Genomic DNA, 72,089 nt, shown 5'->3' with positions numbered 1-72,089 from the left:
CAAGTTCACCGATGCTTGCCTCACCAGCAAAGCCTGTGAGTGACTTTTTGGAGAGGCAAGAAGACTGAAATCCAATATCTCTTTTGAGAGTGTCCGCTGAGAAACAGCTGTTTCAGTATTTCAGTTGTGTGGCTTGCCTCCACTGTCTTATCATATGGCTAAGGTAGCCCCAATAGACTGACCCCAAAGGGGGGTTGTTTTTTTTTTCTTTTTTCTTTTATTTTTTTTTTTTTGGAGTGGCAAAGATCCCATGATACTGCTGATGTATAGCATATTGTTTTGAATTGAATGCACTGAGTGTCTGAACTGACTGACTGCTGAAAGCACATCAGTTGGAATGAGCTGGCAATACATCACTCCAGGGTGGAAATGACAGCAGACATGTTGGATCAGTGAAAATATGCTATGAGTTATCTTTGTGCTAATTGGCAGAATTCTGTGATGATTCAAATGGCAATAAGTGCCATTTTTGCTTAAAAAATTCTCCACAGAAATAGGCTTCCCTCCCCCACCCCCCTTTCTTGATTATTTTATTCTTCAGATTATTCTTCTGCTTAGAACTTTAGCAATTATTAAGCAAGCTTTCCTCAGCTTCAAGTACTTAAAATAGCTTGTGTGACTTTAGCAGTCTTTCATATTTTAGAAATTTGATGATTTACAGCTCTAATTAATAACTTTTATTTTCTCTTCATGCTGCTTGATTTTTTGTTCTATCACTTAATTTGTAACAGTTATCTAATGACGCATTTATGTCACCTGTGGCAAATACCTCATGATAAAAACTAGCACATATTACATTCATACAGACTCAGGAGTTCAGACCATTGCAATAAGAATGGTTTCATGCTTGGATTTAATAGGTAGGAATTCTGTCACAGTGCTACTCTGACTTCAGCTTGACCTGCTCATAACACTGTATATCTAACCTTTTATGTTTTGTTCTTACAGGCTGAAGAAGAATACAAGAGCTATGGGTATTGGGTTTAGATTTGGGAACTTAAATAGCAATTTAGTGATACAGCTTTTAATTTGAATCCTGTCTGTACAGTTAAATGTTCAGCTTCAGATTTTGCAGTGTTGAATGGCCTGACCATTCTTGGCTTTGTCTGAAGCTGTTACCCACCACTGCATGAGAAAAACAAAATTGACTGGCATGATACATTGCTAAGTGCCACTGCAATAACAGCAGTGACTCAGATTATATCATGTCCAGTGGCATTCTTAAAACGTGGCTTCTGTAACTAATAGATGAGGGGTGGGAGTACTTTTCAGAAAGTTCCTGCCGCTGCACATCAGGCCCTCACTTATACCTAACTTTTATTTCCCAGGACCAGGAATAATTTAGAGTTAATGCTACAGTAGCAGTTAAAATATCTGAAATTCTCAAAAAGGTTTTCTGATAGGTAATAATTTCAATGATGTTGGTTTTCTTCAAGTATTTCAGCATTGTCCTACAGCGTACTTTATGCAGTATTTGTTCATGCCACTGTGCTAGGTTAATTGCTGTGATAGTTGTTCATTTCTGTGTGGGCTGCATACATTTTTCAAGCAATCAACATGGTTCTCCCTTTATATTTCTTTACTAGGCTTTCTACATAGCCTATTTCAAAGGTCTATTATATGAAGTGCCTTTTTCCTTTCCTGTCAGCAACACCGATCATTTCTAGAATCAATCACAAATTCTTTCAATTCAAGGTTAAACTGCAGCTCAGCTCCACCAGAGATTTTCTGAGCAATGTAAAGCACAAAAAATATAGATCTATACCTGTTTCATGTGAATAAATACATACATGTATCTATCTCTCTCTATATATATATCTATATCTTTATCTATACATCTATCTGTATCATCTATATTTATATCATCTATATCTATATCTTTCTCTACACTAATTATTAATGTTCCACCTCATTCTTGAAACAACTGATATCTGAGAGACATGAGATGCATCTTTGCTTTTTTGTTTGTTTTCCAGGAAAAAAGGTAGATTTTTTTTTTTTTTCCTTCACAGTTGCTGGAAACATATATCTATAAGAAAATATCATTTTCCTTCTTTGACTCAGTCACATACCATAGGTCAGAGCTAGAACAGAATTTCCTCTTTTCCCCCAAAAAATGGGCCAACAAAACCGTTGTTGGAGTCTGCCAGTCTGTAGGTATTGAGAAGTTGATAGAAGTACATTTTCTGTGCATTTCTGTCATGTGGTTCAATAACCTGTGTAGCACCGATACCTGCATGTGAACATGCACACACAATACACAGACATTAGTGTTTTTCTAGGAAGTGAATTAATTTCCTGCAGATACTGCACTTGATGGATTTTGAAAGGAAGATTTGTAAAGTGCAAAGACCAAGAAATAAGACAAATCATGGTTTACATTAAACAAACACTATTTGAAGAATAGGGGATGTTACTGGTGGCTGTTATATTTTAACTTAAGGCCATCACATAAATTATACTTTTAAAACTAGTTATACACACCTGATTACATCAGTTCTATGAAATATTATTTTTAATATTGCTTCTGTTTAACTAGACAGATTATTCCCTTCTTAAAGTTATTTTAGAGTCTTGTGTACAAATAAATTCACATTATCTTAGTTGGTAACCACTGAACCAAACATTCTTTATTATGTTATTTGTCTCTTTAAAATAATAGTAAAGATCCCCATTGAGATCTTCAGCTAAACTTTCAAAAACTTCAGCAGATACTGATTTGTTATTCTACATCAGTTATCTTTTGTGCTGAGGTTACAGACAGAAAAACATTGATTTGCTTATTCAAAATGAAGATGCAGTGCATGATGTATTTCTATTCATTTGTTGTTTTGTGTGTTTGTGATATTTGAAGCTAAACCCCTCTGCACTAACATGCCACAGTTTTTTGTTTTGTTTTGTTTTATTTTAATTTGCTAAAATATTAAAATAGAGAAAGGACCATATTTTGTACTGAAATACAATAACTCTGATTAAAAAAAAAAAAGAAAAAGAAAAAAAAAAATGGTACAGTGTATTATGGCATAGGCATAAACAAATCAATCTTCCTGAATATAAATTACAGTAGCTGTATTGATGAGACAATCTGCCTCAGCATGTCCTAGGAATATTTCTTTTTTGTATGTACTTACGATCCTACAAAGAATGTTAAAAATCTGGAGTTGTAAATGTACTAATAAATCAGGAACAGCAATGATTTATTGCAAATCCATAACAGAAAGCTGTCACTGCAGATCACAGCCAGGATGGATTTGAGCTGTGCTACTTTCACTCTTTCTGTTTGTTGGACATCTATGCATGCTTCATGTTGCTTGACAGGTGCAGCACCATACCCAAATGTTGGAGTAAGCCTCCCCCTGCCTCACCCGCACTGACCCCAGAGCAAAAAGATATCACAGAGAATGTATAGAAAAAATCTGGAGGAATATGTGACCCCAGTATTTGTCCTGGGCTGTGCAGTTGAGAAGACAATACTCAAGACTCTGGATTCAGAGTGATGTTCTTACTTATTAGGTCAAACACAGCAGTGACTCAGTGCAGAATACACAGTACTCTCTGGACTGAGGTTTTGCACTGTGGCAAAAATAAATAAATAAATAAATAAATAAAAAATCAGAGCTGTTTGGAATATTTACTCTCAAGCTGCATTTGGAAGCACAGTTTTGGGTCTCTGTGTGTTGCAGACAGCATTTAGGAACCAGATTCTAAGCTGAAAGCACAACAGGAATTTAGCTCAAACTGATTTCTTTACTGACCTTGGCTGCATCCGGTTGATGTGTGTTATTAATGCATGGCCATTTAGTGATTTGAAACACAGATGATGACAGCTTGTTTGTTATTCTTATTCTTTTTTCACTATGATGATTTAAGTAATTGTGATACCAGAATTCAGGAATTGCATGAGATCTTCTCAGGGAAGAAAGTGAGCTTGGTTTCTTCCTGATACGGAAGCAAACCATATATTTTCTTTGCCCTTCCCTGCTGTTTGGCTTGCTGCTAATCTTGTGCTTGAAGGATGTATTTATATTCCCCTCACTAGGCATGACCTTAGAGATGTCTTTTCTGGCCTTTCTTGTTCTCTGGGAAAATCTCCAAAAATGATACACTGCAGTGCTGCCTTCCTGATCCTGCAGCTGGCCTGAAAAACCAGTAGCAGAAAACAGTGCACAAGTTTAATTTTGAATTCTACTGTTAAAAACCAATGATGTTAGTTCTGGCAAGCTATAAATATTTTCTTTTGCTACTGTGAGGATCCTTCCTCATGAAAACTGAGAAAATCCTGAACCTTTTTTTGCCTTGAATTGGAATTGTATTTAACCAAAAATAATTCAAAGCATTATTCTCCAAAGTTTCTAAATCATGGTTCAGCTCATGATTACTGGGTAAAATTTCATAAGAATTACCACATTGCACCATGATACAAATGGTAGAATGGATGATTATTTTATATGGTAGTCCAAATAAATATTCTTGTCCAGTATTGGAAGTAGTGATAAGACGACATTGTTAGCAATATATGAAACTCATAATTTATGACTACTCCGTGGTGACCAAATGGATGCTGGCTGGAGAAGTACAGGCATCTCCTAGGTTTAGGACATGTCTGAAGATGCTTGCTTGGGGTATGAAACAGAGGGAATAAGATAAGAAAGGAAAAGAACCTTGTGTTTTGCCTATACCTAAAAATGTTACCCTGCAAAGCTTTAAATGTTTCTGACAAAACACTGTTTAAATGTGTTTATGTTATAGGTCCATGTCCAATTACTTAAATGGGATAAAGTGTGTTTAAAAGTAGAAAGAAAAGAATCCTAACAACTTAATTCTGCAGAGAAAATGAATTCTAGGCTCTTAGTGTTCCCACAAATAGAGTATCAAAAGAGGTTTTCATCAGAGTGAGGAGAGAATTAGTCTATTTTAATGAAGATGGAAGGGAAATTTCAAGAAAATGGAAAAGAGGATCAACTGTGTCTGTTGCAATGGTAAGTCATAAAGATAAGCAGTGGTGACTACAATGCTCATTTTTCACTGAGGCTAGTAGAAATTGTACCTACACGTAACCACTGTTGACCAATGTTTACTGTCTTTCATGTCCGAACTGTTTATTTAGTATGGATTCAGTGCATATTTGGTTTGAGGAGGTGTCAAATATCTGGAAGGTGGTGAGGATTATGAACAGCAAGTATAGCTCTTCCTCCTAACTGTAGCTCAAACAGTGGGTATTGTGTTGTGCCCCCTCTCTCCCCTTCTCTCCCTCTTCTCCCCTGCCCCCTATGTCATTTCTTATTTTTCTATCAGCTATTTATCTACTGCTTTTTTAGTATGTTTATCTGGGCAACTCTGTACTGGAGTTTCCATGGTATTGTCACGTAAAGACCTAACCCTGTATATCTTGTATGCATGAGTAATGCTTCTCTGTGTTAATGGTCCTGTTTATGACACAGGCATTACTCATGTGACCAAATCTTGAAAAGGCAGATTCAGCTTTATTCTGGTAAAACTGGAGATGCAGGTGAAAACTCACCAGAGGAGCGCATTTCCACCTAATGTAAATTATGATGTGCTGGAAGGAAGCAGAAACAGTGTGAGTGCCATGTCACTTGTTGGCAGTTCTCAAAACTGGTTATGACCACCTTTCTTCTGTCATCCTGAAAACAAGCATCTTAGACCATTTCACTGGACAGGTCTCAATAAACATCTCTAGATGCAAGTGACAACTTATGATAAAAGCAATAATGTGATACTGAAACATCTCCAGAGGAACTCTCCCTTTTGGCTGTTCCAGAAGACTTCCTAAGATAGGGCTTGGCAGTATTTGACCCCTCTTTTATTTGTCCATCTAGTGGCAGTTCATCTTGTCTGGATGTGAGGTTTTTATCTGAAGCAGATGAATGTCTTTCCCTCTGCTGAAACAGTAAGGGAGAAGAGGTCTAACTTGTCCAGATTACTCTACTTCCCATGATTTGCTCTACTTGATAGTCTCCGGTATTGCTGGTTTGTAAAGGGCATGTAAAGCAGGCCTTGGTGATGAACCTGCTTGACTTGTTCTTGGCAGCTGAGACAGCCTTTGTGTGAACTCACCAGAGGGTCTGTGGCTCATGGGGAGACACTCCCCAGAGCCTCCCAGAAGAGCCAGGACCCAGCTTTCACACGTCACCAGGATGTCAGTCTCACTGCAGGCATCTGGTTTTCTCTGGCCCAGCCTCCAGAGACAATGACACAGTCCCTTGGGCATCTGTTTTAAAGCACAAAGGCTTTTGTGTACAAGCTTACAAAAGCATGCAGAAACCTTTGAGCCAAGAGCTGAGATCACCATATGTGTTCAAAAATAACAACAAAAAATGGCCATCTCTCGGGCAATGGTAACTTAAAAATATATTCAAAAAGCATAGTGTTAGATTTTTGGCTTGAATAAACTTTTGGCTGCAAAATACAACAGCTTCTAAGTGTCTTAATGTTTGTGCACTGTTCTATTGATTTTAGGCAGCTATTAATTGGTAACACACAGTGTAAATTAGATGCACTGCAAAAGATGGTCTCACTTTGAGAGAACATGTGTCAGAACTTTTACTCTGCTCTAGATTTAATGGCCAATGAAAACAAAATTGTTAACCCCTTTTATTTTACTGGAGTTTTCTGAAATGTTAGCTGATGCTTTAAGTGATTAGTTCTAGTTTATATTTAGTAACACTTCTCTGTTACACATTTTTTAATTTAAACCAACATTGAAGTTTCTGGAAATTTGTTTATAAGAGAGATGGTAACCTTTGGTGCATGGGTGCATAAGAATACTATATAAGAATAATATAAGAATAAGCATATTGGAGTCAGGGGTCCATATATTGAATAAATTTAAAAATATTTAATGATAAATATTTAGTTCTATTTTTCACTGCATTACTTCGAGTCTCTGAAAGGTAGAGTGGGAACTGACAGAACTAAAATCAGTGGAACAGAATATGTGGAATATTCTCAGTTACCACAGAGAAAATAGAGCCATAAATAAGTCAGAATATGAAAATGTATTTCTGAGTGTCACATTTCATATCAATGTTGTTATCCATTGATGTCCAAGAAAGTAGGAAAGAAGGAAAGAATGAAATAAGAAAAACAAGAAAGAAAGAAAGAAAGAAAGAAAGAAAAAGAAAAAGAAAAAGAAAAAGAAAAAGAAAAAGAAAAAGAAAAAGAAAAAGAAAAAGAAAAAGAAAAAGAAAAAGAAAAAAAGAAAAAGAAAAAGAAAAAGAAAAAGAAAAAGAAAAAGAAAAAGAAAAAGAAAAAAAGAAAAAGAAAGAGAAAAAGAAAAAGAAAAAGAAAAAGAAAAAAAGAAAAAGAAAAAGAAAAGACAAAGAAAGAAGAGAGGGAGGGAGGGAGGGAGGGAGGAATTATTTGAAAGAGACTTTAGAAATAGAATAAACTTTAGTATAAGCTTTAGTTATGTTCATTAAAAATGAACTTAACTCTTCAGTTGTTCCTGTAAGGCTCTCTTAAACCCTTCTATACAATGAGAAATAAGAAGCTACTAACTGTATTTTTAGAATTTTTAAAAAAATCTGTGAGTGATCAAAAGTCAAGACATCAAGTACCACAATCAAGATAAGGTAAAAAAGGGCAGTAGGTGGAGAAAAAAATGTTAACACTTTAACTAAAATTGTCGTATATGTTCCCATTCTTTACAGAATATGCTACTTCAAATCTGTAAATTATATAAGAAAACAAATTTCTGAGTTTGTAAGTTTTCTTTTCTTTTCTTTTCTTTTCTTTTCTTTTCTTTTCTTTTCTTTTCTTTTCTTTTCTTTTCTTTTCTTTTCTTTTCTTTTCTTTTCTTTTCTTTTCTTTTCTTTTCTTTTCTTTTCTTTTCTTTTCTTCTCTTCTCTTCTCTTCTCTTCTCTTCTCTTCTCTTCTCTTCTTTTCTTGGCAGTCTTGTTCAGAAAAAGAGAAAATATTTGGTATATAAATATTTATGTAAAGAGAAAAATAGCTGTTTCTTATTACCTGTAATCAAATGGATATATCTAATAGGTGATGGGCTTGTGCTTAAGATGTTGGACCAATACTCTGAAATACTTTATCTGAGTTCTTCATGCTGTTAGATTTTCTGTGTATCTTTGTATATTCAGCTGTTGAATTTTATTTCCCTGGAATTTTATTCCAGTTCTTATGTTAAATTGAAACATGAAGACTACTTCTACACTTCAGCAGTGTGAAGACAGCGCTATTAATTCTTATGAGTACTGAGCATACACATTAATTTGGGACACTCCTGTGCTCCCCTTCTCTTGAGTTCTGCTTCAGGTAGGTATAATGGCTTTGGTCTTGCAAAAGAAGTTATAGTCTTTTAATGCAAGAGCATATCTGAAAGCAGTAGGAAAAATGAAAATAACTTTGCAGGAAAGCTTGCATGTATCAAATACCATGATCTCAGAGATTCTCTGAAATAATTCTTTAAGTTTCTTGTCCTCATGGAAATGGGCATAGTCATGTCTTTCCCAGTCTTATTCCAAAAAGAGACATCTTTGCTACACATTCCTAAATTAACAAGTCACCTAAGACCTTTAGTTGCCAAGGTACAATGCTGTATGTTCTTATTAGACAGAAATGGACTATGTTTGAGTAGCTAAACCTCTCCTCTGTATGATTCATTTATACAGCTTTCAAAAACTCCTTTGTGGTTTTTTTTTTTTTTTTTTTAGCTCAAAATCTGAAAGAGAAATCTCATTTTCATTCCTACATTCAGGAATGTAGAATGTCACTAGTGTCACAAAGTAATGGGGAATTTATCTTCGTCTGGAGTCCAGTTGTACAGACTCTTCAACTCCCATTACTGTGCATGGGATGCAACACAGGAATACCTATTGGTCTTTTGCTACTTGCTAAGAGATGCTGGTGTCAGCAAGCAATTTAAGTGGAAGAATGCACTGGAAGTATACACAATATACCTGCAACACTGTGTGCCCAACCCTTTTGAATTACAATGCAACAGCTAGCATAAGCATGAGAAAAGATTTTAATGCAAAGAAGGAAAAGAGGGCAAATATGCCCATAGATTTGTATACTAAATGCAGATGTTGTAAAATCTTGGGAATAATCTGTAAATCAAAGGGGAAATTTTTTCTCAAGCAGAAAATAATTCATTGGAGAGCATCATTGTTTGTAATATGATCACACTACTTTGGACAAGGACTTTATTATTATTATTACTATTCCTTCAGACCATACAGACCAAGTAAGGACAATGAAAGATTCTGAATGTTGTTGGCATCTTCTTAATTTAGACTATGTGTTGATGGGTCATGCTTATGTGTGAAATATACACATGGGACCTGCAATACTGCCTGTGTGTTAGGGCAGAAGCAAGTTTGAAGTGGAAAACTCTTTATTTTTTTCACTACAGCTATTTCTGAAAATGGGCACAACAGTTTAACAGTGAGACTAGATGGACCTTTCACTCCTCTAAGCTATTTCACTCTACCATATCTTGCACTCCTCCCTTTCTTTTCATTCATGCAGGTTATGAGTTCAGGAAAGAACTGGATTTTGGTGACTACATAGGGTATTTCAGTACCATCATCACTGTCTAAATACAGTCTAAATGCTATTAAGTTGGTGATAGATCCAAAAGTAATTTCATGGAAACCCATGTGGAAAATCTGGATTTCTACTGTGATGAATGCAAATAAACTCAAATGAAAGAGTTTATCTTTAAGATTTTACAGCAGCAGTTGCTTGTAAATTTCTTAGGTCTTTATGAATCTCCTGACCTGATAATTTTATGAAAAATGTTTAAAAAAAAAAAAAAAAAAAAAAAGAACATTTGCAAAAGGTACTGCAGGAAGATTTAGCAGCTTTCATTAGTATGCCAATGGCTTGGTTAAAAAAAAAAAAAGTGCTCAGAAAAAAAAAAAAGCATTGATAGATGGAAGAAAAAATAGGATATATGGTTTGGACCAAAAAACTGAAAAATAATATTAATACTATGTGGCAAATGAAGTTGGTGAATAGAATAAATGGAATCGAGGTAATTGTTGGGTTTGAATTTCTCACATGAGTTTTTCTGTTTGGTTTTGGTTTTCTTTTCATTTTTGTGCATGCAGTCCACTTTAGACTTAATCAGATTTACTACAGAAAACTAACAAATATTCCACAAAATAATCTACAGTTACCAAAACTGAAAAATTTTCTTGTAAGCTTTTGAAAAAAAATAAAAATAAAAAAAAATTCCATGGGCAATACAGTGCTTAATACTGTGCTCTTATGGCAGAATTTACTACATGTACATCAGATAATTTGTCACTGGAAACAAGCTTTTTGGAAACAAATGATGGAGAGCAAAACAAGAGAGGGATGGTTAAGCGATACAAATGAAAGTAAAATCAACCATTTTTTTTTTTTTTTTTCATAATTTTATCTAGTGAAGACAGAGTTACTCCATTAAAACATAATTTTCTACTTAAAGAAAATCAGGTCAAGTCCTAAGCAGTTTGTTAATACATTCCATTTAACCTCTGACCTTGCCTATGAAATAAATACAACACAGTTGCTTGTGTCAAGGATTGTCAGCAGCTGAATCAAGTCTAAATATTTCTTTTTTCTCTCATGTGAGAAAATATTGCAGTGGACTTGACATGGAAAGGAAAGTTGTGTTTTGATCTTTGGGTATTTGCATACTCTAGAACAGATTATTTTCTTTGTCTTGAAAAATTATTTAAAGCCTCAACTCTGACTTCCCTATTTAGTTGTGCACTGAAGTAAATACTTTAAAACCACAATGGTTTGTTGAATTCATAGGGCTTTAGAATTTATACTATTACGTGTCTACTGAATCACAAAATATTTGAATTAGATCAGTGTTGGGGTTAGTGTGGATATGTTTTTTCCATCACAAATATTATGAACACTCATGAGGCTCCAAGGGACAAAAGCTCTCCAATGGCTTTTAACCAGGGAGTATGGCGAGTAATGCTCCACAGAAGACATTCATGAGTCCAGTGATGGTGTGAATAGATGAAATAATGCACTATATCTATCCTCATGTGAAAGAACTGGAAGCTAACTGAATGGAGCAAATTCACTTGCATCAGCTGCACTCACTGACAGGGAGTGGATATCTTTTCTCCACCCTGTGTGTGCTGCTACCAGACCAATGGCATGTAACCAATGCAAAGGATTGTTTTTCCCACAGCTGGTGTATGTGACAGTGAGTATATACCATGCCATTCATTTTTATGGGTCTGTTTGGCACCCTAACCTGCTTTGAGCTTGAAGAGCAGAATGCCAGATTTTTTTCTCCTATTCACGTTTACAGGTGCTCTCTATCACTGTAAAATTTTGAAGATGTCTGATAGATAAAGCATTCTTTTCAAGCTACTTGGTCTGAATTTTAAAGATGTTTGGAAAGTATTATGAAGCATTGACCAATCACCATGACTAGAACATTAATTAATTAATTAATTAATGTTCTGAAATTAATGTTTTAAACATTTTTTTAAATGTTATATTTTTTAATTGTGTTTTTCTATTATCACTGATTAGAAATAAACAAATTAATATAATAGTAGGATGATCTTTTGCTTCACTTTTTCTTAATAACAGTTGGCCATGAAACATTAGAACAGCAATTTTACAGAGATAAAAGGAGAAAGAGCAGTTTTCAGATTTTTATGCAATTTCAGAAAAGTTCACATATATCTTCTTCATCAACACCATTGCATTTCATGTGCAGTATTTACACTTCAGTTGAGTTTACTTGCAATTTGTCTTCTCAAAGTCTGGCAATAGGAGCAGCTTCTCACACTTTTGAAAAATCAAATAACACATACAGGAATAGGAAGATCTGTGAGGAGTAAGTATCTTAATTAGGGTGTTTCTTTGCTAGGTGGGAAAACCTACTTAGCATACATCCAAAACTTTTTATGCTCACTACATCAGGGACAATGATTTACAGGGAAAACTTCCTAGTCCAGCATACTCTCACTATCTTACCCTGGACAGACTGGAGAGTTGGGTGATCACCAACCGCATTAAGTTTAACAAGAGCGAGTGCCAGGTCCTGCACCTGGGACGGAGCAACTCTGGCAATACGTACAGACTGAGCGACAAGATGCTGGAGAGCAGCCCCGCAGAGAGGGCTCTGGGGGTTGTGGTTGACAACAAGTTGAATATGAGCCAGCAATGTGCCTTGGCAGCCAGGAGGGCCAACCGTATCCTGGGGTGCATGAAGTATGGCATCGCTAATCATTTGAGGGAGGTGATCGTCCCACTCTATTCTGTGCTGGTGCGGCCTCATCTTGAGTAGTGTGTGTAGTTCTGGGCACCACAGTACAAAAAGGACATTAAACTGTTGGAGAGTGTCCAGAGGAAGGCAACAAAGGTGGTGAAGGACCTAGAGGTGAAGACATGTGAGGAGTGGCTGAGGTCACTGGGCCCGTTCAGTCTGGAGAAGAGGAGGCTGAGGGGGGACCTCATTGTGGTCTACAACTTCCTCACGAGGGGGAGTGGAGAGGTAGGTGACCTATTATCTGTAAACACCAGTGAAAGGACCCACAGGAATGGTGTTAAGCTGAGGCAGGGGAAGTTTAGGCTTGACATCAGGAAGAGGTTCTTCACCAAGAGGGTGGTTGCACACTGGAACAGGCTCCCCAGGGACATAGTCACTGTACCAAGCTCTGAATTTAAAAAGCAATTGGACTGTGAACTTAGTCACATGGTCTAAACTTTTGGGCAGACCTGTGCAGTGCCAGGAGTTGGACTTGATGATCCTTATAGGTCCCTTCCAACTCGGGATATTCTATGATTCTGTTATGACTTTTCTAGCTGCTTGTGCATTTTTGCTGATGTTATTTTGTTTCAGTTTTGGTTTTCTGTTTGTTTGTCTTTGAGCCAGCTTGATTTACATGTTTTTTTTTTTTTTTTTTTTTTTTTTTTCTGTTTAAATCAAATTTTCTGAAAATGAAAGTCAGGCGTAACTGACATCTAGTTAGTCTCAATAATCTTATAATGACAGCCATGCCAGAGTAAGGAAAGGACACCAGAAATAATCTTCTAAAAGTGCAGAAACAAGTACAAATAAATGCAAACTAAAACAATTTACTTACAATAAAATAACAATTTAATTTCAGTCTGACTTTACTGGGCAAAATGATAATGAATGACATAACTATGTTTTTATTTTATTTATTTATTTATTTATTTTTAACAACAACAACAAAAAAAACCACTCAGTATTATATATTTGTTACAAACTCCCTGGTGATCAGTCAGGTAGTAAGACATACATGGGAAATTTGGCTTGAATCCTGTTTTCACCATAAGATGGATTTATTTCAAACTAGACAAAATGACATCACTGGTTACATTGGTTAAACTGATCTGTTTACACCAGATCAATCACTGTGTCTGTGAGGCAAACCATTGTGGGACTCCATCTCAGCTCCCCTTTCTTCCTTTCTGCATACCAAAAGCTAAGCTAACTCTTCACCAGCTCTTGATTTTGCACAGACCTCATAGCTCTAGCTGCCTGAAGCTGTTGATTGTGACATTGAGTTGGTTGGTTGTGGTAAGTTGTTTGTTCTGTGACTGCTGTGAGAAGTGGCTACTCAGGCTCCCACCTCACCCAGAGTGCCCCACTGTTAAAACAGATGTCAAATAACCTCCTGTGTACTTTGGACAGAAATCTCTCTCTGAAAGTGTTTCCCAGTGCCTTGTTTCTGTTTGTCTTGTCACTATAGCAACAGTGAATTGTATTTTTACTGATCTATTATGTATCATGTCTTTTCCCATTGGTGACTTCGCAACCCACTGATGACCCTAAGAATATGAATTTTTTGGTTGCAGACTAGCATAATGAAATGTAGCGACTGGTTTCACTTAAAATCATTGAATATTTTCCTGATACTATTTTTTTTTTTGCTTAAAAAGTAAGAAACAAAACAAAAGAAAACAAAACAAAGGAAAAAAAGCTCTGGTTGGGAGAGAAAAGAATGGAGAAGTGTGCTTGGATTTGCATCTCAAGTATGCCATCTCAAGTATGCCATCATTATTTCAGACAACACTGTTGGAGACGTCTCTTAAACTTGGTAGGAATCACATAATTGTCAAATCTTTCAATAATTTTAAGTTGAACAAACAGGGAAAAATCTGTATTTAAATGATCCTTTTTCTAAAATATTTGTTAGCAGATCTGTTTAGCAGAAGATACATTTTACTGCTAGCAAGTTGACAAGTTACTTGCTAGCCAGTGTCCTCTGTGCCAGCTGGGAGTGTTTGTGCTGGTATTACCTCCACTGACTTACAAAATCTCCATTGCTACAAGAAAAACAAAAAAGCTTCAGCTACTGCATATTTGTTTACACATAAAAATGCAAACAAGCTTCTGAAATACATTGTCAGAAGAATGGGCATTTGAGTACTATGTTGGAGACTGTAGAGACAAAGCAAAATGAAAGCTGAGTGGATGAACTAAACTAAATTAGAAACTGCAAAGCTTTCTGCAGGATGCAGTTAGAGAACTAAATACCAAAAGAAATCATTTAAATTCGAAACCAATTTTATACTGCAAAGATGAAAGTGCTGTGGAGCATCTCAGTTTCTTCTGACCTTCCCCAACAATATTGTGCTGCGTGGGTGAAGAGGTACTGGAGAAAAAGACATATTCTCCAGCTGGCAGTGAGGGGGCTGCACAAAGAGCAAAGCTCTTTTATTACTGATATTTCAGTTACATTCATGCACGAAGTGCAATGCTTCTTTGCACAGGGAGACATGGTGACAAACTCAGAAATTATTGTGTAAATCTGAATTAGATTCTCTTCTAATAGGAGCAGACTAGTTTTAGTATAAGATGTTGATAGCTTTTTTTATTATTTTTATTTTGTATATGTATGCATAGAAATTGTATGGTGATGGAGATTACATAGTCAGCATATTTAACATAATTTTAGTGTATCAGTGCAGCATCACTGAAACATAACCGTTATTTCATATGAAACTCACACAAGTAAATAAACTGCAATAAGTATCCTCTGGCCTGTACATTAGGAGCAATTTAATTGTTGTGAGATGTAGAATACGTGTCACACATTAGGTAATTTACTTTATTATTTAATTACCATATCAGAGCCAAGCCACAAAAAAACATATTTCTGGCCTTGCATATTAAAAAGAAAGTAATACAAGTGACTGGTGTTTGTTATTGGAACAGTGATGTGAAGTTATTGGAAGTTGATTGAAGTTATTTGTTATTGGAACAGTGAAGACCTGATCACTATGTTGTAAATTACTACACCTGTAATTTATGTTTTGTTAATGGAATGATGATGTTGTTACTGTCTATGTGTTGTGGTTAAATCCAGTTACTGGTAGCTTTGTATCTCATACTAGCTCTTCCACAAGCTGATAATTAGAGCAAGACAGTGCTCTAATGGGCTTGTGATGTTATGGTCACTCTTTACATGCTTTCATGAAACTGCTAGGCAGAAACTTTTCCTGTCATTTTGGCTGCATGAACTACATAAAAATAAATAAATAAATAAATAAAAAGGCCAGGGTATTGAGGTAGTTAATAACAGTCCTACCAAGTAGGCTGTAGATAGCAAACCTCATGACACAGCCAGGACAGTGGTACCGACTATGCTGAGCCTACCTTTGGGTCAGAATGTTGTCAGCACGGTGCTACATGCTGGGTGTTCTGCAAGGGGACAACATGGGGAACGCTGGGGCAAAACAGGCAGACTGGTGGCTGCTGTCTCTCAAATTACAGACATTTCTACAGGGAGAGTTTGCCAGCTTTAACTCCCACTGGCAAATTTGAGCATTCTACATGAAAAAGGGTGAAAATGTTCCTGTGTGTAACTAACATTTCCACATGAATGCAGAATTATCAGCATGCCATTAATAGCTCATCTTTTATAAATGTTGATGTTACTTTACTGGGAGAATTAGAATAGCAGAAGAACACCTTTTCCCTTATTCTTTTTTTCTTTTTCATTTTTTCCCCACAGATTTTCCCTAAGTAATGCCAGATATTTTATAAGGGAACAATGTAACTTCCAAACAGGTTAGACTGTGTGGTGAGGTAAAAGCTTTTTTTTTTTTTTTTTCAAATGTTATGTCTTTATAATTCTATATCTCCCTTTGTGACGACATCAAGGATCTCTTTTAAACAATAATGAAAATAAAATAGGAAAATAATGACCCTTCACAGCCCTGCAGTGTAATCTTTGAAAGAAAAAATATTTAAGCACAGTTGGGACTGGTATTCAGCATATACTACAGAAGGAGCAGGAAATTTCAACTGGCCAAAAGATATGGCTTAAAGTCCCCCTAAATAGTAATATATATATATATATAAAATATTATATATAAATATTATATATATATATATATATAAATATATATATAAAATAGTATGTATTTGCTGCCACTGTCAGCTGGACTCAGGGGCTGGACTCAGGATGGATGGATGGAGCCACAGTCACAGTTGTGAGAAGAGTCTGTTGCCTGTATTCCATATAGTGAAATATGGGATTGGGGCTTGTGAAGTTAGCTTTTTGGCATAATGGAGCTCAAAGACTTCCTTCTTAATGTTTTAAATTTCCTTCATACTGCTTTAGGATAACAGCCAATGTAGTGACAACATTTAAGCATTGTTTAGCTTGCTCTGTGAAGCACTGCGAACAGGACAGGAGGACAACAGCCAGCAAATAAATGATGAAATATACTTCAACAAGCTTTACCCTACCCATCCTTCCTTCTACATCTAAGTGATGACAAAATATGTCTAACACAGGGGGCTCTTCTGTGCGAGAGGCTCTATTAAAGAAACAACCATATATTTCCCAGGAGATTTGGTAGGCTGCTTACTTGACCTGCCAGGTTGCTGTAGAGATTTCTAGTGGTAGATGTCTCCCTGCTAATGGTGTGGGAACCTAGTGGATGAAGAAGTTTTTTGATGAAGATAGGGAAATTGTGTTAAGATACTGTACTATTGCTGAACATCTGTGCAACTGGGGGACCTGCAGGTGACAGGGTTTACGTGGCACAGTTTTCATAGCAGGGGCTGCAGGGGTGGCCTCTGTGAGAAGAGCCCGGCAGACGTTAGATCAGAGCCAGCTCCAGACGGCTCCAAAGGGACCCACCACTGGCCAGGGCTGAGCCAGTGAGTGATGTTGTTTGGGCCTCTGGGAGAGCAGGTTTAAGAAAGGAAAAAACACTGCACAACAGCAGCTCTGAGGGTGGAGTGAGAAACTGTGAAAAAGAGATAGCTTTGCAGACAACAAGATCAGTGAAGAAGGGTAGAAGGCAGAAGAAGGAGGTTCATGCACGCAGCAGCAGTTCACCTGCTGCCTGTGGAGAGGCCCACAGTGGAGCAGACTGTCCCTCTGTAGCCCATGGCTCCCACATGGAGCAGATTGCCATGCTGCAGCCCGTGAAGGAGCCCCTGGTGGAGCAGGTGGATGTGGCCTGGAGGAGGCTGTGCCCCATGGAAAGCCCCCGCAGGAGCAGGCCCCGGGCCGGAGCTGCAGCCCGTGGAGAGGAGCCCATGCAGGAGCAGGGGTCTGGGGGGAGCTGCCGCCCACCTGTAGGTGACCCGTGCTGGAGCAGTTTGCTCCTGGGGGATGAATGGACTCTGTGGTATGGAGCCATGTGGAAGCAGTTCTTGAAGAGCTGCTGCCTGTGTGCAGCCCCTGCAGGCTCAGTTTGGGAAGGACAGCTTCCCATGGGAGGGACCCCACGTGGAGCAGGGTCAGAGGGTGACTGTGAGGCAGTGGGAGAGAAGAAATATCAGGCATAGACCGCAGCCCCTGTTCCCCGTTCCCCTGTGCTGCTGAGGGAGGACTCTGGAGATAGTAGAGGAAGGTGTTTTTAGTTTTTTGTTTGTTTGTTTTTGTATCTATTACTGCTTTAGCTTGTTAGTAATAAGTGATAAATTACATTAATCTCTCTTATGCTGACTTTGTTTTGCCCATGACAATAACTGTTGAGTGATCGTCCTGTCCTTATCTCAACCTTTGAACCCTTTCTATTGTATTTTCTCTCCCTTTAGGGGTGTGAATTAAAGTGAGAGCAGTTGTGCTGGAGCTCAGCTGCCCAGCTGGGTAAAACCACCATACAGTGTTCATTGCTGGCAGCAGCAGCACCAGCAGGAGGCTGAGGCAGACCAAGAAGCCCTGAATTCAGCCCAGGGTATGAAACACAGAATCTGGTCTGCATGAGATGTTTCTGCCAACAGCACTTTCTGCTTTTCCTCATCCTCTTTGTCTGCTAATGCCTTCCACAGAGAGCTATTTGTCCAGATAGCTGCCATCACCCAACTCTCTTGCTCTTCTGAACTTGTTAGAGCTGTTATTTCTTCCTCTTTGGTTCCTGTATGTAGAGGGAGATACAGAAAGAACACAGACAATTAGAACTAGTGACTTAATGCAGAGAAACTGTTTAGAGGATCCACCTCCAGCTGTCAAAGTCAGACCAGGTGTTTACTGAAGTTTTAAACACTGTCCTATAACTTAGACAGTAATGATGTTTTCATAGCCCAAGGATCACCAAAGAAGTCTATAGTTTGCTAATATATGCAGTGTCCATCATGGGCAAGATTTTTTCATTTTCAATTCCTCCAGACTTAAGAACAAGAATGACTTCAGTAAAGTAGGTATTTTGTTCTCAGTAAGGATATTTCTTGTGCTGTCATCAACATTGTGTTATTATCCTATTGTTCTGAAATGATACCTCCTTCGCGGTAGGAATAGGCTAGACATTAGTAGCAGTGTAATATGGAAAGGAAAGTTGCAAATGCTGTCTGGGAAATTGCACAGAGGTTATATTTTTGCTGCGATATAGTCTGCAAAGCAGAACTAGCATTGCCCAAGAAAAGCTTTACCCTATTGGTAGTCAAAAAAACCCTCAGTATTATTACCTAAAAATCCAAGCCAGTTCATTTAAAGCTGGTTTACGTATTTATAAATTACACTGCAAGGTATATAATCTACCAATATTTGAATTTTTGTTTTGCCTATAACACACTGCTACATCTCCTCCAAAGATGGTGAGACAATATGTTCTTCAAGGGAGAAAAGCTGGGGAAAAAATATAGGGCACATGTGGCTAATTGAAGACTGGGAAGGTCCAGAGGGATTTGTGTGGGCTGTAGGGGTGGGAAAGGTATAGAAATTCTCTTGGGATGGGAAAAGACATAACTGTTCCTTCTTTCTTTTGCTGCCCCAGTAGGTCCTACTCAGCTTTCTGTTACATAAGGGAGGGAAGAGGCAGGCTGTTGTTGCAAGCTTTGCTCTGAAAACCACTGTCCTGTCTGAGAAGTCTTTGAGTTTTTTCTTTGTCTAAATGACTACTGTTGAACAGCTGGGAATGTAGGGGAATGTTTGACTTGAGCCATGGTCCTGGGCCGAATCTGCTGACTAAAGGAGGTCACTGTGTGACTTGTGCTCAGGAGCACCTGTTCTACTGACACTGACTCCCTAGGAAGCTACATAGGTTTTTGTTTGACCTAAAATGCTGGCTCCGTATTTGATGTACATTAGCAAAGCAAACAGCCTCTGCAAGGAACCAGGAACATTTGCAGGGCTCTGGTATGAGGAGATTGATGGGATTGCAAGCTGCAGGTTGGAGGGTAGCTGAATTCAAATGCAGCCACAACCAAGATGAGCTGCTTGAGTATCTTCAGAAACTTCTGGTATTGGTTAATTTGGAAGAGTCTCTCTGAAAGAACAACAGTATTGACTTCACAAGATCTCTGATGAAAATGAAGACTTGTGTTTGACCTCATCTCACTCCTCCATCATCTGGCAGTAAGTTAAGTTCTATTCATGACATCAGCTATGCAGTTCAGAAGTCTGAGCTGCCTTCAATTCATTGTCTTCCAATGATTACTGAGCAAACAACTCAGTTGGCTCAGTAGTCATTATGTATCCACTAGTTGGGAAGTGGGGCTGCACTTTGCAGATTATACCTTACCAGGCAATTATGGCTTTAGTCACACTCCTTTAAACCATATGCAGCAAACCAAGCTTGTACATGACCCCATATGATGGTTGCACAGCAAAACTGGAACAGTGTTAGTGATCAGATAACCCCCTTCAATGCTGAAGGAGCAGTGACATGCTTTTCAGAAGTCGATGGTGGTTGTATTCCACTACTCTGACCCTGTAACAGCTATGTTCTACTATGCATGACTCCAAGTGGGTTCTTTGTGCACATTCCCTCCAAGGATATAAAAAAATAGCACTGGTTTTCACTTCACTTCACTTCACTTCACTTCACTTCACTTCACTTCACTTCACTTCACTTCACTTCGCTTCGCTTCGCTTCGCTTCGCTTCGCTTCACTTCACTGTTGCCTAAACAGCACAGTGATAATGGCTTTTACCTTATATGACCTGACTTTAGTAATTTTGACTTTATGCCTGCTCTTCATTAGTAAATAGCTACCTGGTGTTTTTGAGATCAAATCCCAGGGAGCACATTTACTTAATAATAGACAATCTATGCAGCAACATATGGGAGGGTCATTAAAAAGGGTTCCCATTATATAATTAGGATTAGATCTCTACTTGTCTTTCTTCACAATTAAGGTTTGGCCTACAGCTCTGCTTCTCTGAGATTTCCTGCTCAAAATCATGCTAAAACTTTAACTGACCCAAGATGACTCACTTCTGGCCAGTTCTTTCTCTTGTCCCTCAAATGACTGCACCTTTCTGAGTAGCTTTGTGCCTCATCTTGCTGCTAAGTAGTGTGTGGGGTCTGTTTCCCCTCTACTGGTCCTCCAGAACATCCTGCTGGACATCTGTGTGACAACAGAACAGCTCTGCAGAGTCAGGGAGGGAAGGAGGAAAGTGAGTGCATGGTAAAGAGCTGCCTCTGGGAGCATGGAAGTGTACCCCATGGTGTTGATGCACGTTTTACCAAGTAAGGTTTACTTTCAGCAGAAGCTTCTGGAAGACTTTTCCTCCTGGTGATCTTGGAGGATCGTCATCTCATGTAGATATGCCTAAGCAACTTCAGACAGTTTGCATTGTGCCACTGCCAAACAGATTTTTGGTTTTGTTTTGCCCAAATTGTCAGTCTTCCAAAAGCAGAGAAAGTAGTTAGAACAGGGTGAAAATGCAGACAGTGTGCAACTTTAAAGGTGAACCTAACACTCATTAAACCTAGATTTATACAGGTAAGGGATTCAGACTTGCAGTTAATAGTTCTTTCTAATATTCATTCTCTTTCTTGCTTTCTAAAGAACTTGTCTTATGCTCTTCATTTTTCATAACCTTTCATTTATTTTGCTTTGTTTGGGTACCTGTTATACAGGATCATGGCTTTATAATTTAAAAGAAAATGAGAATACTGGTTTTATGCCTATATCCTACAGAAGAGAACAGTACCAAAGCCATGGTAACTAAAGTTTAATGGTTCCAGCAAATTAGGTTTATAATACAGGACTACTGTAAGTAAGCTTCCTTTCATGTCTTATTCATGGAAAATTGGAGTCAAGTTTTCCTTATAGTTACACTGCAAATCTCATATAGAAAAATGAGGATCTCAGACCTGTAAAGCTTTAAAATATTTTTAAAAGAATATCCTACTAATGTTACTTAAAGAATGAAAAATAAAAGAAAAAAAAAAGGAAAAAGCAGGTTTCCCATGTTCGTTTTCTTTCTTTCTTCACTTCTTTCTTTTTCTTTCTCTTTCTTTCTTTTTCTTTCTCTTTCCTTCCTTCCTTCCTTCCTTCCTTCCTTCCTTCCTTCCTTCCTTCCTTCCTTCCTTCCTTCCTTCCTTCCTTCCTTCCTTCCTTCTTTCCTTCCTTCACTCTCTCTCTCTCTCTCATTTCTTTTTCTTTTTCTTTTTCTTTTTCTTTTTCTTTTTCTTTTTCTTTTTCTTTTTCTTTTTCTTTTTCTTTTTCTTTTTCTTTTTCTTTTTCTTTTTCTTTTTCTTTTTCTTTTTCTTTTTCTTTTTCTTTTTCTTTTTCTTTTTCTTTTTCTTTTTCTTTTTCTTCTTCTTTTTCTTCTTCTTCTTCTTCTTCTTCTTCTTCTTCTTCTTCTTCTTCTTTTCTTTTTCTTCTTCTTTTTCTTTTTCTTTTTCTTCTTCTTTTTCTTCTTCTTCTTCTTTTTCTTCTTTTTATTTTTCTCTTTCTTCTTCTTCTTCTTTTTCTTCTTCTTTTTCTTCTTCTTCTTCTTTCCCTTTCCCTTTCCCTTTCCCTTTCCCTTTCCCTTTCCCTTTCCCTTTCCCTTTTCCTTTCCCTTTCCCTTTCCCTTTCCCTTTCCCTTTCCCTTTCCCTTTCCCTTTCCCTTTCCCTTTCCCTTTCCCTTTCCCTTTCCCTTTCCCTTTCCCTTTCCCTTTCCCTTTCCCTTTCCCTTTCCCTTTCCCTTTCCGTCTCTCTTTCCTTCTCCTTCTCCTTCTCCTTCTCCTTCTCCTTCTCCTTCTCCTTCTCCTTCTCCTTCTCCTTCTCCTTCTCCTTCTCCTTCTCCTTCTCCTTCTCCTTCTCCTTCTCCTTCTCCTTCTCCTTCTCCTTCTCCTTCTCCTTCTCCTTCTCCTTCTCCTTCTCCTTCTCCTTCTCCTTCTCCTTCTCCTTCTCCTTCTCCTTCTCCTTCTCCTTCTCCTTCTCCTTCTCCATCTCCTTCTCCTTCTCCTTCTCCTTCTCCTTCTCCTTCTCCTTCTCCTTCTCCTTCTCCTTCTCCTTCTCCTTCTCCTTCTCCTTCTCCTTCTCCTTCTCCTTCTCCTTCTCCTTCTCCTTCTCCTTCTCCTTCTCCTTCTCCTTCTCCTTCTCTCTTCTCTTTTTCAACACCAAATTAAAATAGTGACATCTGTTTTATAAATGATAAATTGATATTCCTCCTGGCTTTTGAAGCAAATATAACAACCCATATAAAATTCTTGGCAGTTTCTCACAGTTAAAGAATCCATTTGCTCTCAATTTTTCAACATAGTTTTTTTTTTTCTTTCTTTTTTTTTTTTTTTCAATGCCATACATATTGTTTAATATATATAATGTTAAATGAGCATTTGATACTTTTTGAACAATAAAGAAAAATAATTACAAGCTCCTCAGACTTATTTAGACTGCCATGAGTGATCAGTTATTATGATCCATAAACATATAATAGACTCAGGCATCTCTTGGTGATGGGAATGGCAACTTGTGAAGTAGGGAACATGAGCACATGGGCTGATGTGAACACACTTTGTGCATTAGTTGTCAGGTATTCATGTTTGACACTGTTCTCTCTGTTTGCATTTAGGCATTTAAGGACCATAATTGCATTATGCATTTAAGCACTCAGGAGAAGGTCTGCTATGTAGAATAATGAGGAAAGCATTCTCTGAAGTAGCTGGCATATGGGGTCTTCAAACTTTCTTCTACAAACGGGTGTGTGAGCTGTTGACCAGGGTCAAACCACAACAAAATAGTTCACTTTTATTTTTCACAAATTAGTGGAAGATGCAAAGATTTTTATGCATGACTCTGCTTTGTGGTTTACTTCTCCAAAGCAAAAGCATATTGTTCTTAATCCTAGTTATTAATGATTGCCTATGAATACACATCACTAGACAAGGCATAAGGAAAAAACTAGCAACATTACTCTTCTCAGGTAAAATAAAAGTTCAGTAACTTATTTTCCTACCCCCCCCCCCCAAAAAAAAAAAAAAATTACAAAATTACAAAAGAATAGCCTATGTAGTTTCTGTATGTGATATTTTCTGAATAGCATGATATTCAGAACTTGCTTCCCAGATTATTTTTTTGGTGCAGCTGATGGGGGACAGTTCCCTTCTCTTATAGAGAACCATATCTCCATGTGTTGTTCTCAGGCTATGATTCATGTACTATCAATAAATATGACATACAGTCAGATGAATCAGGAGTGGAAGATCTCAGAATATGGGATACAGAAGGCAAGATGGTTAGTCTGTGGGATCCCCAATCAATGGGGCTATTGGAGGTCCATGTTCTTTGGTGTTTTTATTTAGGATGATAGACTCCAATAAATTGTTCATATATTGCTGGTACTTATTTCAGTTCTGAAGTCATGCTGAGATAATGTTGTAAAAATACTATCTGTCTCCAGAACTGCTCTTCTAGGTTCCTGTAGCTATTACTAAAGTAAACGTCTGTTTCAGAGTTGTTGCTTCTAGACAGAGCTTTCTTTCTTTCTTTCTTTCTTTCTTTCTTTCTTTCTTTCTTTCTTTCTTTCTTTCTTTCTTTCTTTCTTTCTTTCTTTCTTTCTTTCTTTCTTTCTTTCTTTCTTTCTTTCTTTCTTTCACAGGGCACAGGCTTTGGAATGGATAAGCAAGAGACTGCATCATTCACAGACCTTGTTTCCAACGCGTTTTCTAATAGCATTACAGAGTTCTGTGGTATGTAAATACATTTTTTAAAATGTGTCATATATTCGTGTACAAACTGGTTCAGTAGGCATGTGAATCCTGAAACATTTTTCTCGTGCAGTCTGTGAACATGCTGGTTCAGCTTCACTCAGAAAACACTGCAACTTCCTCATTATCCTGTCTCAGTTCCTCAAAGCAGTAGATTTTGAAAGATTAAACAGAACTCATAATGAAGACCAATCCATAGAGTAATGATAGACTACCCAGACTGTTCCAGGTTATTTGTGTTTACATGGATTCTCTTAGGTTTGGGCAGTCTCCCTTTGCCAGTTAATCCAGCTGATCTTCTGTTGCCTATCCAAAGAACCTGTAAAATCTGCATTTCCTCCAGGACAGAAGAAACTCCGGGATTTTTTCTAGGAGAGAAAATAGATGAGAAAACTCCACAGAGTCTGCAACAAAATTTGGAAGGGCAGAGGTACAAGAGTTTTGCTCTGAAAAGCCCACTTTGGAAGCTCAGTGGCTCTGAATTAGATAAGGGAAGTTCTGTGCATGTATCCTGGAGCTATTTAATTTGAATACCTATGAAACAAATACAAGTCATTGGGACATTAATATTTAGCTTGAACTGACTTGAAATAACTTGTACATGTTTTTTAATGTTGTTTCTCCATGTCTAGACTGTTAATATGTCAGGAGACTTATTAAATTATAGAGCATGATGTTTCTTCTGGGTTTTGTGGTGGGTGGAATAATTAAACTCAGAGATCAAACAAAGAGACAGATATTTAGGTAAAAACATTACATATATTACCTCATATCAATGGGTGTCTCCACTAATGATCCTATGTCTTTCATTGTGTATGCAAGAATTAAGGGTGTTTTTATTTTATTTTTTATTTTATTTTTTTTTCTCAGTAAATCAAGCTAACATTATAATTTAGACAGAGTTAAGGTTATATGCATATTTGTTTAGCTAATATATGATGAAAGATGACTACAGTACAGTGGAGATAATTCAAAAAGGCATTAAATACGCAAGTAGTTCTACTTGTTTTGGTGGTGTTAGTCATGTGCCTAGAGAGAGAAACTGATGTGAATGTATTACTGGCCTAGGATTACTGTTATCGCATACCTGAAACTTCATAAAATGCAGAACATGTATTTTCTGATTAATAGTTTTAATTTTCCAGTGTTTATACTGAAGTAGAATGTGTTTGATGTAACTGTGATGGGATGAAGAGTTTGAATAAAGAGAAGGCTAAGTTTGACAAAGACTTATATATATTTTTCTGTAGCTCCATTTCTTCTATTCATTCCAAAATATGAACATTGTATGGTTCACTTACTCTGATGAGATGGGCAAAGTTCACACTGAAACACAAACAGTAACTAATGCAACAAATTGAAACTGTATGTTTTATACAGATTTCTTCCAAATCCATTCAACATCTTACTTCATGGAATGGAGACTTTAATTTTTCCTCTCTTTAGGCATAGTAAATAAATGAAATTGTACTCATCAGCATATAGTTCAATGAAGAAAACTGTGTTTTTAAAGTTTACAAAGGAAAGGAAAAGGAATATTGCACGGATGACTTCAGAATGAAGAACAAAACACAAAAAACTTTCCCATTTTGGCATTCAAGATTTTGCTGCTGTGTTACTGAAGAGTTCCTGCAGTGTACTGTAATAAATATACTAATGCTAATTTTAAACTTCTTCCAACATTAACATTATATATACCAATATGAGAAACTTTCTGAAAAAAAGTTTTTGCTTAAAACATAAGGCAGAATATTATTTAAGCTTACTTTTGGTTTGAAGATTTTAGAAAATTGTACTTTTGTCCCTGAGAATAATCTTTTCAAGTGAATTTTTACAGCAATTTTTGCTGGGAAAATCACCAGAGCATGAATGAAAGTAATCAGATGTCTTGAGGATCATATTTTTCCTATGAAAGGTAAAAATTCTCGGTCATGAAAACTGTGAAATAAATTGAATTCTGTAACTGAAACTTAATAGAGACTGTTTAAGATGTGTTTCTTTTCTTCTTTGTATATTTAAAAGTGAAACAACAAAGTTTGCAACTGATCTCTGCCTTTGGATTCTTCAAGAATTAATCACAGAATCACAGAATTCAGGGGTTTGGAAGGGACCTTGAAAGATCATTGGGTCAAATTCCCCTGCCAAAGCAGGTTCCTTAGAGCAGGCTGCCAAGGTAGGCGTCCAGATGGGCCTTAAATATCTCCAAAGAAGGAGACTCCACAATCTCCCTGGGCAGCCTGTTCCAGTGCTCCGTCACCCTCACCGCGAAGAAGTTCTTTCGCTTGTTGTTGCGGAACTTCCTGTGCTCTATCTTGTGACCATTACTCCTTGTCCTGTCCCCACAAACCACTGAAAAGAGGTTGGCCAAATCCCTCTGTCTCCCACACCTCAGGTAGTTACACACATTGATGAGATGATCCCCTTTCAGTCTTCTTTTCTCCAGGCTGAACAGACCCAGGTCTCTCAGCCTTTCCTCATAGGGAAGGTGCTCCAGGCCCTGTATCATCTTTGTGGCCCTTTGCCAGACTCTTTTCAGGAGATCCCTGTCTTTTTTGTACCAGGGAGCCCAGAACTGGATACGGCACTCCAGGTGAGGCCTGACCAGGGCAGAGTAGAGAGGGAGGATCACCTTCCTTGCCCAATTAGTTAGGCAAAATAGGTTAAAGAACTCTCTGCAGGAGAGACAGTAAATTAAGTTCATAATCTCTCTTCCATAAAGATAGCTGTACAAGAAATAATTTTATTTTTATTTTCCAGGCTACCAGAGAATTATTTTTTTAGATGTTTTTTAGAGGTAAACAGCCACACAACGGCCACCCTATATATACATGTACTGTAATGAGAAAAATAACCCTGAATTTCAAATAGCTTAAGGCTGGGAAACGTGGTAAGTCTTTAAACTATCCAAGGTACTTCACGTGGTCAAACTGTAATTGACATTTAAATATACACCATCTTTTACAAAAATTACTATAATGACTTCAATATATAATTTATTATTTATTTATTTTTAAACCTCAAATGGCAATGGCATTCCTACTTAATAGCTTGGTATTTCTCATGTTGAAAAGTACATTCCTTCTTAGAGAAGTATCTTGCTGCTCTTGGATACTGCCCTGAAGTAAAACAAAACAAATGAAAACAAAAGTCATAAGTGTTTTAGAAGATATTTCAACACTATGCTTGCTGTCTTTTGGCAGGACTTGCAACACAAGAAAAAAGGGAGGTTGAGTTCAGCACTGTGATATGTTTGGTGGGTGGAGAAGTACTGGTGCAAAGGAAGATAGCACAACCATGAAGCAGGCAGCTTTTATGGATGCTTCCTTTGTTCAAGGTACATATACCTATTAATCTCATTAACAGTATCTGGTGATGTGAATTGACAGATTTGGTGATACAGTGTGGAAAATCAAGAGAGATGGAAGTGCTCTAAACTGTTTTCCAGGAGCCATGAAACCTAGTTGTGGCCAATGTCAGAGTCTATACAATTTAAGGCTTCTGGGAAAATAATAGTTTCATATTTTAATAAATTTAATAAATCCCTTATGTGTTCCCTTTTAGCTGGCATGGAGGAAGAGCAGCAGGTGAATTCACTCATGAACTTAATGAACTTATTGTCCTTTTTATTATTGTTTTTTGAAATATTCTCCAGTAAGTTGAATTGCTTTCCTTATCCCTTTCTCTGAGCTGAAATCAAATTTCTACTTTGTCAAGGTTATTACTCCTAGAGTTGAGATGATCCTATAATAGCACAGAAAAAAAAAAAAAAAAAAAAAAAGTAAAATGTATATTGTCATGGAACTCACTCTGATGAAGTATTTGGGGAAGAACATATTTTGCCATTGGAAGACAAACTGGAAGATACTAGGCTTTTCTCCAAGTTGGATGCAAACCTGAAGTACTGGCATATATAACCAGTAAAGAACCATCTCTTTCGCAGGATTTATTTATATTCTTGACAGTCTTTATATGGGATTTTGCCAGTCAGATCACACCTCATGAAGGATCTGGGGAGGCAGCCAGACTTCAGAGGCCAAACAAATCTGCTTGGCCAGGTAGACTTCACCTTCAATTACATTTGTGTGAATTTATATTAACTGCACTCATATGGGATTTAGTTTAAATTAACATCACTGTAACCCATAGGAGAACTTGGGTCTAAAATGACCAAAAAATAAACAAAGTGATTGCATTTTAATGGGAAGGTTTTGTCGTATGTTTATAATAGTAATCAGTGAGGAGTATACTGTCAAATGTTGCTTGTCTTTTTTTTTTTTTTTTTTTTTTTTTTTTCACTACTTACTCCCAGCATCCAGAGGAGGGCTACGAAGATGGTGAAAGGCCTGGAGGGGAAGACGTACGAAGAACGGCTGAGGTCACTGGGCCTGTTCAGCCTGGAGAAGAGGAGGCTGAGGGGAGACCTCATCACAGTCTACAACTTCCTCGTAAGGGGGTGTCGAGAGGCAGGAGACCTTTTCTCCATTAACACCAGTGACAGGACCCGCGGGAACGGGGTTAAGCTGAGGCAGGGGAAATTTAGGCTTGACATCAGGAGGGGGTTCTTCACAGAGAGGGTGGTTGCACACTGGAACAGGCTCCCCAGGGAAGTGGTCACTGCACCGAGCCTGTCTGAATTTAAGAAGAGATTGGACTGTGCACTTAGTCACATGGTCTGAACTTTTGGATAGACCTGTGCGGTGTCAAGAGTTGGACTTGATGATCCTTAAGGGTTCCTTCCAACTCAGGATATTCTATGATTCTATGATTCTATGTATACTATAATATAATTATAGGAGTTATGATTATTTAAATACCTTGAACTTTGATAGAACCTTCCAGTTATTGCACATCCTGTTGCAGAGAGGAATTTGAAATCTTTATTGAAATTTATTACTATGAGAATAGGGAAAATCTTAATGGAAATATTCATGGGATGTATCTGAAATCTAAAACATAATTAAACAAACAAACAAAAACACTTTGAAGTTCTAGTTGTATTGCAGTTTAGGGGCTTAATTCTTTAATGATGACATCGGTAATGGTATAGACCAGTCCTATTTATACCTGTGGGGATACAGGCAGAATCAGATATATGAAAACTTTGGACACCTCTGACGCTTAGATTTTTGAGCAGGTAGTTTACAAGCATGATACATGTTTCTCACAAGGAAAATCCAAATATGTTCAAAATCTAAAGGGCTGAAATCCACTTCTTGCTGGGCTTACTGGTGGGCAGTGGCTTTTGACCCTGATCTTACTTTCTGTAAACTTAACTGAGGACTGGCTGTTTCAGACCAAATGTTCCTTTGAGCTCAGCAGGTGATATGTCTGTCTTCTTTTTAGAGAACTGCAGGCCCAGTCTCTAAAGGAAAGTTGAAGTCTAGAGACTTCCGTCTCTAGAAGGAAAGTTGAATACTGTATAAAATTAAGTTTGTTCTTCCTTTTTTTTTTTTTTTTTTTTTTCTCTAATCTTGTCTATGACTTACATTACATTAAATATTAATGAGCTTTACAAACAATAAATTATATTTATCCATTCACTCTCTGAGGTCCACTAGCTTAAGTCATGCGTGTCTTACCACCCCTTATCACCTAAGTTCAGATTTACAAAGCCCATTTTGCATGAGAACAAAGCAATAGCAAACTTAGATCTTATCTGTATATAAGATATATGTATCTGTATACTTGAACTTATCTGTATATAAAGCCAAGGAAGACTCATTGTTATTTTTTGAAAACAGGATTTCTTTATCATATTAGCTGTCTGTGAACAGTTTTTGAATATACAATAAATGAAGCAAAAGAAAAAAAATGTCTGGGAAAAACAAAAGAAAGGTTGCTGTTAGACAATTTCTAATCTGGTCGATAAAGAAAATCATTTGTCTTCCCACATTTACTCTTGGACATCCTGAGTCTGCTATCTAACCTTTTCGCTCCAAGAGTGATTGAACACACTTTCTTCTTTACCACTACATTTAAAATTTTAAGGGTGAGGGAGGAGAAATTTTCTCTCCTCTACCACTATATGGTTTCAAATGATGTCTTGTGGCACCCTGGTGATGATGGGAGAGTGAAAGGCTCAGATTCATTTAGTCTTAAGACTGCTGAGGATGATGTTCAGAGAAAGAACCTGACCCTTACTAAACTTCATGTCTGTGCTTCAGAACCAAGTTGCTGGTATGTTTTCTACAATGCCTTCTATATTGATAGACAGACAGACAGACAGATTGAGAGATCGCTCTAATGCCATGAAAGCCATCCATATGGGAGAATCTGTGTGTATGTATGTACATATCTATCTATCTGTCTACTTACGTATCTCTAGCTATCTATATATCTATAGATAAAAGCATATAAAATAAATAGGTAGATAAATAAATAACCATACAGACAATGAGATAAGTTCATATGGCCAAAACACAGAGCTGATCATCTAGCTCATTTTTCCTCACAAAGTCAGGAAAAGTCTAAAAAAAGACATTTCCACAAACACAGACTTTCACACATTCATACAAACAACCAAAAAGAACATGAAAAACTTTAACTTTCTTGTTGCCAAAATGAAGCTATGATAGCAAGCATGATGCTTCCTTGAAAGTCCAGCATACACTTTGTATCTAGGATGTTCATTTAACTTGCAAGTAATATCCTGAAAATCAGGTAGCAGTGATGTCACTCTATCCACATATTGGCCTTGAAATGAGACAAATAACTATATGGCCTGACAAATATAGATGGTGACTTATTTTATATTACATATGTTACACGACTTTGCAAAGAATAAGTGCTTTACATAGTGTCAGAGCTCAGAGCAGAGCATCAATAAGCATAGCAAAGCATCCTGTCTTCTAAAAAAAAATAACATTCTTTAAGCTAGGTAGATATGCCTTGCTGGCTTTCAAGGTCTCCAGGCCAATAACCCTGAAATAAAATGAGAGCTGTAATTAAGATTTAGTATGAATTTACTGCAGAGGCATTCAGTGACTTTGCAGGCTTCAGAAAAAGCTGTATATTTTGAAGGTCAGGAGCACTACCAAGAACCATTCTCCAGTGACTTTTTAAGCTTTTATACAGTGTAATTTGAGAAACAAAATAACCTGTCTTGCTCTCTGTTCTTTCCTGTGAGCTGCAGTGCAACATCTTGGGGCATTGAGTTTCTGAAGGAAAGGAACACAAACAGCAGGTGAGTCTAGAGGGAAGAGACTGATCATACCCTGATGATGACATAGATGATTTAGAAATCTGAAGTAACCTGAGGGCTGATGCTACAGAAGTACGTGGGGAAAACCCACAAGCAAAGCTTATACTTCATGACTTTCCCACCTGCTGATAACATAAACTGAATATTTCACGTAGATGGGTAGAGAGGCCATCAGGAATCTACAGGTAAGTGACCTGGCTTTCAAGGGAAGTACCTCAGTAAACTGCAGAGATAGAAATCGAAACAGAGCTTGACTACCTCTGTGGGGTTTGATAATTCTGTTACATTTTTTCTTCCAGCTTAGTCAATTTCTCACAATATTTGGGTGCTAAAAAACTTTTTTTTTTTTTTTTTTTTTTGGTGGGGGGGAGGGGAGGAGGTATAGGAGGGAAGAGGAGGTGGTGTTACAACCATAGAAATTATGGAATTACTGGAACACCTACCTGTCTGTCTGCTGGAGTGTCAAGATGGGCCTTAGTTGTTGCCCTGTGCTCCAGTTTGGCATCTTCATACTTCAAGCACAAAAAAATAGGAAAATGAAAGAAACATTACCAGATTGTTCTGAAAGGTAACTGAGGTTATACCAGGTAGTATTCTAGGTAAAAATAAATAGGTCATTGAGATTATTTCCTTCATTGGTAAATAACAACTACACCCAATGTAGAAAAGTGACTAAGGGGGGAATACTTCTTAGGTAAATAATTTTATATTTGTCCCCCAGCCTTATTATGCAGGCTTAAATTTTGAAGTAAATCCTAGTAATATCTAAAGAAAAGCATACATGAATGACAACAGATGATGGATCAGTTGTCGTGAAGGATCATTTGCAAGAGAGCTGGTAGGAAAGAGAAGTTATGGATGCCCCAAAAAGAAGCTGTGGATGTTACATCCCTGGAAGTGTTCAAGGCCAGACTTGATGGGGACTTGGCCAACCTGACCTCATAGTGGGTGGCATCCCTGTCTGTGGCAGGGGTGGTGGAGCTAGGTGATTTTTAAGGTCCCTTCCAAACCAAGCTATTCTGTCATTCTGTGGAAGGAGACATTCCATCTAAATTACAAGTTGTCTTCACATCAAAAAAAAAAAAAAAAGTCTGAAATGTCAGTTGCTAGAGATGCAAGTGGTATATCAGAGCAGTTTTATTAGTTTGGTCCGTACCATGTTAGCTGTCAGCATCAAGGGAAAAGTCATTTAAGAGGGTCATTTACATTACAAGTTTTTGCAAGAGTCAGTGACCTTCTGTCTGCTGATTTTGTAGCCAGTATGTGATTTCTAAACTAGTTCCAATAGAAAAATAGCTCAAGAGTAAATACAAAAAAGCAACTTACTGGAAGTATGTTTTCCTAAATAAATCATAATATTGAGAAATGTTGTTGTGTGGTGTCCTACTCCTGTTAGCATTTTTGTTGTGCTGTTGTCTGATGCTCTTGATGTGGTGTCTCATTGCACATGAAACTTCATCTGAACATACGGCATTATCTCTTCCACCAGAGTTATGACTTTCCAGTATTTCTAGGGTATATATTTTAGAAACAGTCACAAAAAGATACTCATGGCAATCTGTATGTTGGGAGAATAAATCATTGTTCTTTCTGTTGAATCAACTGAAAGGTCTCCTCTCTACGTATGACTAGAAGCTACTCCTAACTTGTGTTTATTGCTCTGCTTTTATTCCAAAGTGCATATGCAAGACTTCACTGGTTGATAGTTTTTCCTTGTCTGTAGCTGAAATCTCCTCTGGGTATTCATTTACTTTTTCCCTTTAATCTTCTGGAAAACATATTTGCTAATCTAAAAATATTTTACTTGTCAGTTGTCACTAGTGTTTTAAAATAAAATCTTGTAAAAATGGAAACATTTTCATAAAAATTCCCACTACACCTTGCTGATTTTTTTTTTTAATATATTAATACAGCTCTTCTTTATACTGACAGAAATAAAGGATCTCCCACTCAGTCTGTTCTCTGTCTGTAAGTACAATTTTATAAATCAACTGAAGCAGTTCTGCATTACTGTAGACATCGTATAGCAAACCGTATTGCAAACCTTTGTCTCTTTGCCACTTTTTATTGTTTGACACTTGAAATCACTGTTGTTACAGAAATGAGACCATAACTGGGCAAGTCTGATTTAGCCCTTATTCTGTGCTTTGAGAAAAGATTTATTGGACTCTTTTTTTTTTATATATATATATGTTTTTATGATTGCAAAAAACATGAAGTTGAATGTTGCTTAAACTGTCATATGTTACTTTAAGATAGGTGCATCAGGAGGAGAAATTGTCAGACAAACTTTCTGATGGAGTATAATTTCTGAAAAGAGATTGAAGGATGTACATCTTAATGTTGATTTGCAGAAATACTGCAGACCTGTAGCTGTTGCTGTTCTGGATCATGTCCAGGGTCGTGAGATACTCTGAGCCATACAAAAGCTTGAGACTTTGTGTTGGTGTCTGGAGATAATCACTAAGATTAGCACCTCCCGTAACAGTTTTATCTCAGGCTGGGATGACTAGGATCTTGAAATTTACCAGTGATGCAACTGGGAATATATCCACCTAGTTAACTTCCTTTCACATAGCTGAAATTTGGTGAGATCAGCACCATCCACAGGGGCAAACTGCTGTACCTAAGAAATCCAACCTGCTATTGTTCAATCCCTACAAAATCAAACCACAAGTAATTGAGATGCTACTGAGGAGAACTCATTACTAAACCCTGGCATATCAATTGGAAATTATTAGTACACTTAAGTCCTAGGACAATATACAGTGTTGCCATATAGCCAGTGCTGAGCTAAGGGGGAAATTATATGGTTTTAATACAGAGGAAAAATGGACCAGAGAGTAAAAAAGTAAGAACAAAAACACAAAACAGCTGGTGTCTTCTCAGAATACCTCAGTACATGTTCCTTCACCCATTTTTGGTGTTTTGTACAAACTGTATCTGGAAGTGGGTGTAGCAAAAGCAAAGGCTGTCTTGCATTCAGATTTGTGAAAAACAATCTCTCTGGAATAATTTAAAAGAAATATGGGTTTAACAGTCCTCAAAGATTGATCAACATCTCCAAGGCGCTCATGTACTTCTAAGGCTTTATCTGTTGCCAGTTTAACCTAAAGAAAGACAGGATTTGGTGCAAAAAGGATGCAGGTCCTAGTGTCTGTGTCAATGCTAGCATTGGTTGCACTGTAGATCTGCATAATTTTAAGCAAAAAAATGATGGTCTGGTGATAAATCATACATCATATAGGTATGTCATACAATGAAAATATTTTTGTTCTTTCTGCTACTTAAGCATGGAGTTAAAGAAATGGTGAGATGATTTTGAACAGTTGTGTCTTAGCTGAGACTGCTTGTCATAAACTGTCCACTAACTGTGGCCTTTTCCTGTCTGATACAAAACTCAAGAGACGTTTTTTTGTTGTTGTTGTTGCAGCTAGAAGAATAATTTTTGTTCAAAGGTAGGTCATAGCATTGACTTCAGTTAACTTCAGTTTGACCTCACATTTTCTCTTTGCAAAGGTCATCTGATTCATATTGTGTTTACAGTTGTCAACATCATTCAGCCTTTGATTTGCTCAGAAAGGTCAGCCTTAACTAGACCACAGCAAGACACATTTAGTTGTGCTTGCTTACAGGCACAGGTGTGGTGTCAACAATGCTAGCAGGGACTTCACTGAAAATCTATGATAGCAGCTTTCCTTCTCTCTGCACTGGGCTGAACACTGCTCCCACACTGGAAGGTCATACTTAAAGGACAGCAGAGCTGCTTATTTTCACTGACTAGTCATAATGAAGTTAGTCATAAAAAGACATTTAACCTTTGCCACCAGCTCAGTGGATGGCTGCAAGTACCTAGCAGAGATATTTACCAAAAAGGAAAGCTAGCGAGTTACTTCCTTGTGACTTGTAAGCTGCAATTAGCTCCCAGAGAGCCATTTAAGTAAAAATTTCCAAGGGAGTTTGAGGACATATCCAGGAGAGGGTGTCTCAGTGTGTATTGATGTCTTGATGACAATGCTACTCTGCCTCAAAAAGGCTGGTATCTATTAAAGTTAACATAGGAGTTCCTACATTGAACAGCACAGTTCTCAGAACTACACTGGGAATAATCAATGTGTTGCTCTGTTTCACCTTGCATGTTTTATGTTTTAGCTAGAAAAACTGATATGCTTCTTTGTGCAGAAAGACCATTTCAGCATAACACTAAGAGAGAGGGGCAAGAGAAAGAAGGCAACATTTGAGTTCAGACTTCACTGTTACTTGGGGTTTGTCCTCACAGCTTTGACCGATTATATGTGATATAGCGAAAATTAATTATTTAAATTAACATAAATAAATAATTAGATATTTCATATTTAGAGAATACACATGTATGCACACTGCAGGTAATAGGAAAGAGACTTTAAGTGAGCCTGATCCCGCCACCATTCTGGAGAAAATAAGTTTGCAATCATATGCAGAACTTCTTTGTAGAGTCAATGGGACTCCTTAGAAACATGTTAATGAAGTAGATGTATAAATCCATTCAAAACAGTAGGATTTTGACATACTATATACGTTCTACATTCTTCTAAGGAAGTACAATTTCATAGCAGCATAAGACATTGGCACTAGGAAAAACTGATCATAGGTAATATACCTCAATTATCTTACCTGGGGTAAAGGATGGACACACTAAACAGCCAAACTGTAGGTATTTCTCCCAAAATTACAGAAATTAGCAAACACAGTAAAGGGGGAGTAAAAGACAAGTCATCTTTGGTCAGTCATCTGGATGTAAGACTTCAGGCTATGCTAAAACAACATTATCACTGACTACAATTATCACAGATCCAGGTAAATTACTAGATCACACAGCCCCTCCCTCCTGCCAAGTCTATAAGATTTTCTGATTTACATTTACAGATGCTTTACTCTTTCCAGTATTTAAATGCCATGTTCAGTAAGTCAAACAGTTAGGCTTCAAGGTGTGCATAAACAGAGTAAATAAATACTTCCTCCACTAGTATGAGCAAATTAGTTTGCATATCAGTTGTTACTTCAGCCAGTAAGTTGAAAGTCTTAGAGATAAGATAACTAGAAGGAAGAACAAGATAAATGTAATGGAAAACAAAAGATTCATGCTTGGGGCATGGACCACTGATCCATCAGTCACTGCAAACATACCTAAAAAGACACCTGTTTCTCTGGGGGTCAGAGCTCAATTTTCAAATGAACAATTGACAGCATCAGTTTCTGTGTTAAATACCTTCAACTTGTTGAGCACTGGCTTTCGAGAAAATTTAGCATAAATCTTCACCTCCCTACTCTTTCCTACTGCTAGCCTTCCTGAGAACTGGAGTAAGTAGCTGAGAGGTAAGAGGCACGAGGCATAAGTCCCACTACTAAGGACGTATATACATGTATAAATGTATGTAATATATATGTAATCTACATATATGTAGATGTTATCTACATCTCTCTCTCTCTCTCTCTCTCTCTCCTTCCCTCTTTCAATCTATAATATTCTTTAAGAACATGGCACATAGTAGCTTCTCCAAATAAAATCAACTCCAAAATTTGAGATACTGCATTATCTTTCCCTTCCCTTCCCTTCCCTTCCCTTCCCTTCCCTTCCCTTCCCTTCCCTTCCCTTCCCTTCCCTTCCCTTCCCTTCCCTTCCCTTCCCTTCCCTTCCCTTCCCTTCCCTTCCCTTCCCTTCCCTTCCCTTCCCTTCCCTTCCCTTCCCTTCCCTTCCCTTCCCTTCCCTTCCCTTCCCTTCCCTTCCCTTCCCTTCCCTTCCCTTCCCTTCCCTTCCCTTCCCTTCCCTTCCCTTCCCTTCCCTTCCCTTCCCTTCCCTTCCCTTCCCTTCCCTTCCCTTCCCTTCCCTTCCCTTCCCTTCTCTTCCCTTCCCTTCCCTTTCTCTTAAGCAGTTCATTCTATGCTGGACCATGCTCCACTTTTCTAACAGAACAGAGATACCATTAATCAGGATTTTCCCCAGCAGATCACCTTCAGTTGTTAAATGAGCTGTTATGGAAAATAAAAAGAGAGAATATAAACTACCACAGTTCATATTATTGATTGCACAAACTTTCCACACAGCCTAGACGAGATCTAATTAACAGAGCTCCAAGGCAGCTGAAAAATTCTGATAAATGCTAACATTAGCTCTGCTGTTTCACCAGAGAGAATGTATATAAATGAGACCAAATCCAGAAAGCAAGGTTGTGTCTCTGTTGCCATTCTAGCATAAATAAGAGAAGATAGAAATATGGAAACACAAAGAACATAATAACTGTTTTCACAAACTTTAATGTGCACTTCCACAAAAAATACATACTTTAGTGCTGAATGTGAGAACCACAAGTTAGAGAACATCTGTGAAGGAGGATCCTGAAAACAGAATTCTTTAAAAAAGGTAAATTGTTAAAACTGCAAAACTGCAGCACAAGATGAACATCCACTTTACATTCTTACTATACCTAGAAAACAAATACAATTAGCATACACTTGTGTTATGCACATCTACACCAGATTAAATATAGGGAATGGATTTTTTTTAATTTTTATTTTTCCTCCAACATCATCATCATGGTCATTATGCACAGTTAAATTTAGCCAAAAATAATTGTAATAATACTATATAAATCCTAATTCCTAAATAATCAGGAATCTTATGGATGGTTTATGGATGCTTCACTGTCAAAGAGATTCAGCTAGCAGGCTGAATGGCAACAGAGAGAAGAGGCAAAGGTCTTCTGAAACAAAAGGAGGACAAAGATTTGTTTAGAAGTATAAGTACCAGATGGAAGAGTAAAAGAAGAAGAGCATTAAAGACTTTCACAGAACAAAATCTTCAGTATAGATGACTCTTTAATTGACAGAAAATGCAGTTTGTTTTTGCTGTTGTTGTTTTGTTTCTTTGTTTCCCAAGGAGTCTTTTCTCCTTTCTCTGTACACTTTGCTGGCAAAATCTGATCTTTTATACAGAATTTAATTCCATGTAGACTGGGAGCAAGAAGGCAAGAAAAAGAAAATGTTTTTACTTTATAGTATCTTCTGTCTCAGACTAGATAAAAGCTCAGTAAAATACCTTGAGGAGATTTTCTGTGACCACATTGCACTTTATATGAATTTGCTATTCTTTCTTTATATTCTGGTTGGTTTTTGTTATCAAGAATAGACATGAATGATAATTTTACAGTCATCTTGCTAATGTTATGTTCTGGTTGTGTACAAATGTTTGAGACAATAATAATCTGACATTGGAGTGAAGTGTGTCTCCAAATCACAATAGCTGTGACCTTGCGTGTCATGAGAAAACAAAACTAATCAAAACAAACAAAAACAAACAAACAAAAAAAAATCATGTAAATTTTTTACACTTCAATAAACCAATAATATTACTAGGAAATACATCAGACTTTCAAATAAAATAATATATAAAAGGATTAAATACTAGTGATGCTAATATGGCCAGAAGATATGTCTTTATGCTGTCTGAAGTACTTAGTAGCCTCAAGTGTCTGTACCAGTGGGAAAAACTGGGATTCTAATATTATTTAAAACAGAAATGTGTCCTTCCTCTCCTTTGCATTCAAGAAGACAGAAAATACAAAGTTTCATGTACCAAAAGAGTAAAGCTGCTTAAATAATAACATTAGCAGACTCAGCCTCCTTCTGGCTTGTTTTGAGATGAAGGTCAGAAGAAGTGGTACTTTTGAAAAGTACCTTCTTTAGTAGAACTTCTAAAATGTAATTAAAACTTTTTTTTTTTTTTTTTTTCCCAATTAATGCAAAGCCTTGTAAAGTAACAAATAAACAATGAGGCTAGTGATTCTGATGAATGTCTGGTTACAGAAAGTCTATTTCTTCCCCAAGATAAGAAAGGGAGATTTTTTTTTTTCATTAAACATTCTTATTAGATATAAATGACAGAGAAAAGAAAACAAAACAAAATAATTTTTAATGAGTTCCCTGGGAAAAAGTAAATTTTGGTACTTCTAATAATGACAGATGTAAACATCATTATAAAAAGTTAGTTAGAGCAATTATTGAAATCTATTTAAAGCCCTAAATCTTGTAATTCTAATATGGAACAGCTGGTGCTTATGTAGCGATTGTCCTCCAAGATGCCCATCTAGCTTCATCTTCCGTCATATTTTTTAAGGAACTGGTAATTGTCCAGAATTCTGAATGTTTTCAGTCCCATCAGGCTCTCAGCATTCCACTCCTAATTCAAAATATAGGGCACCTATCCATGAATAAAAAGTATAGCTTGATCTTTCCTTGCTATGATCTTTCTGGTATGCCAGGGACTAAAATGATTTATGTATCACCAGCTTGTGGGCAAGCTAGCAAGGCAGTGCCTAGCTCTCAACAGTTACTGAAGTTCCTTTAAGCAGAATAAATATTTCTCCCAGACTGAATACTGCCTGCCATTCTCCCTAATGTAACACAGATATCTTGGGGACTGTGGCCAGCAGAGGAAAACTGCAGGCACATCTGTACTACAGTAAGGTATATTGCTTCTGTGCAATATGGAGTAGTCACTGTCTAAAGAAGGGAATTTCTGAGGAAAAAGGGGTTGCATTTTGTTGGACTGAAAGGCTCCCCTGCACTGCTGCAATTTGCTAGCTGAAAGGATGGCTGCATAACGAAACACAGTTCTGAAGTCTTCACAGTTTGTAAGTGTGTGTTTCCCGTGAGTGCAGATACACACGTGCATTGTTGATGTTTAACCCCTGTGGGCAGCTCAGCCACACACAGCCAGTCGCTCACTGTCCCCAGGTGGGATGGGGGAGAGAGTCGGAGAGGTGAAAGTGCCAGAACTCGTGGGTTCAGATAAGGACAGTTCACCGGGCAAAGTAAAATCTGTGTACACAAGCAAAGCCAAACCAGGAACCCATTTGCCACTTCCCACAGAAGGCAGGTGTTTAGCCACTTGCAGGAGAGCAGGGCTCAGCACGTGGAATGGCTTCTTGGGAAGACAAACACCATCACTCTGAATGCCACTCCCAACCCCTAACCCTGCCCCCCATGCTCTTTTTCTTATCTCAGCTGTCATTGCTGAACATGATGCCACATGGTGTGGGTCCATCTGGGCCAGCTGTCCTGGCTGTTCAACACCCCCAGCTCCTGGTGCACCCCCAGGATCCTAGCTGGCGGGGAAGCAAGAGGAGCAGAAAAATTCTTGACTTAGTGTAAGTACTGCTCTGCAATAACTAAAATCAACTAAAAGTGTTATCACTACTGTTTTAATGAAAAATCCCAAACTCAGCATCATATTAACCTCTATTAAGAAAATTAACTCTGTCCTAGCCAAAGCCATGACATGCATGCACAGCGCAATTTCAGCTCCACTGTTTATGAATCTGAAACAAAATATTATGCCTGACCAATTCTGTTACCTCTCCAGTGCTTAACACATGATACCTTCAAAGAAAATCTTTACTTTTGATTATATATTCCACTTAGGTGTATGCTCTGCTGTACATCCTTACTGTTCCGTGTATACTTTCAGTGACACACACTGAACTGGAAAGTATCTACAGTCAAAATACAGAACACTTAAAAAGTCAATATACTGTAGCAGGCTATCAGCATTTTCAGATTCATTGTCATGGAAAACTCTACAAAGAGACTAAATGTTTGGAAGATATAATATGCAATAAACATGATGAAAAATAGAAATCCAAATTATTCCATAAGAAAAGAACAGGCAGTTGGAAATTTAGGTAAATACACAGCAAAGTATGCCTCTGTGCAGTAGTCACAGCAGTTAAGAGAACTGGATGTCATCCTTTGTCGTAGCCTAAAATAAATTAATTATGCCAGTATCAATTATAATTTGCTATGTGAGTGGGGTTTGATTTCACAGGTAGTAGTTTTAGCTTGTAAACATTCTGTAAATATCTCTACATCATAATCTCTTTGTATACATTCTTAACAATAAAATCAGAGGAATCTTAATAGAAGAAGTGAATACAGACCATATATTAAAGCTGATTCTTTTTTTTTTTTTTTTTTTTTTTTTTTTCCTTTCTTCTTTTCATGCTAAAAATCCTTGTATTAGACCAAGATAGTCAAGAGTGCTAATATTGAGCAAGTGTGCTTTGACTTAGTGGATCTGTGGATGAGAAAGCACTCCAGATGACTGGAAAAATTTTCGCAGATAATAGATACATATTTTAATCACAAAAATATCTCTGGTTCACCAGGATATACAGCCTCCATATTTATTTTAATTTCTACAAAGAAAATGCATAAAAAGTGTAGAACATCTGTACTAAGCAGCATTAAAATGAATTGGTTTTGTGAAGATCAAGTTTTCTTCAAAGATATTTATAGAACTGAGAAACTTTGAAGTTTATTCAGACCTTGCCTCTACCCAGACATTTGTTTCTGTTTGTCCTTTCACTACTTGCTTACATGGAGGCAAAGCATTTCATCCACCTCAGTGCTCTTTCAGCACAGTAATTGCTGTGTCCTAGATTCTAGTCCTGTTATTTTCAATGAATGGCCCTCTTTTCTTTTAAGAGTGTTAAAAAAAAACAAAAAACAAAAAACAAACAAACAAACAAAAAAAAACCCACGTTTTTTATAATGGATGACAAACTTTGTCTTTTGCCTAGCTGTGACTTGAATATTCTAATCAACATAAAGTAGAAAAAGGACTCAATCAAACAAATATTTTTTATCCCTATGCCACTAGATAGTGAACACTATTCAGACGAATTATATATGTAGCTATAATTTTAACTACAATAATTAAAAGATTATTTAATTATGAGTACATTTCTTAGGCCCAAAATAGAAAAATACATGAGAAAATATTTACAGAAAATATTTTGCATATGAACGTTAATCAATGAATATTTATTAAATTATGTTACTTGTGGAAATTAGAATCACAGAAGGCTGTATTTTCAAACTACTATTCACAATATGACATAATAATGCATGAGACTAATCTTCACCTCATGTCTTCACCTGAGTTCACCCTGAAGTCCTTCACTCATCAGCTGTTAGGCAGTGGAGCATGATTCTTGTGCCTTTTTATTCTGAATAGGGGGACAGGCCATCAGCCAGGCAACTTCCCAACTCTTACTTTGTTCGTGCCGCTCCTGGTTCACACTCTCTGAGTCTAAATAAACCAACCTACATGTTCTCACAAGAGAACAATCACTCATCATCTCTCTGAAGCCATGGAGTTTGAAGTCCTTCTCCTTACTTTTTAAGTCAAAGACCATTTATTTTTTCATGAGCTCTAGACAACTCCTTCAGCTCTGGTTTCAGCTCAATACAATTACAAAGCACCCCACTGTGTGCAACCACAGTGCAGGCTAACATTTTTTAAGCAGACAATCTTGAATGACAAAAAAGAGTGTTTCCTCATGAACTTCTTTATCTCCTCCTAATACTTTCCCCTTTCTTAGGCACAGTTGACATCCCTTCACAGATTTAGACTGTTTTGGGCTATCCTGAAAGTTTGCCTCTCTGCTAATTAGGGAAAATAGAGACCTCTGGCAAGAGCTGCATTGTACAACAAACAAACAAAGAAACAAAACAAAACAAAACAAAAAAATCAGGCTTCTCTCAAAGTCACAGTGATGGAGAAGCCAACTGTATCACATACATATAATTTTCATGCTGAAGAAACTTGCTTCTATGTGGAAAAATTCAGATTTTCCTCTCATGTACACTGAGGAATCTGACACTTGATCTACTCAGGAGACAGAGATTTGCCAAAGAACTAGGAAAGAAAAGAGGAAAAAGTAAAAATGGAAAAGTTAGGAACCTTTTATATTCTGATTCATTTCACATATATCTTTACTGTTTTGACTGGTGTTTTGAGAAACCTGGCATCAAAATAGTTCTGTTTTCCTTCTATCTGCAAATCTCTTTGACAAACCAGTCAGACAGACACTGTAAAATTCAGGATGGATAAACTCCTTCAGCAGAGGCATTTCTGGTATTTCAGTGTTTATATAGAGGGTTCTGTTCATGTGATCCATTGGAAAAGAGGACTGAGGCTGTGTACTTTTCAGACCTTCAGTTTCCCACAGTGAGCTGTGAGTACCTAAAAGCAGCATTTTAAGAAAGAAACAACATATTTGTCCTAATCACCAGATTTTTTTCTTGCTGTATAGTAAAATCATGAGGTTGATACACTTCCAAACAGATATACAGAATAATGCTTTGAAGAAGTCCATAAAGAAACATTTGGGTGAAGATTTTCCTTCTTAGCACTTGCTGAGAACAGGGTGTATGTGTGTATTTAAACAAAACTCCTGGTCAAAAAACAATCAAAACAAACAAATGAGAAACATACATCCCAAAAAATCCACCAAACCTAGCCAAACCACAACAAAGAAAGAAAGAAAGAAACAAGACAACAACAACAACAGCAACAACAACAACAACAAAGCGGAAGGGAAGGGAAGGGAAGGGAAGGGAAGGGAAGGGAAGGGAAGGGAAGGGAAGGGAAGGGAAGGGAAGGGAAGGGAAGGGAAGGGAAGGGAAGGGAAGGGAAGGGAAGGGAAGGGAAGGGAAGGGAAGGGAAGGGAAGGGAAGGGAAGGGAAGGGAAGGGAAGGGAAGGGAAGGAAATTAGAAGGCTATCAGCTATGACTACTCGTCTAGGGAATGAACACAAACACAATATGGTGGTTTACTACTAAAGATTAAGAGAGTCCTTTTGAATATAATTTTCATTACCACAGGTTTGTATTGTTGTCTTTGGGGCTTCTGAGAAGGAAGAAAAGAAAGTAAACTGTCAAGAGGCACAAGCGAGAGTGTTTCAAAGACACTGTTTTTGTACAATTTCATGTGTCAGTGGTAGGCAGATGAGCTTCATAGGGCTGCAAAGGGAAGACACTTAGGTGTGTAAAGTTGTGTCTTAGAGGACTTTTCCTTTAACATACAGATTAAATAGTAGTCTCCAAATGAAAGGAAATCTTGGATATTTCTTCCTTCAAATTATGACTCAGTAACTAAAGGCCAAACCTACCAGGTACTTAAACACTTAGAGATGTATGTAAGTGGATAGTGACATTTTTTAAAGTGCATAGCTACCTTGGCCTAACTTCATGAAGGTGATTGAAATTATATACTTGATCTTAATCTGGTCCTTAATTCCACTGAAATCTCTTAGAACCACATGCAAAGTTACTTCTCAAACTCTAGTTGCCTGTAGGAGTCTTCAGACACCTAAACCCATTTTAACCATGTAAATAAATCTGCCTAAAAATTACCACCCTTATTTAATATTAAAGTACCAGCCCAGTGCCAATGTACTAATGCAGTAATCTATCTAGATCCCTTGTGCAATGACACCAGCATCTTGTAATGGAGCTTTCAAACATGAAAAACCCATAATAATTTACCACTGGCTATTGAAACAGTGTGTTGAACCCTGAAGAAATCCAGAGAAATAGAAATGTTTGAAAAATATTCCTATTAATGCTAAACAGTTTTCATGAAGCTTAAAGTTGGAAATAAAAATCTCATCATTTTCATGTATAAATCTACTTCTATATGTATGCTAATGACTTCTGAAAGATTTAAATCACTTCTCTAAATAGTAAGTTATATGATCTTTTCCTGATTCTATGTATGATTCTGAAGGTAATATCTTAGCCATTTTGTGTAGAAGCTTTCTGGGTGGGTGCGACATTAGCAGTGACACTAACAACAGCTACCTGAAAATAGATGGATTACTGAGGAAACAATTTTAATTTTAGAGCACATGAAAAATAGCTGTTATGCTGGAGTTAACAGATAAAGGATAGCTTGCATTTCATGAGTATTGTATTTATTAAAAGAAACAAATCACAATATGCATCTAAAGTTATCCTTGGCAGGATAAATAGTAATAAGCTGTCTGAAACACAGCTAGTAATAATTATACTGTTAGTAGTATAACAGTACTACTATTATACAGTTAGTAGTTAAAGTAGTCATCATTTTTCAGCTGCTTTAGGCAGATGTTTTTTTCTTGCTGTCCTAGTATGCATTCCTTTCAGAATTAAGATTATATTCTTCATTACCACCTCTCATTCTTCAGAGTAAATTTTGAAATATCTAAACCAAGAGGTGAGGACTACTTCACAAGAGAGCTTAAGGCATGCCAGTTTTAGATGAATTCATTATTGATTAACAGTTTCAAAATCTACTGAGTCTCTTGCTTAGTAATCACTAGCAATGTTCAGATGAAAGAAAACCAGAAAAACACTGTACCAGATTCTGCTGCTTCAAAATTACAATGATTTCTATTACTTGACATCCTGCAGAGAATACTAATGGAGATGCTAATTGGGAACAGCATCTCCAGTACTAGAGGCAGAGAGATTATAAATCTGCAGTGCAGCAAAGTTGTCCTCACACATGCTGTTACCAAATTTAGAGGGAGAAAAAATGCAAGTGACATATGAGAAACACCAAACTTCCGTAGTTACAAAAGTAATAGCACTATGACTCCTTGCATAATGACCTGAATTCACAAAAACTATATTTTCCTGAAATATAGTTTTTTCAGAAAAAAAAAAAAAAAGACATTTTTTCCTGGTGACTGAAATTATACCTACAGGAAAGATCCTTGTCCTAAATTGGGATTTTATTTTTATTTTTTCTATTTATGTATTTATTTATTTAATCACAGCCCAAAGGTAGTCCATAATTTATTTATTTTAAACACGGTTTGACCCAGATGCACTGTTAGAGTACAGAGCAATATATTCCTATTCATTCTGTAGGGAGAGTTGTGAGGCCACATCTTCACATAATCTCTGACTTTAAATTCTGAGTCTAGGACTCAAGATTTAAGAAACTGCAGAAAATGATAAGAGAGAAGGTTATATAAGAGCTTGGTGAACAGGAGAACAACCCTGATTTGCCCTGAGATGGTTGAATAACACTTGCTTTTAATTCTTTTATTTTTTTTTTTCTGTTTGTTATTACATGATCATGTTATGAAAGTAGTACTTACTACTAGTGCTTGGAAAGGAAGGCAACAGAAGAGACCTGTGGCTGTTATCACCTAGAAAATCTTGTTAGTCTTGTAATTTTTTGTTTCGAGATTTTAACTCAAGGATCTAGCATGAAGGGAATTTCTAACAAGGTAAAATTCTTTGAAGAAGTTGCACTACATTATGCTTCAGTTGTTACAGTTATACAATGGACCTACCCTTGTTCAATATTAGAAACGTGTATCTTGCTTGTCATTTCATTGGGTTAGACAAATAAGTACAATTTTACAGGTCAAAGATAGCTGACATATGGGAATTCAAATATTCAGCCTATGTGAGGATTATTAAAACATTCAGACTTTTAGAAATGCATTATAAAAATTAAAATACAATAAGGACCCATTCCATGTGCTCTAAAAGCAAATATCATTGTTAAGAGCACACCCATTTATACTTAAAAGTTTTATAGGAAACAACATTATTTAGGTTTTGTATCACTCTAAGTTCACAAGGACTATGGGTTATAATTGATCCATCTACTCAATCTATTTTTAATTGTTTGCTACAATAGGTTTAGGTTAATCCCTGAGAATTACAGACACAAACAGATATAAACCAGAGCACAGAAAATAGTTATTGAGAGCTACTCATAGAGTACAAATTTGTTTGTTTATTTGTTTTGTTTCAGCCTGCAACACAATGGTGCTGGAGTACTGGTGCTCTGTAATTTCTCTCTTGGTTTGATTTCAACAGCTACCAATACAAGGGAGTAAGTGAAGTAGGAAGGAAGCAGGAAGGAAGAAGGAAAAGGAAAGGAGGGAGAAAGGGCATTCACTTAAGATGTTCTGTGTTTGGTATTCTCTCAAACATTTCTAAGAACTCTTCCTTCGTGTATAAATAGTCCTGTTTTAGTTCAGGGCTGCTGTTGTTTGCAGTGAAGCAGATAAATATACACTGAGCATTCTGGTGGTATATTTCACGGGTTTTTGAATAATAATGATTTTAGATGTGTTCTGCTTCCAGCAAATACAATTGAAAAATGTCAAGTCAAATGTCCATTGAGTCTAAATTGCTTTTGCTACATTGACATTATAAATTAAAATGTGGTCAGATATCTTTTGACTCTGACTTGGACCACTAATGATCCTTTTATCCAGAATTACTACAATTTACAACATAATACTATCCACATTAAAAAACTTTAGTGACACACAAACTCACAGTGAGGATGACAAAACAAGAGGATGCAAATAAAACAGTAAAACAAGTAGCAAGTAGTAAGACTGGATACTATTTACTTTATATTTTAATATTGCCTGATCCTATACCAACGAGTGAGATTTATATGACTACTTCCTATTAAAAAAAATAAAAATAAAAGAGTAATAATAATCTTATAGCCTTATATTCTTTTATAAGGGTCTAGTAATTCTTTAACTGAAGTTAAGTAAACTGACATTGTAAGTTTCAGGCCACTGTGTCATATTGTGTATATTCTGAAAAGTCCAAACATTGTTTCAAATAAGAAATTCAGAACAAAATTATATTTATAATATTCTTCAAATTCCATTAAGAAAGGATTCTCTTCTTAAATTACTCTCATTTATGTTTTTCTCTCTGTTGAAAAGCACACAGCTTTTGTGATACTATCAACATCATTTTTCTTTTTTTTTCTCATTTTTGGGTGTGAGGGATAAGATAGGTAGCATTATCCCAATCAAAGATTGTCTTTTAAATCCTGTCTACCATGAAAAAAAGTAGCAAATTGAACCACAGAGGTGAAAGTAAATGCTGACCTTTCTTCCCAAGCATTCCCATGGCGACAGAGCTAACATGCATGAATTAGGTAAATATAGAAAGATCTAAATTAATCTTATTATTTTATCAGGATAATTTATTAAAATGAATCTTTGTTCTTAGTTCTAACCTAGCATAAATGAAAGTACAACACATATTTGTAAAAATTATCTAAACTATAACTGCTGCTACTAGTAGAACAAAGAAGAAACTGAGAGATTTTGGCCACTTTATTTTTTCTCTTCTAAAGCTATTTTTGAAAAAGACAACATAGATAGATAACTGATAAATGGTAGAGGAAAAAGAGGCGTCTTTGCTCCTTGATGGCTATCAAGGGAAAGCTTATATATCAGCAAATAATGTGATTCTCCACTGAGTTAAGATAAACAGCTTCCATAAGATGCACTCTGTAAAACTCATTTTAAGTATTTTGATTAGACTTGGAACAAATTGGCAGCAAAATTTTTGTCATTCCTTGCCAATGTGCTGGCAGGAAACAGAAACATTTGTCACTATGGAAGCCCAAGAATCTGCTAAAATGAAGAATTGTTTATCATATTGCTCTGTATAAAACTTTTTTTTTTTTTTTCTTTTTTAAATGAAGAGAAAGACAAAGTAAATGTGACATCAAACCAGCTGGGGGGAGAGAAGGAGAATGAGAGAAGGAGTGTGTGTGAGGGTGGACCTTGAAATGTATTAGTACTGCATTAAGTACCTTTATTTACATGCTATGGTCTAAAGCAACCTTGTTTACAATCATGAATTTCATAAGGCTTAAGGATCTTGGAATGCAACACACCTCATTTATTTAGCTCCTTCACCAGCCAGTAGGACTTCAATTTCTGACAATTATCCTTTATTAATTGGAGGAAAGGTCTTTGTAATGCTCCCTGACTTACAGCTGTGATAGTACGCTCATGAGACCACTGTTATCTGGCAGTCCTTCCTTTCTACTCTCTGTGTTCTTGTTTACGGGTAAAGATCTGGTCTACTGACTAGACTAATTGGGCCTTCAACTGCATATTTCAAATCAATTTACAAACAAACTTTCATTAACAAGGTACAAATGAACAGGGAATTAAGCAGTATAGTTTATATTTTTTACATCCTTATTACTGATTTGGAATGCTAAAGAAACACTAAGCACATCTGAGGACACAGAAATCCAGTATTAATTTATTATTTATGATATTAATTCCTTTACATTCTACCATATAATTAAAATTACCTATGGAGTTTTAAAAAATCACACTTCAATGGTGATTCAACAATTCTTACTCATTTGAAAAATTTTACAGTCTTCTTGTCTAAACAGTTACAGAAATAAAAATCTACTTCAAGTACATTAAAAGGATTAGGAATACTAAATTTTAGAAAATAAATACTTTATATGGGAAGAGATATGCTGAATTTTTATATGCCTTACAAAAATTTTTATATCTGTTTTTTACTAATGAGTACTTAAATAATTAGATAAGACATCCAGAAGCAGAATTAAAAATAAAAAATAAAAAGAAAAAGAAAAAGTAAAAAAAAAAAAAACACTATTTAAACTTGAGATTAATTGTCTAAATGATTTGTATTTATGTAAAATGCCCACAACAGAGGTAGATGAAGAACGTTATTACACAACAGCTTTTTAGTCTACTTAAATACACTCAGGACATATGCTTTGTGCTCTTTACTCTCTCTACTGATAAACAGAAGGCCTCTGACAGGTGATAAAGGCTATTGCTGTAACAATGATGGAGGAAAAAATAAGAAACAACAACTTTTGATTTAACGTCAAAAAAGTCTTAACTGTGAATGAAGGACTGATGATAAATCCTTTTGGAGGCCATTCATGGGTCTAAGGTTGTTCAAAAGACTAAGACATAAGAAGCTGTTCATTAGTGGTAAATAGAGACACAGTTTGGGAGGGACACAAGGTGTAGGATACAAAGCTGCTACTGTGTAAATCAGAGTTCTCAAGTTCAGAGCACATTTTCCATAATCCTACCTCCAAGCATGTATGACCTGAGAGCTAATTCTTAATGTTCTTTCAGTTTCAAGAAAGTAAAACCCATAGAATATTTTAATACCTATAATAATTTCATATGTCTTGACTAGTCTCTTCATCTAAAATGGGGACATGCCTACTAGGTAACATGCAAAAAGTAAATACCTTGTGTCTATGTCATACCTATGGTGTTAGCTTATGGACTTCAGAAACAGCACTGCGCATGGTAAAAATGTGTGAGATTTTTGCCCTGTGGCATACTATCTCCTCAGTTCTCTCTCTCTCTCTCTCTCTCTCACACACACACACACACAAAAATATATATTATATATACATATATATATATACACACACACACACACATATATATGTATATATATATATATATGTCAGTTACAAGCTGTGGAACAGACCGAGCTTTAAAATAGAACCTGAAGCTTTTCAATGCTACACAGGAGCAATTAGTTCCATTAGTTCCAACGCAATGCATAACACTGTTGGTTTTGCACTAAAACTATAATTTCTGTTTGAATTATTGTGTATCACTTGAAAATACAGCTTGCATTGATTTAATAGTTTCAAGCAGCACAGAAACCACTTCACTGTTAATAATATGGTTCTTTACTTTCAGTTTGCATTCACCACCACCAGCTTCCTTCTCTTGATCTCTATACATTCAATCTCTATACTTTTTTTTTTTTTTTTTTTTTTTTCCCAGTAAAATCCATAAATATTTCCTATATAGATACTTTGAAAATGAGATCAAGGTATGGGCTAGCATCGTGTTGGATTATTTGATGGATTGATACTTAAATCCCCCATGGTAGAAGGGTTTTAAATTTTACCCTATGTAGTCCATTATTCAGACTTCAGACCATCTTCGTAGACCTTTTCCAATTTTATATATTACTTTTTAAATGTCTTTCAGACACAGTAACAGCCTTACTGATTCCACAAAGGTTTCCTCCTCCCAGTATTTTCAAGCTTCTCCATTCTCAAATTGTATTAGAGATATGTTTCTCAAGGTTCTTTCTAAATTAAAGGATATTATTATTATTATTGTTGTTGTTGTTGTTGTTATTATTATTATTATTATTAGTTTTGTTTTGTTTTTAAATAAAGCAAACCATCCTTGGATGGTAATTTCCATTTTATCTTTTAAATGGAACTCATCCATTGAATAGAAACTTCATTGACTGTTCTTTAAAATCAGAACATATGACCTAAGACAAAAACCATTTTGGTTTGACTCCTTATCCAGTGAAGATATCATATTATTCCTCAGCACTGGTTAAGTGCAAAAAATAAAGTCTATAAATTACTACAATGTTATTCTGTAGCAAATAAAGTAGCCTACAAATATTTCTACAACACCAAATCCATGTGAACCACAGAAAGGAAGACATGATAATGTTTGTATTAAAGCTTTACCAATTATGTAGAGGTGACTCCAAATTAAAATTGATGTAAATGGGAAAACCAAAACATTTTATGTCAGTAAGCATATGCAGTACTCAAACATCTTTTTTTTTTTTTTTTTTTTTTTTTTTTTTTTTTTTTTCTCTGCGTCCCAGGAGAAACACAGGAGTTGAAAGAACAAAACACTGGGACTGAAATTTTGCACACTGTGCTGTTATAACTGAAACAACACAGAAATCAGTTTGCACTCCTCTTTCCTTTGAACGTGAAAACAAAACCAAACAAATCCGATCTTTCCTAATGGGTGGAAAGAGAATACAAAAGAATATGACAGCAGTTGTGCCTGCACTGTGCTGCTGTGTGGGATTGAGTAAGAGCTTCTTACTTCTGCCTATCAAAAGCCTCTCATTTAATGCAACAGTATGTTGCATCCTCCAAGAGGCAGCACCTAGAATAGTGCTGTAACAAGCATGACAGGTTTGCTGAGACCCAGAGAAGAAAAAGGAGATCTGTATGAAAAGTGCCTTTTGAGTTTTGTTATATAGTGCCTTCACTGAATTTCACAGAAAGGCTGAGGTTGGAAGGAAATTGAAGATTATCAAGTCCACCCCCCCCTGCCAAGCAGGATCACCTAGAGCACATTGTATAGCAAGCCATCCAGGTGGGTTTTGAATGTCTCCAGAGAAGGAGACTCCATAACCTCTTTGGGCAACCTGTTCCAGTGCTCTGTCACCCTCACAGTAAAGAAGTGCCCTCTCATATTGAGACAAAATCTCCTGTGCTTCAGTGGAGAGGCACCCACTGTCTCTTGTCCTATCATTAGGCACAACTGAAAAGAGTCTGGTTCCATCCTCTCAACACTATCCCTTGGCATATTTATATGCATTGATGAGATCCCCCCTCAGTCTTCTCTTTCCCAAGCTAAACAGGCCCAGCTCTTTCAGCTTGTCCTGGTATGACAGGTGCTCCAGTCCCCTAACCATCTTAGTAGCCCTGCTCTGAACTCGCTCCAGTAGTTCCATGTCCCTCTTGTTCTGAGGAGCCCAGAGCTGGACACAATACTCCATGCTTCTTTTGATGCAGGCCAGAATACTGTTGGTTTTCTGAGCTGTGAGTGCACATTGCCAGCTTTTGCTGAGTTTTTCATCAACCAACAACCCAAGTCCTTCTCTGCAGGGCTGCTCTCACCATCTATTTGTGCTTAGGACTGCCCCAGCCCAGATGCAAGACCTTGTAGTTGGACTTGCTGAACTTCAAGAAATTTACATGGGCCCACCTCTCAAGCTTGTCTAGGTCTCTCTGGGTGGTATTGCTTTCCTTCATTGTGTTGGCTGCATCACACAGCTTGGTGTCATTGGCAATTTTGCTGATGGCACATTCAATCCCACTCTCCATGTCACCAACAGAGATGTCAAATAGTGCTGAGGCCCATATTGACCTCTGAGGAACATTACTGGTCTTCACCTGGATGTTGTGCCTCTGACAGCAACAATTTGAGTGCAGCCATCTAGCCATCTAATTATTCACCAAAGGGTCTATCCATCAAATCAATGTCTCTTTGTTTTGGGAGAAGGATGTCAGACAGGACAGCGTCAAACTGTTTGCAGAAGTCCAGGTAGACAAACCCAGCTAGTCCACATTTAACTGCCTTTATAAATGTCTTTAATGGAAAGAAGTATTCAATTTCATGAAGTTCTTTTTGACATGTTACAGGTCATTAGCAATTGTTTTTATCTGTTCCACAGTACTTTCAATCAAATTCCATGGTAGCAGCTAATCAAAGGTTTCATGTCTACAGTGTTAAGAGGCACAACTTTAACTTTCCAAGGCTTCTTTTTTTTTTGTTGTTGTTTGCTTTTAAACTTATCCAATAAGTGTACATTTGCAAAGATATATATATATATATATATATTTCTTTAAAGCATTACCTCTTCTTTTTATTTCTTGATGAAAACAATTGATATGTTCTTTGCTGGTTAGGTGAACCTCTGAAACACCTAGGGACATATTTCTCCTTACTACTTGTAATAGAGTCTCAAATAAAATATTATGTCCCCTTCAGAACATAGATACTTATCTGCTCAGTGGTCCTCCACTAACAAGAAAGTGTAATCCAGACCGTACTTAATGAAACTGATGCCTTTCCACATTCCAGGTAAAGACGTATCAACCAACTGTCTTTCCTTAAGAAATAACAAGTCTTTCCACTGCTATTATTCATCTACAAAGTCTTTACAAGTACTGTTATTAAACTTCTTTTGATGCTTTCTCAGAATAGCTCAAAGAGTGGTGATTTGCATTGCCCCAGCCTCCTTTTTCAACAACACAGTGATTACAGAGTAAGTACTTTGAAGCAAGCCTTGGAATTAATGTTCCTATGGGCAAATTAAACCTTTTTGCAGACTTACTGTTCTCAGTACATAGGAATATACACTTCATTGAGTAAAATTCCCTATTTATAATAGAAATCATTCTTCTTCATAATTTATTTTTTTACTGTTTCATTTTTTTTTTTAATTTATTTTATTTTTAGCAAAATCTTATTATTTGTTCTCTACAATGATGTAGTTTTCTTATGAGAATTACTTAAGACAAGGACTTTCGGTTCATTAGTATGATGCAGTGGTTAGGGTCCAAGCATGGGAAACTGAGATTTCCTGTTAGTCATAGCTTCAGTCTCTGTGTGCCTCAGTCCTGCATTTACATTAGGACAATAATAATGACAAGTTAATTAAATTTGAAATTCTGAGGTTCTCATGCAAAAATAATAGCTACATATAAATTCTCAAGGCACCGTACGTTTATACAGCTATGCATCTTTATTCCGAAGTCATGTTACTAATTTGAATTTTCATGTTACCAGTTGCCACAGCAAGGATGTTGAGCAAGAAAATAAAATACATGCTAGCACAGATTCAGATTGCTAGAGTTATAGTAAAAATATTAATTAAAATAATAATGTTTTAAGTGGCAGAATAGCCAGTAATAGAGTGAGAGTGGTGGACACAAAAAAGATCCACCTTAAACTTCATCTCATTTAACTTGTTCATCGAGGAAGTAAAAAGTATGATAAATGGAATGTAAATGAGATTTACAGATCATAAGATTTGATGTGGTGAAAAAGAAGCACACTAAAGCCAGCTGAGAAATGAGAAAGGTTAGAAAGTTATTCAGGAAATAAGAAAATGAAGTCCAATCTGGAAAATATGTAAGCCATTGCATCTAGGGGAAAAATAACTTGAAACTCTGATATTTAACACAAAAGGGGTTCAGCCAAATTCCCTCAGGGTGACACCAGACTGCAAATTATAGGAGCGCTTGCAAAGGAACACAGCAACAAAAAATGCCAGTGTAAATTTAGGTTGTACATGTAGAAACACAATAGTATGGAGTATCTAGATAGCTCTAGTCTGTGTAGCATAAAGAAGACCGCAGATGCTGCTTATGGCTACAAGCACCTTTGTGCCAAAAAATAACAGCAAGCTGGAGGGAGTTCAGAGAAAGAAACAGAAACAAACATGTGGTTATAGGGATTAATTTATGAGGAAAGTTCAAATGAACTAAATACCTTGGTTTGGATAAATAGTTACTAGGGGGGATATGATTACATTCTTCAAACTCTTCAGAACTGTTATCATCAAGGAAGAAGATAAATAGGGCACAAATCTGGCTCTACTTCTACTTTCATAATGTCCATGTACTTGAAAAAAAATGTTCTCTGTTGTCTTCCAAATGACCTCTTTTATCTTCCTTCAAATCCCTTTCAAAAATGTATGTGTTGGTATAGAGGTTCAATATAATTTATTTAAAAACAAAAAAATGTTTCAGGTCAACTTAAAAGTTTTATCTAGCTTGTAATGTTGCTTTAATTTTATTTATTTTTCTATTTGGTTTAGAAAAGACATCTTAACAAAAGCTAGCTGTTTCACAGAAGAATGCCCTTAGAAACAGGCATGAAGGACTTATACTTTTGTATAAGTCCTTCAGTTTCTCCTGATTACGTGTTTTCCTTTTGCACAAATTACGTGTATATACTTACTGACAGCAGGACTGAAATTCACACACCATTTTCCCAGGTACTGTTTTAACCTCTAAACAGTGTTGCTCCACACAGAAGTATCTAGAGACAAAGGAATTGAAATAAGGGGTAGAATGGATATGAACAAGGATTTTCATATCCAAATGGTAAGCTGAATAACGAGCTTCATGTAGAAACTGCTGGAGGAACTTCTGTGTCATTCATTCTAACAATGGTATTTAGGTCTTCATTTAAATCAGGACTTGAAAACTTCAAGTAGATACATTTTTTCGTAGATACATTTTTTTTTTCTTCTGTAAAAACACCTTAAAAATCAACAAACCAACAACCATCAATTTGACTTGTTGAGTTCCATCACTAGACCAGGTCCTCAGACATTAGTGCCACATACACTCATCTTTTTCATATATACAGGGATGTGGATTCTGACTTCCCTGGGCAGCCCATTCCAATACTTGACCCACTTCTCCATGAAGAAATTCTTCCTAATGTTCAATCTAAAACTCACTTGGCACTAATTGAGACTGTTTCCCCATGTCCTGTCACTTGTCACCTGAGAAAACAAACTGACACCCTTCTCAGTGTATCCTTTCAGACATTTGTAGAGAGTGATGGGGTCTCCCCTCAGCCTCCTTTTCTCTAGACTAAACAGCTCCATTTCCCTCAGCCACTCTTCATAAATCTTGTTTTCTAGTCACTGCTCCAGCTTTGTAGTCTGTAGTCTGTAGTCAAAGATTTGTTTGTCTTTGGTTTGGGTATATCATACTGTTAGCAAGAGTTAAAGGAGTAGCCAGAGGCATCCTAGTGGCAGTGAGTCCTTCAAGCTAACTGGAAAGAATGGGTGTGTTGGTCTGCTTTATAGTACTCAAGGACCTCTCTGTGTATTTTGTGCACTTGCTACAGAATTCCAGACAGTAAGAATTTAAGATGTTGCTACATTTCCACTAAGATGTTGGTAATACATTCCACTAATTAGAAAGTGTAACTGTGATGAACATGTAGTTTCCTGTTGCTGCTTAGTGCTTTGGGAAGGTGGACTACATTCTCAAGTTTCTAAACATGTGTTTAATTGCTAAGTTTTAGATACAGTTTTAAGTTGTTGACCTTTATTTTAGGACAAATAATTCAAGTCAAAGGTAAACTCTTTCTGAAGTGAACAGAAGTAGTTAAGCTGTATCTCATACTGTTGGAAAGAAAATCAATATTCAGCTATTTCTGTTGATAGAGGAACTTGATCAAACATATAAGAGATTTGTATTGAAAAAATAATTAACTCTAAATCTCTTCTGCTTTAAAACAACCAGGCTACATACTTTCTGTAGGGAAAAAATAAATATGAATCTCACACACAAAAATATCTCTGAAAAGCAGTACAAAAATGTCAGGCACTGGTAAGCTAGATTTTTTTTTTAGAGAAGGGTGAGATAGTTTTCAATTTATTTATTTATTTATTTATTTATTTTTGGACAAACAAATTGCTTTTTCAGCTATCTACACTGATAATCTTTATGATTTAGTCTGACATTTCTATGAGGTGCTAGCTCAGATACTTATGCGTTTGTCCACAAGAGGCTGGACATCTTAACTGTGTAATTAGTATGGAATGCCTCAGAGACATTTTACTGCATAGCTTTTCAGAATGAAGTGAGTATAAATTTATGCTTTTGTCCCAATGAGATTGTAAACATTGCAGCTCTTGTCTGACTAGATCAGAACTGTTAAACATTTAGACAGTTCTGAAGGAATTTATGCCACCCATATTTTTGCCATGAAGATATTATCATATTTTGATAAGAATAACTGTCTCTGTACTGCTCTTTATTCTCAGTGAAAGCCACAGTCAGATCAAATAATCATTCAATATAGATAGATAGATAGATAGATAGATAGGTAGATAGATAGATATTTTTCATAATGTTGGGCTTCAGTGACTAATTAGAATAAAGCTTCAAAAGTTCAAAAACATGCTTATATTCTTATACCCTTGGAATGCAATCTACTGTAATCATTCTTTTTTTCAGCAGCCATTGATTCCTTCTATACTGGTCAATACTTATTTAATTTCACAGCCTGTTATACAGGTTTCTTGGTTCTTGCATTCTATTTGGTAGAATCCGTTAAATTGGATACAGCCAACTATTTGTCTGAATGTCCTTGAGCTTCACAGTGAAAAAAATGAGCATTCCCTAACCAATCTGGCACCTTCAATGAAAACAAAATAGATGCAGATTCACCTTTCTAAATTAAAAGTTATACAGAAACAAGGATTGAATAGTTGGAGCTTTCCTTGTAACACAGTTTTCCATGTAAAATGAAGTAGTCAATATATAATAGTAATAGATCTGATCTGTGCAATGAGGGTTTAGGTCTTCTCTGTTTTGTAAGAAGACTGGTAGCTCCAAGTCTACCAGTTCCTTCTGATTTTATGCTAATTGTGTGCTTATACTCTCAGATTAAGGTTTGGTCTTCCCGACTAGGTCTATGATTTTTAAAGGTGACATGTGGGAGGTGAAGGTAACATAGCAGCTGAGAAAACAGTAAATTATACTGGTCATACTGTGTAGCTTTGGTAAACTGTATGCCATTTATTGTCACGAAGTAAGTCAGTCTATCAAAGACTGTAGGACTATTTGGATAAATAAATCTAAGCAAGCGTGTAGCTGCTGATAGAAAGAGGTTTGGGTCGTAAGCATTTTTGAAGGATATTGTTCATACTAATCTCTTATTCTCACATTTTCATTTTAAATGTCAACTGTTTCTACATGTTTCTGCTTCCACATCCTTAGAACAATAAGGTCTACCTACTTTCTGCTTATGGGGACTTTGAGAAAGGATGAAGATAGCTACAACACATTTAACATTTAATCCTCACTTGAAGAAAAAGCAATGGCCTTAATTAATTAATTCATACCCGACTCCAGAGTTACTGTGGAATGTTCAATACACCTGAACTTCTTGATCACAAGATACACAAAGTCCTCACAGTGATATTGTTTCTTTTGTAAATCCCACACTAGAAAATTGGAGGTGCTTTATTTATTTATTTATTTATTTTATTATTTTATTAACTGCATTTTATTTATTTTATTAACTGCATGAAGTTCAACAAGGCCAAGTGCCGGGTCCTGCACCTGGGGCGCAATAACCCCAAGCAGAGCTACAGGCTGGGAGAGGAATGGTTGGAGAGCTGCCAGGCAGAGAAGGACCTGGGAGTGATGGTGGATAGTCGGCTGAATATGAGCCAGCAGTGTGCTCAGGTAGCCAAGAAGGCCAACGGCATCCTGGCTTGTATCAGGAACAGCGTGACCAGCAGGGCTAGGGAGGTGATCGTCCCCCTGTACTCAGCTCTGGTGAGGCCGCACCTCGAGTACTGTGTTCAGTTTTGGGCCCCTCGCTACAAGAAGGACATCGAGGTGCTTGAGCGGGTGCAGAGAAGGGCAACGAAGCTGGTGAGGGGCCTGGAGAACAAGTCCTACGAGGAGCGGCTGAGGGAGCTGGGCTTGTTCAGCCTGGAGAAGAGGAGGCTCAGGGGTGACCTTATCGCTCTTTTTAGGTACCTCAAGGGAGGCTGTAGCGAGGTGGGGGTTGGCCTGTTCTCCCACGTGCCTGGTGACAGGACGAGGGGGAATGGGCTTAAGTTGAGCCAGGGGAGTTTTAGGTTAGATGTTAGGAAGAACTTCTTCACTGAAAGGGTTGTGAGGCACTGGAACAGGCTGCCCAGGGAAGTGGTAGAGTCACCATCCCTGGAAGTCTTCAAAAGACGTTTAGATGTAGAGCTTAGGGATATGGTTTAGTGGAGGGCTGTTAGCGTTAGGTTGGAGGTTGGACTCAATGACCTTGAGGTCTCTTCCAACCTAGAAAATTCTGTGATTCTGTGATTATTATTTTATTTAAATCATATTTTGTGTAGACAGACAGGAATGGAATGATGAACTCTAGCAGTCAAAGAGGTATTAGCAAGGGAAAGAGAAGTCTTTATCTGTAGTCTGAGCTAAGTCACTACCACCTGACCCTTAATGGAATGAAGATATCTATAAGATTATAATAGGGACCTAGTAACAGTACTATTACAGAGCAGTTAGAGAAATCCAAATTTGTCTTGACTTTTCTTGATTTTAATAACACATGCAATGTTTTAAGGCATGAATTATAGTTAGTACATAATTCACAAGAGTACGTATTAGCAACGTGAAGGACTGCTCTTCAATTCGTGAATTGAAACAGCTTTCCATATCTCTTACCTCATCCTTAAAAAAAAGGAAAACACACACACACACACATTGGTAGTTTTTGTTTGTTTGGTTGGTTGTTTATTTTCCCATGGGGCTAAATTGCAGACATTTGGCTAGCTGACAAGGAAAATACAACTTTTTAAATATCTTAGACAGGTGCCATAACATAAAGCAGTACTGATTTAACAATGGCTGAATGACTAGAATTTTCCCCTACTCCTTGCCTGACGCACATTTTCCAGTTTTTAGAAAGCCTGACTGAAAAGCTGTCCTAGAACATCACTACCCTTAAAACAAGTATTAGTTCTTAACACAGAAGACCAATTCATGCTTTATTATTACTACCTTTTTACCAAATCCTAGTATGGTAACAATTTCAATGCCAGTTATCAGAGATTATTGCTACATTATTATCTCTTTAAAGATTAAAAAGAAAAGAACAGAAAGTTGAATAGTCTTCCAGTAACGTTATGATTATGGAGGCATTCAAAAGTGAAAATAATGAACTCTGGATACCAAGTGACTCTTCAGAAGACCATTTGGCAAGCTTCATTTGGAAAGATTCAATGTCTGCAGAGAGTCTGCTCTGAGCAGGCTGAAAGGATAACCAGCAAGATTTAGCTCCTGATTCAGCCAGGCATTTAAGAACATGAATAGTCCCATTGAAGTAAACGAGATTACTCACTCACTTACTTGAAGTTAACCACATACTTAAGCATCGTTCTGAAATGGAGCCTACACTTGAAGGATGGTAGTATGAAACTTGTTTACCAGAGACTGGCTACAAATCAGCCTATTAATGTTTGTATGGAGAGTCTGTCAGAGCTTTCCCATGAAAGGTACATTTCTCCACCCCACTGAACCACTAGGATAGCCAGGGTACATAGGTAAAACAGATAAAATAGTCCTTTGCCTTGCTCTTTAAGAAGATTATGCTGGGGCAGAGAGTAACCTCTTTCCACTTGCATGTCAAGAGAGCCTTTTTTTTTTTTTTTTTTCTGGACTTGATTTTCTTATATTTGAATGTTTATGAGTGAACATATTGATATAGAAAATACTCCTGGGATACAAATCTAAAATGAAATTAAAGAACAAGTGCTAATCAATTTGCAAGATTTGCAAAATGATATTCATATTGGTTGTTCTTAAACAAGGCCAAAATATCCCATTAGCATTATTCAAGAAGTTTTAAATGATGTCCCTGATCACTGTCAATGATCATTGTTCTCAACTGAAAAAAATTCTTTCACATTTAGCTTCAATCAGAGCCACGAAAGAGGCAAACACATGTCCATCTTTAGCATTATGAAAATGAGATGCTCAGGAACAACAACAAAAACAACAACAACAAATTAATAATTTTAGACAACAAAAAGAAAAGACTGTAAACAGAACTAACACTTGCTGAATTTCCAAAATGAGGCTACCTACTCAAGAAATGACTATGAATTGTTCATCTGAAAAGAAATGTATATTTTACAAATAAAGTATATATACAAACAAATGATAAAATACCTAGAACACATGAAGATTTATACGGTATATCATTTTTTTCCTCTTAGAGTGTGAAAGTCATAAGACATAATAGAAAGTGAGATACCTACTCTGGAGAATGGTATCTTCTCATTAGAAAAATGTGGTTCTTGATAAAGATATGTGACTTCAAGTTCTCTGGGCTTTATTCCAAATTGTACTTTGAACTTCCCTCATTATCATGGAAAAATAATAAACCTTTGTACCTTATTGCTCCATATCAAAGAGGCAGACAATACTTTATTATTATTTTTATTACTATTTTATATTTTATTATTTTATTTTTAAATTTCTTCATGGTAAAGCCTAGGTTTTCACATCTGCTTACCCGTTTTAGTGATGTTTAGATACAACAAAGCCCCAGTTTATTTTGAGTACCTAAAAACTGCTGAAACTTAAACTGTTATAGAATATAGACTCTTACTGAATTAAGGAATTTCCAAATCTATAAATTTTGTCTTCTCATCACTACTTTTTGGCTAGTATTAAAGCTGTGTTTACTGTACTGCTTAACATAAACTGGTATCTGTCAAAACATATACACTTCTGAGAAGAGAAGGTGGATTTAGTAGCAGCCAGTTTTGTTTCTGCCAGTGTTCCTTCCATGAGTGTTAAAGGGGGCATGGTAGGGTTTCTTTCATGCTATTCCTAATGTAGAAAAGGAAAGAGCATTCGGAAAAGGCAAGCAAGTTGTCACAATTTAAAGGATTCTTGAAGTTATTCCCCATATACATAGAAACAACCAATGAAAAGGAACAATGATTTGTGATTGTGTGCCTCAGTGCACTATAATGTATAAAACCATGAAGTCAACAATGATGGAAATGAGATTGGAAATGGAAATGAAGAGAAGCTATTATATATATTATATATTATATAATATATATATATATATTTTATAATATATTATATTTTTTATAATAATATATTATATTTTTTATAATATTTTATTTTATTTTATTTTATTTTATTTTATTTTATTTTATTTTATTTTATTATATTATATTATATTATATTATATTATATTATATTATATATAAGAGAAGCTCTTGCTATTTCCTGTCTTTAATGTCTGATCCTGCTTTGTGCTCTTGGTTCTCAAACACTGTCTGGAACCTACACTGAAACAGCATTTTTTGTCATTGGCTGTGTCCTAATCCTTTTCCCACTTTCTCCAACTTCTAATCTTTCTTGCTACAGTTGTCTTCAATACCGTATGCATGCCAACAGCCTCTGAAGTTTTGCATCAAATAATCTGGCACTGATGGAAATGTGTGTTCCTTTTCCAGGCCTGGTTGTGAGAAAACTCAGCAAAGCAAGCCATGAGTTTATATCTGAGAACATGGCTTCTATCCAATAATGTATCAAATTTGTCAGAAGTGTCTAACTGAAGCCCTTTATTATCACATACTGGTGAAACGATTTGCCTGAAGGGGAGGGAAACAGAGCATTAAGAAATTGAATGAATTGCACATTGTTCATGAGAGACTGTAATGGTACAGTCTTCTGTGTCCTGTACATTCCAGTAACCACCCCAGGCCCTATCTGATTAATATTCGGATGTATACAAGCATAAGAATCAACTTTGGGTTGGTAGTACAAATCAGCCGTTTCTAGCATGCTTCATGGAATGTGTTTCTCAGGCTAGATCATATGCCTGCTAGTCTTAAAACATGGCAATATATCATTTTTACATTGTCATTTGTTCATCAGCCTGATGACATGGCAAAACTGGCAATTCGTGCTTTAAATATTCCTGTCACAATACTAAGACTAACATCCATTTATAAATGTGGAGGACATTATACATGGATTTATTTATTTATTTATTTTATTGTCATAATAGCCATGGTAAAGCTTACAGTTTGTTTTCTAAAAGAACAGAGATGTTGCCTAGTAAGTCCAGTACAAATTTTGAACTCCTTCTTGAGGAAAAAACAATAATTTTTTGTCTTTCTAAATAAATCTTACATCTTTATGAATTAACAAGTGCTTAACAGTCTTGCTAGAACCTTGTTGGCTGAAATGATTAAAGGAAGAGGAAAAAAGCTCTGTAATTTATTGTACGTGAAGGCGGAAAAAGAGAGCCACAAAAATCAAAGGGGTTCACATTATGTGATACTGTAAGAGAACCTTAGCGTAAGAATGATTTTCTCAGTAAATCTGTTTGAAGTCTGATTTCCTAATAGGGAAAATAAAATATCTACTGAATTACTCTATATATGCATATTTAAAGGTACAGGAATGTCAGCATTTCAACAGACAGTCCAGCCCCATTCATGGTGTTATGGATCAGCATTATTCAGTGAACCTGTTTCTAACCTGAAACTTTTTGAGGAGCTGCCCTTGTTCTGGCTCTGATAGCCAAACACTTGAAAATACAGACAGAAAAAGGGAAGTGATTATATCTTCTAAGCCATAGGCTGGCAAAAACAGCTAAACCATTCAGAATGAAGCTGACCCCAACCAACCTGAACAAAAAATACCACCAACCACCAGCAAACTTTTGCTTAGAAGTCTCTGGAAATGCCATATTAAATTCTCTGTCCTGTGCAAGGTGTATCTCTAGAAATCCTTCAAGGCTCTACGTAGCCTCCAGGACCTATACTAGTACATAGTTCACCATTGGTCCTCTGTTTATTCAAATTATTCACTACATATTTACTCCCTTGTTTGTATGTCCCAGTTCACAAAATAAATACATTTCCTAAAAAGTTTATGTACTCTCAAAGAAAATATTAAGAAAATGTGTTGTCCTTTAGCAAATTCAAGGGTATGTTAAAAATTAGAATTCATTTCAGAAGAAAAAGTACAGCGGTAATATTGTATTAACATTTTGGGGGGAATCTTCCTCTTTTACTTTTGCTTTTGTATAAAGGATCAATAACTGTTACAACCAGAAGCTCACCCTTCAGCTTTCTGCAGTTGCCATAGTAATTTAAGCTACACTATGATGAGTGGAATAAGACTAAAATCTGGAAGTTTACTATAAAATATACATATATATATATATAAACAATTGCTATCTAACAGCCTTTCTCAACTCTCCCTTTCCTGGTAATGATGCTACCTGAAGCAGTAATCGGTATAATGTGAAGTTTAAAATGAGTTGGTAACTCCCTATACAGCACTGTGACTCACTTTGGAAAACAGTGCTGATATCAGCATGTCAAATACCAAAAAGAAAGTGACCCAGCAGTGACTTTGGGTAGCTTCACAGACTGAAGCAAATATTGACATTACTTCAGGCAATGGGGAGGTGGGGTGGCACAATGAAAGCCATATTTATCCTAAAGATTATGTCACTGTTCCGAACACAGCCTCTCTGTGAAAAAAGCAAGGAACATTTTAATTGCCTTTCTCCTCCCCCATCTTCAAAATATTGTTAAGATTACTTGGCTGTGCAAACTGTTTGATAGCCACTTGTAAGGAAACATAGGGGCACTGTATTCCTGAAGAAAAGAGATGGTCTTCTGAGCAATCAAAATACTAAAGATTCACAAAAGGTGAAGAGGTGCTCCACTGTTTTTTTTTTTGTTTTTTTTTTTTTTTTTTTTTTTTTCCTATAATCTGGGAAGCAAATAAATTTGCTGAAAGAATTTTATTGCAAGAAATAAATACTGGGAGAATGCTCTCAGGTTCACATGAAAAGACAGACACAGAAAATAACAGCACCAGCTACAAATGAGACGTGGCTCTCATATAATGCATAAGGGAAAAATAAATACAACATTTACCTTTTAAATATTTTTTATTATATATGTATTTCTGTACTACTTTAAGACATGTGTAGCACTATGCCTTCAAATATTTTAGCGGCGTGACTTAAGGCTGGGATAAACTATCCATGGAGTCTGACTACCAAATGCTAATCAAAACATTTTTATTTAATTGGTTTAACAAACACTTTTTTGAAGTAGAATTTAGAAAATGGTTGTCCATGGTAAATGCACAACAGGCATTTATATTTGCTTTCTGTGTATAAAACCTTTAGGCTGACCTTTGTAAGCTATCATCAAGCAGATGGTCTGGTCAGATCTATCTTTACCTATGAGATCGCTATCATCTGGATGTACAGAGGACTTAGTTGTTCTCCACAGAGTGGAGAACAATTCTCAATTCTCTCTCCTATTTTTATGTGTTTTTTTTTTTTTTTTTTTCCCTAAGTAGGCAGCACAACTGCATTATTAGAAGTAGCACTTTACACTGTATTGCTTAATTCTATTTTGCCTGATAAATCATACACTATTGTTTATACACTCATTTGGTGAGTGTATAAAATAATGGGAACATTGTTGGCACTAAAATTTGAACAAAGGATTTACTAAGTCATTGACTACAAATACTCTCACATGCAACTTTTTTTTTTTTTTTTTTCCTGTAATGTTGGTTCTATGCATTTGACTTGGAATTCAAATTTAAAAAGATTTGAGAGTCAAAATCTAGATTATTTGTCTTTAAAATGAAGTTAGTAGCAATAGTGACATTGTCCCAAAGCCACACTATTCTAACAATAAAACTTTCCTTACTAAAATCATAACAAGGTTTCAGTGTTCTTGCTGTTTTCTTTAATATGATAACGATCATATGCAAGGGTCTTAATGGACTAAAACAATTGTTAGCTTTAAACCTTGGACCCAGGAAATGTGTGCTTTACAGTCTGCAAGTACATGCAGAATTTCAGACCTCTGGCTTCAGTCTGCTGCTTTCTATCCATATGGATGTCACCCAAAAATAGAATTAAAATAAAACAACAAAACACAAAACAAAAACACAAAAGAACAGCAACAAGACATTGTTCAAGGATACCAATGTAGTTTCTGCGTCCAACTAGGGAGAAAGAGGGAAATTAAATTATGTTATTTTTTCTCAGACATTTGTATTATGAAGTTCTGTAGGAGTAACTAAGACATATATTTCCAAATATCTTACTTTCAGGACTGAGTCAAGAAAGCCAACCAAGACTACAGAGGACTGTCAGTCCTGAAGACAAGGTGTCTACTGGAAAAGCATGATTTTAAAAAGACTTCACAGATATTGTCTTATTAATATTACATACCAACGTAGAAAATTCCATGGGGGAAATTTTTATTTTCTATATTTACGGGGCAAATTTAATCTCTGCCTGGTACAAAGGTTAAGTGCAGACAGCATTAATCTCTCGTTAATTCATGTAAGGGAAAAGCATCTACATGTATTTGTTTCAGGGTAGAATGTTCTTATACTGTTTCTATAGTAAATTCGTTGCTATTCTGGAAAAGACAAACTTTCTGTAAAAGAGCACAGTTAAAGTAAAACAAAGCCTCTTTTACTGTGACTCACTGTAAGGTGATAGATGTTTTCTACTGATAAAGTGTTTACAGTGTTTAAGTTAATTCTTGATATCAAAAACACATATCTTAGGCTTGTTTTAGAAATGTTGGCAACATGAAAAATACTAGCACAGGCTTTTTAGACAGATTAGACTGCTTAACATTGCTAAACAAAAACCTCACAGAATCTCAGTGGGTTATATGGGGCTATATGAGATGCAGCTGTATGGTGCAGCTATATGGTGTAACCAGACATTACTTCAGACTGCACTTCACCTACCTTTGCCAAATAGTTCCCTTCTTCAAAGGGAAATGAATAGAAGAATTTTGTAACTTTAAACTTTCAAACATTTCACCAGTACTTCCAGCCTTTAAAAGGATGCCTTTTATGACTTCCTGTAAAGGTCACATCTCATTTTAACAGAATACAACAGATTTCTGCCTTCTTTATCACCCTCTTCCAATTTCTATGATCATGATAACATCCCTTCCAAAGCCAGAGGTGCTGTTCTGTCTTCAGTTTCTGAGTACATCGTTTCTGGCCTATTGGTGGATTCAGGAGTTTCTGATCAGTTCTACATCCTTTTCCATAATTTGTGGAGACAAAAACAGTCATGCAAACTTGAGATCAATACTAAACCTGACAGTTAGCAGAGCGTTTTCAAAGAATTTTAATTGCTCTTTTGAAAGTGCAACAAAACTTCACATTTAGGCCCATATTGGCAGAATCTTTAAAGCACCCGTTTTCAGATGTGAAGGTTTAAACTTCTTTTTCTTCCCCTGACAAGTTTGTTTGTGAAGCAGAGAACATCCATTTACTAGTCGGTTCCTCTTATTAGCTAGAAACAGTTCTTTAAAAACAGAACGAATACTAAATTTATCTTTTGGATTGTCCCCTTTTGCCTCTGAATTGCATGGCTTACATAGTGGAATCTCTGTCAAAGATAAAACTAAAGCAGCATGGAAATAAGAATGGAATGGGTATTGCTTGTAGCCTGTGATTTCACAAATTGTCTCAAAATTGCCCATCATGCATGGAAACAAGCTAAATGACAGAAGAAACTAAGCTATACAAAAGTAAGAAATAACAGACAATGACAGAAACAACAAATGAACACTATTAGCTGTTTCATCACTTTTTTTTTTTTTTTTAATCTGTTTTTCCACATTTGAAACAGACATACATTCATAAAGTGCTTTCAGATGCACTGCTGTATAGAGCTAAATATTTTTATATTTATACAAATGTATAAATTTGCATTGGTAATCAAGAAAATAAAAACCTCAGCTCTGCTAGAAAAGGGCATCTGAATCCCTTTATATCAGACAAAGATTTTACAAGGCCAAAGTTGACCACGTCAAGAGGAAGCTGGAAAAGCTATGTAAACTGTTTAAAAGAAAAAACTAATTAAACAATTGAATTAGTTATGTATCATCATACATTTTCAATTGCCTAAATAGTGAGGCTTTAACTGAATTGCAAATTCTTGGACTTAGTACGAGATAATCAGATTTCAGTCTGCCTTAAATGGGAAGTCAGACTAAATGATTGCTGACTATGAACTCCTACTAAATTAAGGACCCTAAGTCAAACCTAAATCTTTGAGATTTTTTATGTTTAAAAATAATCAAAATAACAAGGTATTCTTTTTCCTGCTTATGAGAAACATAACACTTGGAAATTGTTTCTGAGAGTCTCCTGGCATCTCTGTTTTGTCATCTGTACTCTTTCTCTATTTCCAGTCAAGATACATACTAAAAAGAAGCTAAGCACATAATAATTTTATTTCACTGTTTCTAGTATTTTTTTTTTCCTGATGGCTGATTCCCATGTAAATGAACTTTTAAATCATAGCATGATAAATCTATCACTGATGTAATTACTTTTTATCCAGTATTACAGCTGTGAGTGGGTGGGTGACAGTTATAGGTTGTGTTTTCCTTGAAGTTATTTTAGCATTACTCTGGGGGAAATTTGAGAAGGTATGTGAAGAATATTTTTTTACTTTCCTTCATAGTTGAAAGATTTTATGTGCATCTTGGCCTAGTGCCCAAAATCTCAGATGGAGAAGAAAAGACTATACATATTGCACATTCATTACGTTCAGAGGGAGTATACAACCTGATGTTTAACTTCCATGCCAAACAAAGAAGGTAGGAAAACTTTCTCAAAAGGCTCACAGCTTTAAACTACGGTGTTCTTAGATTTATATAACGTGAAGTAATAAAACCCATTTTGCATTTACAGATGATATTCCACTTTATAACACACTGAGAAATAAATTTTCCAAGATTTTTCTTCAGACTTCTCTGTTTTTCCAAACAATGTCCAGCTATCATAATCCGGGGAATGAATAAAAAACAAATGTATAAACCCCACATTTCAAAAATTAAGCCCACATAGCATTGTTATTTCAGGGCTTATCTGTTTTTCTGTTTTTCCTTGGGATATCTGTAATACCCTGGTTGATCTCAAAAGTTTACTTCTGAGGTACCTGCAAAACCCTGTTTGATCAGTTGCTTCTCTCTCTTTGAGAAGCCTCATTCTTGGTAACCACAAATTTCTTCACTCTATTTGAACAAATCATAATGTCTGAAGTAAAAAATGCATATGTTGCTTTTTAATTTTGATGCACATAAACACCTATTGTATCGAGAAAAAATGGAGGTACCCCCAGAGCACAGATCATCACTTCCAATTTCTTGACCTTTTACCTTTTCTCCATATTTGCTGTTAATAAAACCTGGACAAAACACATTCATGGAATCATGGTTTGGAAGAGCAGCACCTTTCTGGACAACTACTGTTTCTCAAAATCAACACAGACAACAAACTTTGACTGAGACATGTATTGACTTTACTGCTTCAGTATGCGTGAAACATATTTTAAATAGGCAGCCTGTATTATACCTTGCAAACATTAGTTTATACCATATTTTTCATGCTTTATGGCAATAGGAATACAGACAGACATAAAAAGACTCTTCCAGCTAATGTGTAAGTATCGGCACCTATTCCACTGTATATAAACTGGAAATACAAATTCATTAATCTGTTCATGACAGACCAGTTAATTATATATTCTTTTTTTTTTTCCTTTACTGTATGTGGACGTAATCTTTCGATTCTAAACCAATTAAAATGAAAATTTGCTCTCTAATCTACACAAAAGCATGTGCCAGGGGAATCTTAAAGCTAGAGACTTTCTACACAGAAGTTTGTTCCTGTTTCTCTTCTCAGACCTTTTCAATGTAAAAGCTCTCAACCATACTAATAGGCACAAAAAGGTTAGAATAAACTCTTATTTGTAAAACAGGAAACAAAAAAGCAGTGGGAAACACTTCTTCTTACTAATAATAGTTTGTAAAAACAAAGTAAACCTGCTAGGGGTTGGAGTGTGCATGCAAGACCTGAACAGGACTTGCCTTTTAGCAGGTTGCATCCTGTAAAATGTTTTACTAGATCCCTCAAAATTTCAAGGTTAAAAAAAAGTCATTTTAAAAATTATGTAATTAAAAAAATACTATTTTAAAAATAAATTCTGTCGAGTATTGTTGGCTCAGTATCCAAACTTTCAGAATTAGGTATTCTGAACATGGGGTGCCTCCTTCACTCTTTTTACATGTATACAATGTGTCACCAAAACAGCAGGTTCAATAAAAATAAAAGGTGCAAAGCACAAAAATGAAATATTCTCTCATGCAGAGCTTCCAGTATTGGAGTGCACTTCAAGACATTAATGAAGCCTGGAACTTAAAATTGTAACTAGACAAGAATCGTGAGAAAATTCATGATGAAAGGACTCCTCTCTCAATCCCCCTCCCCTCGAATTGTTTAGGATACTTCAAGTGAAGGCAGATTAACTAGATCAAATATCATTGCTTATAAAACAAAATTATTTTGTAGAGGTATTTTCAAGATTCAGATTTAAGGCTCAGTAAGAACACCATCTTTGGAAAAGCCAAACCCAATAGTCAAGAAAATTTATCACAACATAAATTTATCAGAAGATATTTTATTGCCAACGAGTACAAAATTGATGCTCTCATTCCCTGATGTCTCATTTTAAAGATAAAGCTTTTCCTTCACCACTTTGAAAGATCTGTAAATACAGCACTAAAAAAAAAAAAAAAAAAAAAGCAACAATAAATAAAGAGAAAGAAAAGTTGAGCAGGACAGAAGCAGATAACCCACCAAGAAGGAAATGTGTTAGAAGCAATAGAAAAGTTCTGAAGTGGAATCAAAATATCATAGTATGATTTACTTCCAACAGAAATTTGGGGTTTTGCACATGAAATAAAATAGCAGCAAAGAAAAAGGATAAATACAAGTGCATATATGTCCCATTGGAACTTGCTTTTATTAACCAAAACAGTAGTACTCATCAGAATCAATTTTGGGATGTTTATGCAGAGGCTGTGAGTCCTCCATAATAGAAGAATCGCTGAACTGGTCCATATCTGAAGGGGTTTGGCGACCAGGGACATCATCAACTAAAGTGTCCAAATAACTCCCCACTGATATTCCATCTAATCCATCACTACAGTCTTGTAAACTGTTACAGCTGCCATGGAGAGATGTGTCCTGACTTTCCAATAAGCTGCACAGGCTGCCACTCAGACTGCTACCTCTGCTGGCAATGGACTTCTCTTCAATCATCCATTTGATTGATTCAATACTTTCATTGATGATAAGTAGCTGGCGCATAAGCTTGACATCAGTGGCTCGGAGATTAACCTACAAGGCAAAAGTAATTAAAAGGATTAGCAACTTGCTCTAAAATCAGACTCTAAATAGCAAGCTGGAGGCCATAGAAGGATTTTTTAAAACTCGCCTTCAATATCTAGCACAAATCTGTTTAAATAATCATACATAAATATACGTTAAGTATTACTATACTTTCTATGAAGTTCAAGTGGGAACCTAATCATGCTACATAAGCAGCACCTTAACAGGAATGTTAGTCATCAACAAGACTTACCACGTACCACTGGTAACGTACCACTATGTTGTTAGTGGATGAAACATAGCTATGACATGACAACTCCTGGGGATAACTTTTCATTATTTAGAGAAACAAGACACACACCCGTGTTCATTTACAATTAATTTCAGCCATTTAGCAGATCCAAGCAGCTAAGCATTCACCTCTCATTCTCTTTGTTATAGATATGATAGTAATCTAAAATTTTCGGATGTGTGTTATTTGCAAAAAGGCTTGTTGATCTTAAACATTTACTCACAC

The 72,089-nt window shown here is 36.4% G+C and overlaps 1 protein-coding gene across 1 annotated transcript in view; it reads right to left on the bottom strand.

Annotated features, from left to right (window-relative positions):
* Positions 1-70,487: 70,487 nt before the first annotated feature.
* Positions 70,488-72,089, bottom strand: part of LURAP1L (leucine rich adaptor protein 1 like) — a 22,806-nt gene continuing 21,204 nt past the window's right edge. Inside the window, exon 2 of the mRNA XM_084305227.1 lies at positions 70,488-71,581. Within this exon, the coding sequence (XP_084161353.1) occupies positions 71,207-71,581 (375 nt within the window). The 3' untranslated portion in view covers positions 70,488-71,206. The remainder of the gene's footprint in view (positions 71,582-72,089) is intronic.

Source organism: Netta rufina (assembly GCF_964035555.1).
Source record: "Netta rufina genome assembly, chromosome: Z".
NCBI lineage: Eukaryota > Metazoa > Chordata > Aves > Anseriformes > Anatidae > Netta > Netta rufina.
The sequence above is the reverse complement of the archived record's forward strand: the minus strand, read 5'-3'. Positions and strand labels throughout refer to the sequence as shown.